Source organism: Martes martes, assembly GCF_963455335.1.
Source record: "Martes martes genome assembly, chromosome: 4".
Lineage (NCBI taxonomy): Eukaryota > Metazoa > Chordata > Mammalia > Carnivora > Mustelidae > Martes > Martes martes.
The window spans coordinates 136,974,803-137,041,114 of record NC_137891.1 but is presented as its reverse complement, the minus strand read 5'-3'; the positions used below and the strand labels follow the sequence as shown (position 1 = coordinate 137,041,114).

At 37.0% G+C, this 66,312-nt stretch overlaps 1 protein-coding gene across 1 annotated transcript; it reads right to left on the bottom strand.

Moving 5' to 3' along the window:
* Positions 1-18,285: 18,285 nt before the first annotated feature.
* On the bottom strand, positions 18,286-62,016 carry LOC308341687 (uncharacterized protein C1orf141 homolog; the record flags this gene model as incomplete). Its single annotated transcript, XM_080801690.1, is given in 10 exon segments — positions 18,286-18,861; positions 26,646-26,835; positions 28,087-28,156; positions 36,681-36,786; positions 42,857-42,924; positions 47,805-47,917; positions 57,532-57,689; positions 58,497-58,535; positions 58,539-58,559; positions 61,978-62,016. Coding segments are annotated over 10 exon segments (1,380 nt in total).
* Between the last annotated feature and the right edge of the window lie 4,296 nt (positions 62,017-66,312).

The following is a 66,312-nucleotide window of genomic DNA, read 5'->3' as shown; positions in this document are numbered from 1 at the left end:
CCAGGAACTAGTATCAATTAGCCAATGTTTGGTAACCCTCAAAAGGTCTAGGTATTTCCTTTTCCCCAGCACACAGTCACCCTAGTAAATGACTACAGGTCCCTTTGAGGAAGACTTAGAGGAAAATGTACAGTATTTCAATAGTGACATTTCCATAATTATACTTGGCTTACAGCCATGAAAGAACTTCTCAAGGATGTACATGCCTTACAAACAATGTGATTTTCAGTGTGTTGGGGATGAGAGTGTCCTCTGGATCCTCTTTTAATGTAATTGACAGATGAACGTGTAGATTAAGCATGATATAGGCACTCTAATACCTCTATCTCCCTACACTTTCCTTCATCTATATTATGATATCTCAGTCTCATTAAGAAGTCACTATAGAGGGGCGCCTGGGTGGCTCAGTGGGTTAAAGCCGCTGCCTTCGGCTCAGGTCATGATCCCAGCGTCCTGGGATCGAGCCCCGCATCGGGCTCTCTGCTCAGCAGGGAGCCTGCTTCCCTTCCTCTCTCTCTGCCTGCCTCTCTGCCTACTTGTGATCTCTGTCTGTCAAATAAATAAATAAAAATCTTAAAAAAAAAAAGTCACTATAGAGCCCGAACCTCTGACAATTGATAAATAAAATTGTTAGAATATTTCCACCTGCATGAGCTAACACAGTAAATTCAGAACCTCTGGTAAGAGCACTCTTATCAATACATTTGGCCCAATCCAGTGTTATATCCCATCTTCCTTAAAATCCATTCCTATACATGTTCCCCAGTTTATATTGATGTAAATTGGGACAATCTTGCAATTTGGGGAGTTTATAAGCTGCTTCCTCTTGGACTTTGTACAAGTTCCCCTGGAGCATGCTGACATCTGACCCTAGTTATGGGGATAGTGGATAGTTTTCAAACAAGGAAAGGCTAATATCCTCAGACACAGAAGGACAAGCTGCTTTCACTGACAGAAGTTCAAAGTGACTTGAGATTTCAAAATTCTCAACTTGGTCTAACCAATTGTAACCCCAATCCAAGTTTTGGGTCCCCTCTCCTTCCCTATCATTTTCCTAACTTCTACACAAGAGACCTGGCAAGGCTATAGAGTCAACTGATGTAAAAATTGTGAACTGGACAATTAAATGTTTGTTCATTTTTAGCAATGGCAGCCCCATAGCTATAAGAAATGAGAGATTCTTCTAGGGCTGCCATGGAATGTCTCTGCCTCTCTGATGAGACCTGAGCAGAGAGTGTAAGGACCCAAAGTTGGTACTTTATTTCTGTAAGTGCTTTGGTGTACTCAGGAGAATCTATTTCCCACCAATCGTCATAGTCATTACTACTGTTGTAACAGTCAAATGCAGCAGGTACATGTTCCAAGGCACTTGTTTCAGTAGGAACTTTATCACAATCAACTACAGGTGGTGACTTAATTAATCATGATTCTTCTGCATACACGGGCTGCCAGCATTCATTTCCTATTAGCAAGGAGTTCAGCACTACAGCCAAGCCCAAGCGCAAAACCAAGCTAATGCCCAGATCCCATCTTTTAGGGTCTGTTTCCTGTGATAATTCCTAGCAACAATTTCTGTACCAGTCCAGGTAGGAGACAGAAATCACACAGGTTATTTCCATAGAATTTAATATAAAGAAATACTAACTTGGTAAATTAAAGGTTTAAAAAAAAATTCCCTAAGGAATCATGGAGATAGCAATTGCAGGAGAGGCAGAAGAAATAGTAAAGGGGAAAGACTGAAATTATTAAACCTAGAAACTTAGAGGGTCCCCCAATAACTAAAACTCGACACCTGAGGAAGAGATACTACTCAACTGATACTGACATCTTTGAGTTCAAAAGAGGCTCCCATAAGTCTGAGATCCAGACTTTGAAGAGGGAGCACCATCTGGTGGGTGCTGTCGGCTCCAAGAAGCATGATTAGACTGACTTTGCAAATGCAGGGAAAACTGCAAACTGCATTCAGCTACTTCTGTGGGAAGGGATTGCTGCTTCTGGGGTGAAGAATCATTCCTGGAGAGATGCTAAACGGAAGCGGACAGTAAGGGGCATAAATCTTTCTTTCTCCTCCAGCTTTGCCGTCTTCCTAGCATCACCAATGATAGAGCCTCACATAGAGCCAGCTGGCAAAGTGGTTTGCAAAATACAAACATCAGCTTCACAAAGCAGAATAGAGACAGATAGTCCAAATTAGTCCAAGGTTTGGAGCTGAGAGACAATAACTTAATAATTGACACTCTAATGTTCGTAAAAGGAACAATCATCCACCGAGTTACTCACCTTAGAAACCTAGTAACTAGTCATTCTTAGGGCTTCTCTCTTCTCATTGGTCGTCCATAAGCCCGTAAATATCTCTGAAGTTTGAACCCACTGCCAACATCATCAATCCCTCACCAAGACTGGATAACTAGCATCCATGCTCCTCCAGTTCATTCTCTACACAGGAGCCACACAGCAAGGCACGGTGGTTTTGCAAAACTGCAGATCTAATTGTTAGGATTAAACCTACCTCCTGCCTTATTACAACATTCTCCTTTTGGTTCTCCCTGCTCTACATTCATACTTAACTTTCTTTAATGTGTTCCTCAAACACATCTTCTCATTTCTGGATCTTTGCACCTGCACATCACTTGGCTTATTATAGATTAATCTTCCATCCGCACAAACCATACCTCCCTCTGCTGGCTACCTTCTTCAAGTCTCAAATAAAATAGATAACCTTCAGTGAGGTCTTCCCTACCCATAGACTCATTAACACCCATTCCTGCATGCTCCTGAAGTAGCATAATAACTTTCAGCCTATTGCCTTCCCCTTACCACTCATGTTCAGACCATAATGCACAGGTGGTTGCTACTGAAATATACTCAGTGCATAGACTGCAAATTCTTAAATTCTGTGCTTAAAATTCAATGGTGCATAAAAATTTTAGAAAAAAGGGGTGCCTGGGTGGCTCAGTGGGTTAAAGCCTCTGCCTTCGGCTCAGGTCATGATTCTAGGGTCCCCGCATCGGGCTCTCTGCCCCGCATCGGGCTCTCTGCTCAGCAAGGAGCCTGCTTCCCCCTCTCTCTTTCTCTGCCTGCATCTCTGCGTACTTGTGATCTCAGTCTGTCAAATAAATAAGTAAAATCTTAAAAAAAAATTTTTTAGAAAAAAAACCCTTTTCCCCTCCTTATTCTTTTTAAGCCAGATAAGCACCCTCCAAAACATCTCCCCTCAGATACTTCCCCAATTGAATTGATAAAAACTCTATTCTTCAAATTGTTTAGACCCAAAACCTTGCAGCCATCTTCATCTCCTCCCTTTTTTCACAGCCCACATCTAACTTTGAGCAAATTCCATCAACTCTGTCTTTAAAACATATCTATATTCTGACACTTATTACTTCTACCGGCATCCTAGTCCAAGTTGCCATATGGTCTTGCTAAAATATTGTAAATCTTTCTGCAGTGGTTTTTCTGCTTCTATCTTGAATTTACCTTTCTCTATTAATCCTTTCTCTGAAACATCTAAAGTGACCTAAAAAACAAAACAAAACAAAAAAAAATCAAATGTCACACCTCTGCCCAAAACTGTTCAACCACTTCTCATCTTACTCTAAATAAAATCCAAAACCTTAAAATGGCCTACAAAGTCTTACATGACTTGGCCTCTTGTTACTTTTGTGATTTCATCCTCTCCGCTCTCTGTTCTACCTCACTCCATTCAGCCACGGTGACCTCCCTGCTGTTCTTAGAACACTCAAAGTATACTGTACCTCAAGACCTTTGCTTTTATTATACTCTGCCTGAAATACTGGTCCTCTAAATAGCCTCATGGTTCATGCTAGAGCTTAATTCATTTCTTAACTCAAATGTCATCTTAATAAAGTAGTTTTCTCAACTGCAGAAAGGAATGAAAGGAGAGTTAAAAAAAAAAAATGAAGAGCTATACTGTGTTCATAGATTGGAAAATTCAATATTGTTAATATGTTAATTCTCTCCAAATTTATCTACAGGCTTAATGTGATTCCTGTAATTAATGTATAATATTCCATTATAGGTATATATATTTTTTAGCCCATTCATCCACCGAAGAACATTTATATTGATTCCATATATTAGCTGTTGTGAATAATGCTACAATGAACATGGAAGTGCAAATATCTCTTTGAAATTCTGTTTTAAATTCTTTGATAATACTCTCCTCATTGCAACTAGAGAACATTATATTAAGCGAAATAAGTCAGTCAGAGAAAAACAAGCACCATATGCTTTCACTTGCATTTGGAATTTAAGAAATGGTTGTAGGGAAAATCAGAGACACACAAACTGAAAACAGACTCTTAACTATAGAGAGCAAACTGATGGTTACCAGAAATGGTGAAATAGGTGATGGGGATTAAAGAGAGCACTTGTGATGAGCACTGGGTGTTGTATGGAAGTGTCAAATCACCATATTGTACACCTGAAACTAATATAATACTGCATGTTAACAACTGGAATTTAAATTGAAACTTTAAAAAAAATCAAATCAATAATCTGATTTTATATCTAAGAAAGTAGATTTTTTTTAATTTTGAAGTGTTTAATAAATATCCAGAAGTAGAATTGCTAGATCATATGATAGTTCTATTTTTAATTTTTTGAGGAAACTCCACACTCTTTTCTACAGTGGCTGAACCATTTTGTATTTGCTTCAACAGTGGATAGGGTTCCAATTTCTCCTCATCCTCACCAATACTTGTTGTTTTCTCTTTGTTTTATTATATATAATGACCATCCCAACAGGTGAGGTGATTCCTTGTTGTAACTTACATTTCCCTGATGTTAAGCATCTTTTCATATGCTTGCCAGCCATTTATATGTCTTCTTTGGAGAAATGTCTATGCAAGTTCTTTATCCATTTTTAAATCAGATTATTTGTTTTGTTCTGTTTTGCTATTATTGAGTAGTAGGAGTTCCTTATATATTTTGGATATTAACATCTTACCAGATACACGCTTTGCAAATATTTTCTCCCATCCCATAGACTTTTCACTCTGTTTCCTTTGCTGTGCAGAAGTTTTTTAATTTGATATAGTCCCATTTGTCTATTTTTCTTTTTGTTGCCTGTGCTTTTGGTGTCATATGCAAGAAATCATTGCCAAGACCAATGTTATAAAGCTTTATTCTTCTGTTTTCTTCTGAGAATCTGGACTTCTAGACTTTAATCCATTTTGAGCTGATTTTTTCATATGGTGAAATATCAAAGTCTAATTTTACTCTTTCACATATGGATATTCATTTCTTTCCTACCACCATTTGTTGAAGAGACTCTTTTCCCCATTGTGTAGTCTTGGCACCCCTGTTGAAGATCATTTGACCATATACATGGTTTTATTTATGGGCTCTTTATTTTGTTCCAGTGATCTATATGTCTATTTTTATGCCAGTATCATACTATTTTGGTTGCTGTAGCTTTGAAATATGTTTTGAAGTCAGGAAGTGTAAAACCTCCAGTTTTGTCCTTTCTCAAGATTACTTTGGCTATTCAGGGTTCTTTGTGGTTCCATATGAATTTTTGGATTGTTTTTCCAATTTCTTAAAAAAAAAAGTCATGGAATTTTGATGAAGATTGCATTGAATCTGTAGATTGCTTTGGGTGTTATGGACATTTTAACTATAAGAACTCTTTCAATCCATGCACATGGGGTGTCTTCCCATTAAATTGTGTCTTCTTTAATTCCTTTCAGTGATATTTTGTATTTTCAGTGTACATGTCTTTCATCTCCATTTCAAAAACCTTATCTTCCTTCATAGTTTTACCATTTCTTGACTATGTTATATGAGTTTTTGTCCTTCTCTTCCCAGTTAAATATTAGCCCCATGAGCAGGCATGGATCCATGTTTTATAAAACCTGAAGCTTTTGTGGGCCATTTTTAAGAAAAAATTGCAAAATTAATAATGTAAAAGGTGGCACAAAAATGAATTTCTACTTAATAAAAAAATCTGTTTAAAGCTGACAAACAGAAAATTCATGTTTTTATTAATTAAGTGCCTATCACATTTCTATACTTTTTTCCTATATTTTTGGCTGCGTATTTATTTGACTGCTTCTGTAGGTAACAATAATTTTGTAATTATTGAGATATTAGAAAAATAGTTCAGTCTTTCTTCTAGCATGGTTTGACAATAATTTTATTTGTCTGATGATTGGAGAAAGGTTTCATAGATAGTTTCTGACCTTATATGTTTCAGATCTTGTTTTTCCTCATCTAGTCACAAACTGTTTGGTACTGGCCACTGTAGCACACATTTTATTTCATGGTATGTCCCCTGGACCTGTAACTTTGTGTTACATGGTAGATAAAATACCACAGTAGGTAACAGAAGTATTCTAGGAAGCCATAACAGCTAAGTAACTCTATACAGAAGTGACTGCATAATGTTTATATACATCCTACTAAAACCCAGGACATATATTCCTAACTCAATTTCTCTGTACAAGGATTTTCAAATACTTTCTGCCATGCTAATGTCATCTGAAATGAAGGGAAATATGATGATGGAAAAATTGAAATGGAAAGAGACAACATTCTTAGCCAGTTATAACTAAAATATCTTCTGCAAATTTTATAAAATTTATAAAATATATAAAGCAGAATAATGTATTTCTAGGGTCCCTTGAGGCCTTAGAAAAAGTTCATACAAGTGAGAAGCGTGAAGCTTAAGTTTCATTAACTCCATAATCCCTGTCTATAAGGGTTTTTTTTGTTTGTTTTTGTTTTTGTTTTTCTTCACAGCTGTATTCTTGATACCTAGAATAGTGCCTTGCAAAAAGGCATATTGTAAGCATTCAGTAAGTATATGCTAAGAGAGGAAGGAAGGAAGGAAAAGGAAGGGAAAGAAGAGTAATTCTTTGTATAATTTCATTACAGAAGCACAATGTGGTTTCCCCATACTTTGCAGAAAATAACTCATTAAAGTTATTTCCAAGGAAGCAAAATGCAATTGGGCCAAATGAGGTAGCCTAGGATCGTAAACTTCACATAATAAGATGACATGCCAATACAAAGAGGTAATCTGGACTCAGAAGTATCTGGACTCAAAAGTAGGCAGAACTATGAGGTGTCCCAGAAGAGAAAGGTTCTGGATAGAAACTTGGGTAAGAGTTAAAAGAGGAAACTGAAGTTACCATGGACATATGTGCACCCAAGTAGACATCTTTTAAAAATGTTGGGGTACTGCAGGCTTCTTCTAATGACTCTGGAAAGGCCAGTATTGTTGATAAGTCACATAGGTGTATGTCCCTCTTGCCTCCTCAATTCTTAGGGGTAATATTCAGTAGCCACTGACCAGTCTGACCACTCTGTACTTAGAATATAGGTATATTTCTATAAATGCTGGTAAACAGTAACTTCCCTGGTTTCTCTGAGACTTGACCATGGTCACCCTAGTCCTCCTCTGGGATCCCCCAGGCCTCCCCACAAACCAGCAATCAAAGGAATAAGTCTAGGAGTGACATCCTGCTTCAGCCATAAGTTTCATTGGTCATTGCCTATACTGTGCTCATTATTAAAATTTTTCAAATAATCCCTGGTTCCATTAAGCAATCAACATAGCTGCATGGGAGAAATCATGATCTGGAAGGGGGCACAATCTCACCCTCTGGGTATCCTGTGGGTTAGTCTAAGAATAGAACACTACACCCTTATTACTTACATTGATTGTTTTCCCTGGAGTTGAGATTTCCCAGGGTAGAGCATTGGACAGGTAGTCAGATTCCCCATCAAACCACATAAATGGCTTAAGTTAAGTCTGTTCTGGTCACTGTAAGATTTCCAGCAATTAATACAATGGTGGCACATAGTAAGTACTCAATAAACATTTTTTGATTAGAAGATGAACAGTAAAAAAGAAAGTAGAATCTGAAAGGTCTAGATCTGGAAAAATGGTCTAAAATCTTGGTGGGGGTGGGGGGGAAGTCATGTAAAGTTTTCTCTCATATTCAGTGGGGGAATCTGAGGCTTGACAGTTTGAAGGTCTTACCCAAATAACCGTGAGTTATTAACAGAACTGGTGTAGAAGCTTTGCCTCTTGTATCTCCATCCAATGCTCTGAGCACTGAGCTCTCCCTCTTAAATCCAAGGAATCAGGTAATCCTACTTTGAATTTCTTGTACCACAGAAAAATTCAGAGATAGTCAGTACTGTTGCCCACATGGGAATTGGAAGATTTAAGTAAATTCCAGGATTACATGAGGAAGAAATCTCATATTACAGTTGCAGCTGGTTTTGCTTTCCTCCTATTCTTGGAACTGGTGGGCAGGGTGAAGTCATGAATTTGAGCAGAGTGGGAGAGTTTGGAACAGCCACCGTGAATGTGTGAAAGGAAGTCAACAGGAGTTAAAAAGATTGCTGAGAGCTGAGAGAATGAGGTTGACATTAAATAGGATGACTGTGTGTGGACCTACTCAGTGCGGTAGATGGATTTTCTCAGCAATGTTGCCAGCAATAAAGAATTATCCATCCCAAAATGTCAATAGTGCTGAGTTTAAGAACCCTGCCCTAGAAACATTTTAAGTGTATAATGGCCACATGTGGCTAACAGTTACTATATCGAACAGCACAAATACAGAACATCTCCATAATTGCAGAATATTGCACTGGGCAGCTCTGGTCCAGAAGATTTTCAAGGTCCTTTTTACCTCTAAGGTCCTAAGCAAATCAGTGAAAGAAAAGAGGAAAAGAGCAAGATAGTAAGAATGGCGGAAGGGGGGGGGGGAAGCAAAAGAATGAATAAAACTCTCTTTAGAGGCATCAGTTACCAGTTATGGTCACTAAACATGTATAACTCACATCTGAAACAGAGAGCCCCTATTTTGATTCTGGTTCACACACACACACACACACACACACACACACACACACACAAAGCATACTGTTTGGATCAAATTAACTGTCAACTAAAATTAGCTAAGTATGTTGACAAACTAAATGCCACTTGGGAATCTACACTGTGGCTACTTGTCTGACTAGTTCTTTGTCTCTTTCTTGTTGTCCTCACACTGCTATAGCTATAAATGCAGTGCCCTACCTCTCTTCTGGGCAGAGAACATATAAAATGAAAGTTTTCTTTAGAGTGAAAGAGGCGGTAAATAGGATTTACATTTAATAATATCCCCTCAGCTTTAATAATGGTTGGTTTTGATTCTCTCTTTGGGGACTGAAATAAAATACCCTCCTGCTTATACTACACCTGTGTCTAATCCTGGGCACCTGACTCCTGGAGGAAAATGAGATCCCTCTGATGTCTTTTTCTTTTTTTAAGATTTTATTTATTTATTTGACAGACAGAGATCACAAGCAGGCAGAGAGGCAGGCAGAGAGAGAGAGGGAGAAGGAGGCTCCCTGCCAAGCAGAGAGCCTGATACAGGGCTCGATTCCAGGACCCTGGGATCATGACCTGAGCCGAAGGCAGAGGCTTTAACCCACTGAGCCACCCAGGTGTCCCTCTGATGTCTTTAAATATGTAACCATTTACAGGTGTCTGCATTATGTCTGTATTTCCAGGCTGAAAGAGAATTTTTTTTTTTAAGTATCCAATATTAGAAAAAAGAAAGGTGATTATTAGATATTCTTTAGTCGGGTGCTGGGAATTGTCAGATGGATTCTTGAAGTATTAATTCTTATAATGGTATGCACCTTTGATTGGCTTTCTAATAGAAAAGTTATCTTGTAGAAAACCACTTGTGATGCAAATAACTCTTGTCTATAGCACAGATAAATTTTATCTGTTGAGGTATAATTGATTTCCCTCTAGTAGAAAAGATGACCATAAAGCTTTAAATTTATTGCTCTGTAAGATATTAACCAGTTTTGCATTTATTATTATATTCACTTTAACATTCATTTGGCTAACTCAACTATATAAATCTGTCTTCATATTTTCTTTTGTATTGGTTTTAACATCTCACTCTTTACTCGTTAATGGATGGTTGAATAAGGTCCTTGACATCTGTTCATTTTATGTTTCTGTGAAAGCCATGCATACTTAAAAGAAATCTTAGTCAAGTAATGTTCCTGGATCAAATGGGTTCAGTGGAAGCCATAGATTCTTATCTTAACATAATGAAGAACTTACCAAGAGTGTGTGCTCAGTATCTTCCAGCTGATTCTCTTGTTTACTCACAACCCAGCTCTGTGCCCTGGGAGGTTGGTTTCTATGGATTATATCAATGGGCTCTCCTCACCTAGGGCTGGGACGAGATGATGCGAGAGAGGCACCTAAGGCAGGGCATTTAAGGAGGCACTCTCCCAGGGCTGATGCTGCAGCTGCATGGCTCTGACAGAAAGTGTCTCCTTATATGCTATGCACTAACTAGGCACCCCACTTGCCCATTTTTCATCTGGTCCCAGCCTTAACTCCAGACTTTTGATTTTAGACAGTGGGCGGTGCTATAGGCACCAGAGGGCAAAAGGAAAGTGAGGTCCCAGGGTACTCATTTTCACCCTGGGTTCTTCCCTGAAATGTTACCATGGGCTTGCATCAGGGGCTCATCTCCCTGTCTGCATTTCTCTAATCCCTCCTTCCCTTCAGCCTGTAGACCCAGGGTGGTTACTAGCTCTGAGGCCCTAACTTATTCCTTGTAGTTTCCTTACACAAAGCTGATACCTTGGTAAGCAGCCCCTTAGTAAGTTCTCAAATTATCTACTTTGGCTGTGGATAATTTTGACCATCTGATTTCTGTTAGGTCCCTGGATGATACACAATTAGCAAGTCCTGAAAATGGCATGGGTTGTTTAGAGAAGAATGGCTTCTCTGCCTGCTGGAGGTGTTCAAGCCAAAGTTGGAGGTTCAGTGGACACCAAAGCCATGAAGGAGTTCTCTTCTCTGGAGGAAGGCATAATTATGCGACTACGATTTTCTCAATACGAGGGTCGCACAACACAACTGTAGTGTGTGTGTGTGTGTGTGTGTGTGTGGTGTTCGTAGGAGTGATGAAAATATGGAAAAAAAAGAGGAAGTAAAACAGGACACTTTATCCCCTTGCTAACAAATACGTCGTCAAAGGAGATTTGTTGGTGGTACTTGGAAGGAACATCTTGGTTAGCAACAGAGAGTAGTGGAGTTTAAAGAGATTTTGCTGGATCATATGTGTCAAAATTAGCAGAATTTTAGGTCTCCTCTTGTGAAATGTGAGGACCTGGATATGGACTCCTGCTAGGAGTATGCATGTCTTATAGCACTCAGGTATAGATTTAATTTGGGTATTCTAAGTCTCTTACTCCATGTCGCAGGAAGAAAAGTTTCCAGATGTGCAGCTTACAGTATGGCCAAGATGGTGAAATGTCATCTCAGATTTAAAGCACGATCCATATTCTCCAAAAAAGCATTCCTTCTGGGCAGCTAACCCATGTTAAATTTCCAGTCACCATTCTGGAACAAACAGGAGCCTCAGCTCAGCCCAGACTGATGTCTTAGGAGCTAGGGTGGAGATGGAAATAGATGAGGCCCAGGGTTAAGGATCTGCCTTCAGCTTAGGTCATGAGCTCAGGGTCCTGGGATCAAGCATCATATTGGGCTCCCTCCTCAGCAGGGAGTCTGTTTCTCCCTCTCCCTCTGCCCCTCCACACCCCTGCCCTGTGCGCTCTCTCCCTCTCTCTCTCAAATGAATAAATTTTTAAAAATCTTAAAATAAAATAAAATAAAGTGGTACCATCTGTGCACCAGAGGGGAGAACAAGATGGAGGGCCAAAGACAGAGTCAGCATCCCTATATTGCATTGGTTTGTTCTTGTAATGGAAATAACTTCATTATTTTAGTGATTGACAACATCAAAATATTGTTTCTTAATCATGTTACCTGAAGGCCATGGGTTGGCTGAGGCTCTTCTGGGCCTTGCTTAGCTGATCTGGGGTCCAAATGTCTTCTCATACTAGCATCCATGCTCAAAGTATGACTACTACCTGAGACATGTCATTCTGAAGGTGGAGGATGGGAGCAAAGCTAAATCATTTGAGTCATGTGTGCTCATATTTTATTGGTTAAAGTAAGTATCATGACCAAGCCCAAGTCAATGAAGGAGGGAAATACATTCCCAACCATGCAGAAGCATGGTAAATGCAGAAAGGGAGTGAGTGATCGTGAACAAATTTAAAATATTGTAACAAAGTGTTTGAAATTTTACCCTTACGATTCGAAGTCTCCAGCCTCAACTTTTTTTTTTTTTAAGTATTTATTAGAGAGAAAGAGAAAGAGAGGGGAGGAGGGTGGGGGAAGGGACAGAGGGAGAGAATCTTTAAGCACACTTGTGGAGCCCAAGACAGGATTTAATTTCACAACCCATGAGATCATGACCTGAGCAGAAACTAAGAGTCAGATCCTCAACTGACTGAGCCACCAACTTACCTCTCCAACCTCCACATCTAACCCATCCTTCTTACCTTCCCTTCTGCCACGTGTCTCTGATTTCTGCATTCTTCTGGTTTTAAGGGGTCATGTGATTACATTGGGTCCACAAGTAATTCAGAATGTTCTCCATATTTTAAGGTCAGATGGTTAGTAACCTTAAATGCTTCGATAGAGTCCTTTCACAGCAGTATCTAAAGTAGTGTTTGACTGGGCAGCTGGGTGGCTCAGTGGGTTAAGCCTCTGCCTTCGGCTCAGGTCATGATCTCAGGGTCCTGGGATCAAGGCCTGCATCAGGCTCTCTGCTCAATAGGGAGCCTGCTTCCCCCTCTCTCTGCCTGCCTCTCTGTCTACTTGTGATCTCTCTCTGTCATATAAATAAATAAAATCTTAAAAAAAAAAAAAAAGTCGGGGCACCTGGGTGGCTCAGTGGGTTAAAGCCTCTGCTCTTGGCTCGGGTCATGATCCCAGGGTCCTGGGATCGAGCCCCGCATCGGGCTCTCTGCTCAGCGGGGAGCCTGCTTCCCTTCCTCTCTCTCTGCCTGCCTCTCTGCCTACTTGTGATCTCTGTCTGTCAAATAAATAAATAAAACCTTAAAAAAAATAAAGTAGTGTTTGACTGAAAAAAAAGGGATGTGAATCTTGAGGAGACATTTTTGGAATTTGGCCTACCACACTGGCTTCAAACATAAAGTAAGAAAAATGACTTTTGAATTCATCTAGTCTTGATTCCTATCTTCTAGGAAATTGACCTATTCCATATATCCATTCCTAGAGGTCAATTTTGACCATGTCCTTTTTGATAGGCGATCACCCACTTTTTTCTAAATTTTTCAAATTTGTTGACATAAGTATATATGTAATATTTCTTCTGATTCTTTCCCTTTCTTCTATATCTATGGTTGTTTCTTTTCTCATTCATAATCTTATATTCCTTTTTTGCTTCTTTCCCTTAAATCAGGCTTGAGGAGGGCTTATGCATTTTAGTGTATTTTAAAAACAAACACACAAAATAACTATTGCTTTTATTTACCCTTTCATACTATATTTTTATTTCTACTTAAGTATTTTTAGTGTTAGTGGTTTTTGGTATTAGTTTCCTATTCATAATTTCTTGTGTTTTATTTTATGCTTTTTCTAATTTCCTGAGATGAGAACCTTGGGATCCTTTTCACTAAATCTTTTTCAGGAAGAAGAAGAAAGAGGAAGAGGAGGAGGAGGAGAGAAAAATGAAAACTTGACATGTTCTTTTGAAGTAGCTTCTGCTTTTGTGCCACAAGGTTTTGGAATGAAATTGTCTCCTTTTCATTTTCTACCTTATAATTTGAGTTTTGATTTCTTCTTCATCCCTTCTTTATTTTCAAATAGTAAAAAAAAATGGATTTTGCTTTATGTTTATTCTTAACGTTATTATTCTTTAAAGTCTCTGCATTTATTTTAAAAAATAATATTGGGTGTTTGTGTTAACCCACAATATAATCAATTTTCTATAAATAAACTTCAAAATTTATTTTCTCTGTTTCAAAGAAACAGAGATCTATATCATTATGTCAACTTTATTAATTGCATTATGTAATTACTATGCCTCCATACTTTTTTGTTTCTTGTTTTACCTGTTTAACTCTGAAAGAGATGAACTGACGTTTCCCAATATAGTTTTTTATTAAATTTTTATTATATTCTCCTGAGATTTCCAATAGTTTTTACTTTATAAATTAGTCACTTTCTTCTTACATAGTGCATAGTGCACTATGTAAGTGCACCAAATATGCTGTTGCATACATAGTGCACCAAAGATTCTGTTTTTGTATATTATGTTTTTATTATTACATAAGGTATAAGGTCCTCAGCTTATTGTTTCTAATCCTAAATTTTAATTTCTCTGATATTAATAATGCCACTCCCTCTTCTTTTTGTTTCATTGGTCTGGTAGCTCTTTCCCCACTCTTTTATTTTCAAGATTTCTTTATTGCTTTAATTAAATTTCTTATGAACAGTATATAGTTAAGTGCTATTTTTTAATTCAGTCTAACAATCTCTGTATTTTAATGGAAAATTCAAATTATATAAATTTACTATAATGATACTTGATTTTAATATTTTTTTAAGATTTTTTATTTATTTGCCAGAGGGAGAGAGAGAGAGAGAGAGAGTACACACAAGCAGGCAGAGAGGCAAGCAGAGGCAGCGAGAGAAGCAGGCTCCTTGCCGAGCAAGGAACCCGATGCGGGACTCGATCCCAGGACCCTGGGATCATGACCTGAGCCAAAGGCAGCGGCTTAACCAACTAAGCCACCCAGGCATCCCTTGATTTCAATATTTTTATGGTTTATTTTATATTTGTTCTTTTTCATTTTCCTTATTTTTTCATATTAACCCATTTCCCCTTTTATTTGGAAGCCTTATGATATATTGTAGTCAGTTAATCATTAACTCTTCTATCATGATTATGCTTGAAGGTAATAACAAATCACACCAGTATCCTAAAGAAAATAGTGTAGTGAGTGTGCAACTGTGTGTGTCTGTACTGTGCTACACTTGAATGTCCGCAAGTGTTTGTATTATTTTTCTTAGCAAGTCGCTCCTTGTCTCCTCTAGCAGCTCTGTGCATTCTGTTTATTTTACAGCTGGTTACTGAAAGAGTTGGATTTAGCAGGGTTAGCAAACAGGGAACACCTTTATGTTTTCTAATAATTTTTCTCACTGCTAATCCTACAGAATGACTCCATTTACTTCTCCCTCCCCATCCCTGAATGAGATCTCTGGCAATTTTCTTTCATTCTTTTTTTTTTTTTTTTAAGATTTTATTCATCCATTTGACATACAGAGATTACAAGTAGGCAAAGAGGCAGGCAAAGAGAGGGGGAAGCAGGCTCCCCACTGAGCAGAGAGCCAGATGTGGGGCTCGATCCCAGGACCCTGAGACCATGACCTGAGCCAAAGTCAGAGGCCTAACCCACTGAGCCACCCAGGCGCCCCTCTGGCAATTTTCATAATTTTGCCTTTTTCTCTGTTACAGTCCTGCCTGGCTGGCACTGGCTGCTGCATGGCCCCTTTATTTATTTATTTTTACAATTATGTTCAGTGGGGCGCCTGGGTGGCTCAGTGGGTTAAAGCCTCTGCCTTCGGCTCAGGTCATGATCCCAGGGTCCTGGAATCAAGCCCCACATCAGGGTCTCTGCTTGGCGGGGAGCCTGCTTCCCCCTCTCTCTCTGCCTACCTCTCTGCTTACTTGTGATCTCTGTCAAAAAAAATAAAAATAAAAATAAAAAAATAAAATAAAATAAAATAAAATTATGTTCAGTAACCACTGTATAGTACACCATTACTTTTTGACATAGTTCAATAATTCATTAGTTGAGTATAACACCCAGTGCTTGCAGGACCCCTTCACATGGGTTGCTATTTTCTTAGTTGTCTCAGAGAAGCACAGGAGTGTTTACGGCAGTATCTAGTGAACACGGTACCATGAAGATAAAGTCTTACCCACTATGGAGTGGTGCTATAGAAACAAGCAGACCACAGTCCCCTGGTGAGGCTTCTGAGGGAAAATTCACAGGTCTCTGACTTCCCAGTTTTCTCACAGGCTTAGTATTTCGTTCCTGGCCTCTTCGGACTAATGGGACCAGAAACACTTACATAGGACCAAAGACAATCTTCCCCTCAGGTAATGCAGAGCTCCCAATAGCCAGCTGGTCTTGGGACCCAGCACACCCTCCATCACTGGCTTGTGACACAGAGTCCGGTCTCCAGGGCCATACTGGGATCTCAGCATCAGAAGTGAAACCATGTCTATCCTTGCACCCCACTGCTTGACCATCTCAGCAGCTGTTTGGCTTAAAAGATGACAGATGGAAGCTGAGAGTAGAGGAGAAAGGTGCTGAGCGTAGGTCACTACCTTCCCAGAATCCACTGCTCCCAGATGTCTAGCTGTTTTAATGGAGAATTCTCAGCCAAATGGAAATTTTAAGTTGATTTAATGCCTTCCTAAAAGATGAAGCTCCCAAGTTCCAGCAGAAACTTCCAAAAACAACGAATACAGAAATTCTTAGTTCTAATTTACATCTACTTGGGGCTAAAGTTTGAATACTGTACTTAGGTCCAGCACTTAATTTAGAAAAGATGGTGTAAGAGACTTTGGGGGGCATCTTTTAAGACGTTAAGAGCAGGGGAAAGGGTGGAAATAGGAAAGGAATTTTTAATGAATGTTTGCTACACTCAAATACTCAGGGACTCCACATTATTTTTTTAACACTGATAAATAATAATACCATAATAAGGTATTGTCCCATCTCAAGGTGGGGCTTGCAGTAACCTGAGGCTCAGACAGTTTACATTCTTTCCCCAGGTTTACTCATGTATGCCATATTCAAGTTTCACATGTCATTATCTTACAATGAGTATCAGGAAAAACTACCATCATTACTTGTGATATTATTAGAAACATATTCTATTTCTTGTTATTTTTATTGTTGATAGTTTTTAAAAAAGAGTTTGCATATTATTTCCTGAGCCAGCAGTGTAGTTAGGGAAACTATTTTGCTTTGCAGTGAGCCATGGAGGAGGGAAAAGCAGGATGGGGTGGGAGTGGGGGGTGGTGAGGAGACTGGATGACACCAAGCCAAGAGAAGGAGAGGATTGGCCCCTACTTGCTGGAAAAGAGAAAGATGACTTCATAACCTTGAGCTGCTGCTGCTTCTCCTCCAGTAACCAGAAGAAAGGTGTAAAGAGCCAGGAAAGCTTGTATGTTCCTCCTCTGCCTCTTCTGTACCTGAGCCCATCATCTTACCTTAAAGCCTTTTACTCTTGCTCTTCCCTCATTAAGAGTTTCCAATTGCAGCCCTCTTCCTCAACTCCTCCCCCATCCACATGTTCTCCTCTGGTGGTTCTGTTTTAGAGCCAAATCCTAACCCTCCTTGGGAAGAGGAGCGCAAGAGGAGCCTTGGTACATGGTAAAGAAAATCAGAAGCGGAAACAGGAACTTGAACAAATTTATGTCCTCACCTTTGCCAAAGTTGCCAAAGTTGCCAAAGGCCCCCAAAGGCTTCCCCTAACAGAAATGCTTCCGATTAAACCTAATTCTCCTCACATATTAAGAGTTCAGATTTTTAAAAAATCTTTTAAACAAATGGATTAAAAATTAACTTTTGAAATCCAACTTGTGTCTAACTTGAGTTCTGCCTTTATACTGTTTGAGTGAATGAGAAACAGTAAAATAGCAATATAATAATATACATGATGTTCAATACTTTATAGGACTTGCTATCAATTTTTTTAGCTTATTAAGATAAGTTATTCTTTTAAATTATTTAACAGTTCTGAAAAAAGTCAAAGTTATACTTGGAAAAGGCATTCTATAGCAATGAAGTTCTAGTGTCTACTAACAAAAAGCTATTTTAAATTTTACAGTTTTTTTAATTGCATGAATTGCTAATGTAATACTATTTTCCAATGATTATCTAAACTGCTGATTTATAATTAATTCCACATACATCAAGTTAATGGTACATTTGTCTTATCTGATACCCAATTATTAAGAAAGGTTATTGGTGTTATTTGTCTTCAAACAGCCAATTTCCAGAAACAGTCTGTGTCATTCTTGATCCCAAATGAGACTTGACCACAGAAATGCTGATGACTGAGGAATCTAATTTAGATCATAAAAATTCATGAACTAGTTTCTCTTGTTGATAATTATTTCCTAATTTTGTCCTTTTATTTACTAAAAATGTTGGCTTTTCTTGAACAGATGACTGTTGCCTGTAGTTCCAATGTCAATGTTTTGCTTTCTTACACCATCCGTTCAAACATTATTTTGGTAAGAATTTCATCTATGATCTTGGAACTTTGTTATTTGCTTTTTGTTACTTAAATATTGCTCTATACAATATTTTTTGAGGTGTCTAATTTTCATTTCACTGGTTTAACAAATCATCCATTGGTGTTACATCATTTAATTTATGGACTTCGAGTATATTTTTTAAAGGCTTTGAGCGATGTTTGACAGGTGAGGCACTGAATTTCCTCCTTGGTTTTATTGTAGAAAACATTCTTTCAAAGTTGCCATGTCTAGCACTCATTTCTTGAATAACACTTCTATCAAAGAAGCCAACACATTTTTTTGTTAGGCTGGAAAAAGTCTGTGAGAAATTATAGAGTTTACTCCAGGATATGTTTTCAAGTGTCTGCTTATTAGTTTTCTTCCTTAGTTTACCCTCTACAACTCTACGGCCCACTTCAAAAGATATTGCTTGTATATCTCTTTTCCATGTTGTAGGCATAATTCTTTTAGGTTTGGAAGGTATAATAAATTGATCACTAATTAAAGATTTGAGGATTTCATAATTTCTTTCTAAAACAAAATCTGCTCTCTTATATGGGTAAATGTTTTCCTTTTCCATACGATGGAGAGGAAACCTATTTTTTGTCAAAAGTAACATTTGTACATATCCAGTCTCATGGAAAATTATGGGATTTGTGTCATTTTGTTCCTGTGGATTAAAGAAAAGAGTACTTAGTCTTGCTAGTGTGACAAGAAGGCTATATATATTTTTAAACATGAGAATAAAATGGTAAAATATTCTAAAAATGATTACAGAGATATTTTTAATATGAACAAGAATGGTATTGAAAAACACAAAAAAGATGTACTTGTATGTGACATACTTCCTTCTCTTAATATTCTCTTGAGATGTTAGGGATAAAATATGAACTTTTGGCCTCCTACAATCTGTTTTTAATAAAGTGAGATATAAACAAATCAATACATTTCTTAGATGTGTGAGATGTTGTCATTGGAAAATAGGATAGTTGGTGGGATGGAACATTATTCTGGTATTTCTTTTCTTTTCTTTCTTTCTTTTTTTTTTTTATTTTTTTGTTCTGGCATTTCTTAGGTTCCCATGTTCAGAAATAAGAAGCATACCAAAAAAATGAATTAAGCCAAAGATCTTAAGGCACATAACTAATTATAAACCAAAATTACAAAGTCTGGATATCCTAGTAATTCCAAGAATATAAAAAGTAGCTTTATAATATTATATTTATTCTTGTACTCCAACCCTTACTTAGCACATGAAAAGCACTCTATGTTTGTAGAATAAAACAGCCAGAGTAATAGGCTGACTTAAAAAAATAGACTTTTGGAGGGAGGAGTCAAGATGGCGGAGAAGTAGCAGGCTGAGAAGATATCGGGTAGCAGGATATCAGCTAGATAGCTTATCTAACCATTGTGAACACCTACAAATCCAATGGGAAATCGAAGAGAAGAAGAGCAACAATTCTAGAAACAGAAAATCAATCACTTTCTGAAAGGTAGGACCTGCGGAGAAGTGAATCCAAAGTGACAGGAAGACAGACCGCGGTGGGAGGGGCCGGCTCCCAGCAAGTGGGGGAGCATTGGAGCACAAAATTGGGACTTTTAAAAGTCTGCTCCACTGGCAGACATCACTCCAGAGGCTAAACCGGGGGGAAACCCAGGCGGGGTCAGCATAACCCCAGGTCCCGCGGGGTCACAGAAGGACTGGGGGTGTCTGAGTGCCGCAGAGCTCGCAGGTATTAGAGCGGGGAAGCCGGATACAGCAACAAAGCTGAGGAGTGAGCTCTCAGCCCGGGGTTACCTTGTGCCGCTTGCAGGCTGGGTGGGCTCGGAGCGCGGCCAGAGGCCACGGAGACGGAAGTGACCAGGCACTTTTCTCCAGGTTCTAGCAATTGACTGCTTTCCTCAAGGCACGACCACAGGCCAGGGAGGCGGGGCGGTTGGGCGCTTTTCTCTGAGGGAGCACTGAGGAGCAGAACCCCAAGCTCTCGGCTCCTCGGGGCCGAGAGATTGGGAGGCCACCATCTTCATTCCCGTCCTCCGGAACTCTACGGAAAGCGCTCAGGGAACAAAAGCTCCTGAAAGCAAACCCGATCGGATTACTTATCCCGGACCCTGGCAAGGGCGGTGCAATTCCACCTCAGGCAAAGACACTTGAGAATCACTACAACAGGCCCCTCCCCCAGAAGATCAACAAGATACCCAGCCAAAACCAACTTCACTCACCAAGAACAGCGGAATTCCACAGCAGGAGAAAGCAAATCTTATCTGGACAAAATGACAAGGCGGAAAAACTCACCTCAAAAAAAAGAACAAGAGGCCGTACCAAAGGCTGGAGACCTAATCAATACAGACACTGGTAACATGACAGATCTAGAGTTCAGAATGACAATTCTCAAGGTTCTAGCTGGGCTCAAAAAAGGCATAGAAGATATTAGAGAAACCCTCTCCAGAGAGATAAAAGCCCTTTCTGGAGAAATAAAAGAACTAAAATCTAACCAAGTTGAAATCAAAAAAGCTATTAATGAGGTGCAATAAAAAATGGAAGCTCTCACTGCTAGGATAAATGAGGCAGAAGAAAGAATTAGTGACATAGAAGACCAAATGACAGAGAATAAAGAAGCTGAGCAAGAGAGAGAAAAACAAATACTGAACCACGAGGAGAGAATTTGAGAGATAAGCGACACCATAAGACGACACAACATTAGAATAATTGGGATTCCAGAAGAAGAAGAAAGAGAGAGGGGAGCAGAAGGTATATTGGAGACAATTATTGGATAGCATTTCCCTAATATGGCAAAGGGAACAAACATCAAAATCCAGGAAATGCTAAGAACGCCCCTCAAAATCAATAAAAATAGGTCCACACCTCGTCACCTGATAGTAAAATTTACAAGTCTTAGCGACAAAGAGAAAATCCTGAAAGCAGCCCAGGAAAAGAAGTCTGTAACATACAAGGGTAAAAACATTAGATTGGCAGCGGACCTATCCACAGAGACCTGGCAGGCCAGAAAGAACTGGCATGATATATTCAGAGCACTAAACGAGAAAAACATGCAGCCAAGAATACTATATCCGGCTAGGCTATCATTGAAAATAGAAGGAGAGATAAAGAGCTTCCAGGACAAACAAAAGCTGAAAGAATTTGCAAACACCAAACCAGCTCTACAGGAAATATTGAAAGGGGTCCTCTAAGCAAAGAGAGATCCTAAAAGTAGTAAATCAGAAAGAAACAGAGACAATATACAGTAACAGTCACCTTACAGGCAATACAGTGGCACTAAATTCATATCTCTCAATAGTTACCCTGAATGTTAATGGGCTAAATGTCCCAATCAAAAGACAAAGGGTATCAGAATGGATAAAAAAACAAAACCCATCAATATACTGCCTACAAGAAACTCATTTTAGACCCGAAGACACCTCCAGATTTAAAGTGAGGGGGTGGAAAACAATGTACCATGCTAATGGACATCAGAAGAAAGCTGGGGTGGCAATCCTTATATCAGATCAATTAGATTTTAAGCCAAAGACTATAATAAGAGATGAGGAAGGACACTATATCATACTCAAAGGGTCTGTCCAACAAGAAGACCTAACAATCTTAAATATCTATGCCACTAACATGGGAGCAGCCAACTATATAAACCAATTAATAACAAAATCAAAGAAATACATCGACAGTAATACAATAATAGCAGGGGACTTTAACACTCCCCTCACTGAAATGGACAGATCATCTAAGCAAAAGATCAACAAGGAAATAAAGGCCTTAAATGACACACTGGACCAGATGGACATCACAGATATATTCAGAACATTCCATCCCAAAGCAACAGAATATACATTCTTCTCTAGTGCACATGGAACATTCTCCAGAATAGACCACATCCTGGGTCATAAATCAGGTCTCAATCAGTACCAAAAGATTGAGATCATTCCCTGCATATTTTCAGACCACAATGCTCTGAAGCTCGAACTCAATCACAAGAGGAAATTTGGAAAGAATGCAAATACATGGAGACTAAACAGCATCCTCCTAAAAAATGAATGGGTCAACCAGGAAATTAAAGAAGAATTGAAAAAAATTCATGGAAACAAATGATAATGAAAACACAATGGTTCAAAATCTGTGGGACACAACAAAGGCAGTCCTGAGAGGAAAATATATAGCGGCGCAAGCCTTTCTCAAGAAACAAGAAAGGTCTCAAACACACAACCTAACCCTACACCTAAAGGAGCTGGAGAGAGAACAGCAAAGAAAGCCTAAACCCAGCAGGAGAAGAGAAATCATAAAGATCAGAGCAGAAATCAATGCAATAGAAACTAAAAAAACAATAGAACAAATCAACGAAACTAGGAGCTGGTTCTTTGAAAGAATTAATAAGATTGACAAACCCCTGGCAAGACTTATCAAAAAGAAAAGAGAAAGGACCCAAATAAATAAAATCATGAATGAAAGAGGAGAGATCACAACCAACACCAAAGAAATACAAACAATTATAAGAACATACTACGAGCAACTCTACGCCAACAAATTTGACAATCTGGAAGAAATGGATACATTTCTAGAGACATATAAACTACCACAACTGAACCAGGAAGAAATAGATAACCTGAACAGACCCATAACCAGTAAGGAGATTGAAACAGTCATCAAAAATCTCCAAACAAACAAAAGTCCAAGACCAGACGGCTTCCCAGGGGAATTCTACCAAACATTTAAAGAAGAATTAATTCCTATTCTCCTGAAACTGTTCCAAAAAATAGAAATGGAAGGAAAACTTCCAAACGCATTCTATGAGGCCAGCATCACCTTGATCCCAAAACCAGACAAGGATCCCACCAAAAAAGAGAATTACAGACCAATATCCTTGATGAACACAGATGCGAAAATTCTCACCAAAATACTGGCCAATAGGATCCAACAGTACTTTAAAAGGATTATTCACCACGACCAAGTGGGATTTATTCCAGGGCTGCAAGGTTGGTTCAACATCCACAAATCCATCAATGTGATAAAATACATTAATAAAAGAAAGAGTAAGAACCATATGATACTCTCAATAGATGCCGAAAAAGCATTTGACTAAGTGCAGCATCCCTTCCTGATTAAAACTCTTCAAAGTGTAGGGATACAAGGCACATACCTCAATATTATCAAAGCCATCTATGAAAAACCCACCGCAAATATCATTCTCAATGGAGAAAAACTGAAAGCTTTTCCGCTAAGGTCAGGAACACGGCAGGGATGTCCGTTATCACCACTGCTGTTCAACATAGTACTAGAAGTCCTAGCCTCAGCAATCAGACAACAAAAAGAAATTAAAGGCATCCAAATTGGCAAAGAAGAAGTCAAACTATCACTCTTTGCAGATGATATGATACTATATGTGGAAAACCCAAAAGGCTCCACTCCAAAACTGCTAGAACTTATACAGGAATTCAGTAAAATGTCAGGATATAAAGTCAATGCACAGAAATCAGTCGCATTTCTTTACACTAACAACAAGACAGAAGAAAGAGAAATTGAGGAGTCAGTCCCATTTACAATCACACCCAAAACCATAAGATACCTAGGAATAAATCTAACCAAAGAGGCAAAGAATCTATACTCAAAAAACTATAAAGTACTCATGAAAGAAATTGAGGAAGACACAAAGAAATGGAAAAATATTCCATGCTCATGGATTGGAAGAACAAATATTGTGAAAATGTCTATTCTACCTAAAGCAATCTACACATTTAATGAAATCCCTATCAAAATCCCATCCATTTTTTTAAAGAAATAGAACAAATAATCCTAAAATTTATATGGAACCAGAAAAGACCTCAAATAGCCAGAGGAATATTGAAAAAGAAAGCCAAAGTCAGTGGCATCACAATTCCAGACCTCAAGCTCTATTACAAAGCTGTCATCATCAAGACAGTATGGTACTGGCACAAAAACAGACATATAGATCAATGGAACAGAATAGAGAGTCCAGAAATAGACCCTCAACTCTATGGTCAACTAATCTTTGACAAAGCAGGAAAGAATATCCAATGGAAAAAAGACAGCCTCTTCAACAAATGGTGCTGGGAAAATTGGACAGCCACATGCAGAAAAATGAAATTGGACCATTTCCTTACACCACACACGAAAATAAACTCAAAATGGATGAAGGACCTCAATGTGAGAAAGGAATCCATCAAAATCCTCGAGGAGAACGCAGGCAGCAACCTCTTTGACCTCAACCGCAGCAACTTCTTCCTAGGAACATTGCCAAAGGCAACAGAAGCAAGGGCAAAAATGAACTATTGGGATTTCATCAAGATCAAAAGCTTTTGCACAGCAAAGGAAACAGTTAACAAAAACAAAAGACAACTGACAGAATGGGAGAAGATATTTGCAAACGACATATCAGTTAAAGGGCTAGTATCCAAAATCTATAAAGAGCTTATCAAACTCAACACCCAAAGAACAAATAATCCAGTCAAGAAACGGGCAGAGGACACGAACAGACATTTCTGCAAAGAAGACATCCAGATGGCCAACAGACACATGAAAAAGTGCTCCACATCACTCGGCATCAGGGAAATACAAATCAAAACCACAATGAGATACCACCTCACACTAGTCAGAATGGCTAAAATTAACAAGCCAGGAAATGACAGATGCTGGCGAGGATGCGGAGAAAGGGGAACCCTCCTACACTGTTGGTGGGAATGCAAGCTGGTGCAACCACTCTGGAAAACAGTGTGGAGGTTCCTCAAAAAACTGAAAATAGAGCTACCCTATGACCCAGCAATTGCACTACTGGGTATATATCCTAAAGATACAAACGTGGTGCTCCGAAGGGGCATGTGCACCCGAATGTTTATAGCAGCAATATCCACAATAGCCAAACTATGCAAAGAACCTTGATGTCCATCAACAGATGAATGGATAAAGAAGAGGTGGTACATATACACAATGGAATACTATGCAGCCATCAAAAGAAATGAAATCTTGCCATTTGCGACGACATGGATGGAACTAGAGGGTATTATGCTTAGTGAAATAAGTCAATCGGTGAAAGACAACTATCATATGATCTCTTTGATATGAGGAAGTGGAGATGCAATGCGGGGGGGTTGGGGGGAGGTAGGAAAAGAAAAAATGAAAAGATGGGATTGGAAGGGAGACAAACCATAAAAGACTCAATCTCAAAAAACAGACTGAGGGTTGCTGGGGGGAGGGGGGACGGGAGAGGGTGGTGGGGAAATGGACATTGGGGAGGGTATGTGCTATGATGAGTGCTGTGAAATGTGTAAACCTGGCGATTCACAGACCTGTACCCCTGGGGATAAAAATACATTATATGTTTATTAAAAAAAAACCAAAAAAATAGACTATTTTTTCACAGTGATAGCAACTCTTTCCCATATATCCATTATAGGGCAAAAAGATTAACTCCAAAGAAGCTGGCCAAATATTCCTATTACCAGTGTTTACTTTGCAAACTTTAAGTCAATGATTATTACCTTTCCTTTAGAAATATAATTAATGAAGTAAGAAACCAGGATCATCTAATTGTACATCAGTATACTTAGTGAGAAAGATATATTGCTGTCTATAATTACTAAAAAGATGATGAAAGATCTAGTTTTGCAATCCACTGGGATGTCAATGTCACCTATTTAACCTCGGTAGTGGAGATTTGTCATTTTTTTGGTCTGCCCAACGCCTCTGGAAATTTTCTACATTACAAATCTACATACTCTTACACAGAGGCAGAAACTAGCTTTATTAGCTTCCCTTGAGTTTAGGGCATAGGCATGTGACTTAGACTCTGCCAATCAGATACACCTGAGATAGTCTTCAGTTCAGAGAAAGCAAGCACTGGGAAAAGTTGGCCATTGTGAAAACCACTCTAGTGAGAATGGTAATAGATACATCTGCTTTGAAGAGCAGGAGTGGCAAATATCTTAGAAATAGTATCTCCTGCCCAGAATCAAACTCATTAATTCCATAACAAAAACATGGGTCCCAGTGGAGCAGTCTGGGGTTGCAGCTGGGTGACTCCTGACTGTATAGCTTTCAAGCCAGATTGTGTCTCCAGCCTTCCTAGAGATTCTGTGAGCTACCAAATATCCTTCAATGCATGTATTTTCTGGTTCAAATAGCTAAAATAGACTGTTAGAAAAGTGAAATATAATGCAGTCACTTTTGAAAATACCATTTTTATTTCTTTTATAATCAAAAAAATTGATAAAGCCTTCTTCATAAAGAAAAACACAAAACTTAGAGTTGATGCAAAGGAATTCCCACTTTTGGGGTGGCACTTCTAAAAAGAGTATTAAGAATCTAAGTATTGTTACTTTGCAATGAGAAACTGAAAAGAGGATTTATCAAAGATTCCAGTCACTAGAATTTAAGATTCCTACAAGTAGTAATTATACACATATTTACTGAACAATAGTAGATATTATTACCACATGAGAAGTTACTGTCTTTGGTGGACTAATGTTGATTATCTTGGCATTTGGCTTTTTCAACTCATCCTCAAAGCACAAGGGAAGCAAGCTTTTCTTTCTTATAGAACAATATTCACTTAATTGATGATTTTTGATGGTTTTGTTTTCTTCTGTGCTAAAATCATCCATCTGTGGGGCAGATTTTCTTCTGAAAATGAACACAATTTCAGCATACATAATGATATGGTTGATTTCAGTTTGTCAGTTGTTGTCTCCCTGATCCCTCAGGGTCACTGCCAGCATTTACCCCAAATCCTCAGCCATACACTTTCAACATGATAAGACAATTCCTTCCAGCCTTGTAGGAGGGAAATAGTAAAAGCAGGGGTGGAAGCAATACAGTAATATATATGCTTCTTTGACTTTTGAGTGTGGAGGACGTATATTGTGTAGAGTGAGTATTATACAAAGGTAGAGAGATATTTGCCACATCCTTTGTTGAGATTCTGGGGGAAAAGTGCTTTGCAAGATAGCTTCCTGACAACATAGGGTGGCCCCAGCTATGTTAACAGAATGCAATGGTATGGTATGGTTATAGGCAGAAAGAGGATAGAGTTTTCACTACAGATTTCCTTTGGTTCACATAGGACATGGACACTGAGTTTAGGCTTACCAAGGTGGTTGCCATTTGAGGGGTGAGGAAGCCTATGTCAAAGGCCCGACATGAGTGAGGTATGGATAGTCTAGGGGAAGACGAAGGTCATGATGGGAGGCTTAGAGGGTTCTACCACACTAATGAGAGTTGAGAGTGGGCCCAATCCAAGTTCAGAGAGAACAGACCATATATTCATGAACCACAGATGTCAGCAGCCACAGAACACCTAGAAATGAGACCAGCAATACAAGGGCATTAACCAAGATACTTACTCAAGTACCTTTTCCTCAATGTCACAAAGTCCAGTGAACATCTCGTTCATATACTCAGATACCGTCTTAGAAAGAAACAGAAGGGCTGAGATAAACTTAGAGAGGATGTACATTATTGCTCCGAAGTGTAAAACATGCAAGGTTAACAAGATTTTACTCTGAGGATCTAATGAGAAAGATCAGTACTTAATACAAGATTGCTACAAAGCTACTTTTCTTACGTCCATATTGTAGTGTATTTAAACTTGTCTCTACTAGAAAAACACAGTTGTATTCTCTCCATTCATTTTTCCATGTTCCTCTTTCCATTTGCCTGTGAACTTGAAATGGATAGAGTGTGAGTTCAAGGTATAAATGTGCTGCTGACTAGTAGAGCACTCTTAGACCAGTCACTGGCTTGTAGTGTAGGCCTAAATCTTAATAATGTGCCTGAATAAATGCATTCTGGTCTACTAAAAAAGAAAAGGCAGAACTCTTCCTATAAGAAACATCATTGAACACAATAAAATATAAAAATGTTAAAATAAATTACCTTTTACTGACATAATCTTCTGAGTGACCAGCCAGATCAAATGATTCCCCAGGGTTTTTTTCAGTTTGAGCTGAAATTATAAAAGATTTTCATAAAAGACACACACATATCATGGTATTTAGAAAATATCTTGTATAAAATACTTTATAATGTAAAATAATATTGGAAAGGACCTGGTATAGGGTTTGATCTGCAGTAGCTACTCAGTAAGAACTTTTTTTTTTTTTAAGTAAGAACTTAAGTGAACCAGACAGAACTGAAAAAGACTGAGGTCAAGGATCTAATGTTTGGCTTAGACATATCAAACATAAAACTGGCCTAGGAGATTTTTGTGAAAGAAAGACATTCCCAAATTTTTAAATCTTTCCAAGATGCAAAGTCATTATTAGCCAGTAGGAAGCCTCAGATGGTTAAACACTATTGGTAAAGAGGGAGGTTAATTAGCAGAGGTCAAGCAGATCTTGCCATCTGGCATGAAGGAAATATCCAGGGTTGAACTCTTCCAAATATGCTTAGCGGATACTCTAGCATTTCTCTAGTTTCTTAGAAATGTTCCCAGACACATATGCTATTAGCAGTAAATTCAACTTTTCTCTTGTCCTCGAGTAGTTTATATTCTAGTTCAGTGTTTCCCAACATTTTCCACATCATGGCAAACATTTTATTTTTTTATTTTTATTTAAATATATTATTTATTTATTTGAGAGGGAGAGAGAGTGTATGTGCAGAGGCGGGAAAAGGAGAGGGATAAAGAGGGAGAAGCAGACTCCCTACTGAGCAGGGAGCCCTACTTGATATGAGACTCAATCCCAGGACCTCAAGATCATGACCTGAGCTGAAGTCAGATGCTTAACTGTCTGAGCCACCCAGGTGCCCCCATGGCAAACATTTTAATTAATATTCTTTATACAGTACACTGGGATAAACATTTGAGTACACTTTGTGGCCAGACTGACATAAGGCCAACACAGCAGTCTTGAAGGCTGAAGGATCAATATTTCAGTATAACAGGTTACCACAGAAGCCCTATTCCAACACAAGGAAACAGTCAACAAACAAGCAAATAAACCAACAAATAAATACATAAAGTAATTTCAACCAATTGCAAGTATTATGAAAACAAATAAACATGGCACCTCATGTCTGGTGGCTATAGAGGCCTCTCTTAGGAGGGGATATTTGAGTTCAAGTCTGAGAAAAGAGGCAACAGGTGAAGCTTTGGGAAAACAGACTACTAGGCAGAGGAAACATCAAGCATTAAGATCGCAGCGTGAAATCAGTTGGGAATGGCGAAGGAACTGAAAGGCCAATATTGCTGGAGTGTAGTGAATGAGGGCAAGAATGGAGAAAGATGAGATGAGACAGGTAGCAGGGGCCAAATCACATAGAGGCACATAAGGCATACAGAAAACTTAGGACATTAATCTGGTTATAACAGAGATCATTTAGAGGGTTTTAAGCAGAATAAGAAAGAAGTTTGATTTATGCTTTAGGAACATCATTCTGCCTGCTCTGAGATGGACAGTTTGGAGGTGTGGAGGAATGTGGATGGCAGTAGTAGCAATGGAGTGACCAGTTAGAAGGTTATTGCTGTGGTCTAGATGAGACATGTTGGTGGATGAGACAAGGATTGCAGCAGAGGCAATCTGGGTAATGGCCAGCTTCACGTTATATTTTGGAGGTTGATCCAACTATACTGACTCATGGATGGATATGGAAAATAGAGAAATCAAGAATGATTCCTAGGTTTTAGCCTCAGCTAAAACCATTTACAGAAATGGGAAAGGCAAGTAGGAGAGACAGGTCCACTGATAGAAATAAGGGGCTGGGTTGAGGTTCCCTGGCTTGTGAAAAATCACTTCTTCCCAGGGCCAACTCGGTAACCAGGAACTAAGTTAAACCACTTCAGCGCATGATAACTGGATCTGCCATATTTCCCTGGCAGGGGAGCTCCATTCACAACTCTAAAATCTGGGTCAGCCTGAGGGCCATGAAGTCTGAGTGGCAGCAACTGCAAAAGTTCTGAAAGGAAGGAGTAAGGTGAAGTGAGTGATTGGAAGCAAAGAGAGAAACTTCTAAAGTTTTAAAACATATGGAAAATAATAAAGCTAAGAAAGTCAACAAAGTTAACAAGTAGAAGATAAATTCAGCAATAAAATTAAATAGAAGAATCTAAAAACAACTTTAAAATTCTAAGGTGTATATTAGTATCATGTCATAGTTCGACAGTGTCAATTGTTGACATCTTAGATTTGACAAAATGTGGTAAGTTAAGGAATTTTAAAAATATGAATGAAAAAATATTCATATAAAAAACCAAGATATTGGGAGATGAAAACAGGTTGAAGAAGAAAAACTCAATATAAAAAAAAACTTGGAAATCTTGAAAATAAATAATATAACTCTAGATTACATAGCAAAAGTGAGAATTAATGAGCTGGAAGAAAACACAAAGGAATTCACTAAGAATGCACAGACAGAAGCACAGAATTTGATAAATTATGTTATATGTTTAATTATCATTGACTTTAAAACTAACCCTATTTTGTATTTTAAATGAAGCATTAATATTTATTGCATTTATACAAGTCTTTTCCCAGGTTGTTTTAGATTATTATTTAATAATCTTCAGATCATTTTAGATATAGTAGATTATTTTTTAAAGATTTTATTTAGAGGGGCACCTGTGTGGCTCAGTGGGTTAAAGCCTCTGCCTTTGGCTCAGGTCATGATCCCAGGGTCCTGGCATCGAGCCCCACATCCGACTCTCTGCTCAGCAGGGAGCCTGCTTCCCTTCCTCTCTCTCTGCCTGCCTCTCTGCCTACTTGTGATCTCTGTCAAATAAATAAATAAAATCTTAAAAAAAAAAAGATTTTATTTAGAGAAAGAGAGCGCACAAGAGTGCAAGCAGGGAGGTGGGGCACTGGCAGAAGGAGAGAGAGAGAACGTCAAGCAGAGTCTGTGCTGAGTGCAGAGTCCTATGCAGGGCTGGATCCTATGACCCTGAGATCATGATCTGAGGCAAAACCAGGAGTTGGACACTTAACCGACTGAGCCACCCAGGCACCCCTGGATTATTTTATTTTTGGTGTTTTAGACTTTTGCAGTATTAGTCTCTTGCTTTCTTTTTTAACCTAACTCATGGAAGTATAATTTACATACAATTAAATGCATGCATTTTACATGTATATTTTGATGAATTCTGACAAATACAGTCATGTAAGCATCAACAAAATCAAGATATTGAGAATTTCCATTATTTCAAGATAGTTTTCCTATGCTCTTTTTCAGCAAACTTATTCCCTTTGTTCTGTTTTCTCTTTCAAACACACTGGTTATTTCAAGTTTGGATACCTGTTTTATTCCCTCAATATACTATCTTTTTTAATCCAGTCATAGTTCTGTCCCTTCACATTGCATTCTATGTGATTTTCCTAAACCTGTCCTTCAGATCTTTGATTTGGTTTACTCCAGTGTTTATTCTACTCTTCACTATTATAACATAATTTAAGTTGTGCATTACCTTAAAAATATTTTTAGCTCTGACAGCACCATTTCATTTTTGGCAATTATCTTTTATATCTTTGAATCTTGTTTCACAGAATCCTCACATTCTCTAATCTCTCGAGCATATAAAACAAGTATTCTCTAAATTTCATCCTGTTTCATGGGGTACAATTTCCATCAGAATGTGACCATTAGCTATCTTTTAAATTATCTCCTTTATTTGCTACAGGATATTTAAAAAATCCCATGTTCTTGTTTTTCCATCTACTCACTTTTGAATCAGGACACTTAAAACCAGGCTTGATACTAGTCCAAAAATAATAGAGGGAAATCTTTGGTCACTCTCCCTGTTTATCTGGACACTGTTAAATTCTCACCTTAGAAATTAATAGGCAAATCCTGGTGTTACCTTATGTTATGAGTTCAGGCATTCAGCTGCCTAAGAAAGCTGGAAAGGGAGCTGGAGCCCTGAACCATTATGGGGAAATTTGTTTCTGTGAACTGTATGTTCTGTGAAACCCCTTCATGACTCTGATTTGGTGGTGATGGTGGTGGGTACTCTGTCCATCTATGTGTGAAGTGCCACATGGGTTAGAGTTCTTCACCTCTGTCTTGGAGTAAGCAGTTCAGTTTGAGGAGGCATTTAGTCAAAGAAAGGCCTCATAGCTCTTGGGCTGTTTTATGGGGTCATATGTTTTTTCTTTACACATTTATCCTTGCGGCTATTACTCATACTTGCAAATATGATTCCTAGGAAATTGTATCTTATCTCTTCTGTTGTCAACCCTCCTTTCAAGACCTTGCTCATCTAAGTTAGGAGGTTTTCTCTCTCACTGAGTACATTCAAAGAAATACTAGGAATCCAAAGAAAGAAAGGGCTAGGTATGATCATTACATTTCTCTCAAAACACTGCTAATTTAGACTACTTGCAAAAAGGAAAGGGAGACCTAAGAGGAAGTTTTTCCATCTTTCTGTGACCCATCATTAATAACAAGCCCCTTTCCTTTGAGCATGTGTGCTGGTGGGGTTAATAGAAGTATTTCCAGAATATCTTCTACTGGCTTTTTAAATACTCTTCCTTTCTTTTAGGAAATGGAACTGTGAATCAATTTCTGGAATCGTCTTTCAAACTACTTCATTTTGTCATATGTAGCAGATTTTCTTTGAGTTTAGGGTAAAATGTCTTAGTTTCAATTTAATGAATTTTTCTTCTTTTTGTTATTCACTTTGGTCAGGATAAATTTGAATTTATGTTGCCAAATTTCCCAGATGTCTTAATTTGGGACTTTGGTAAAAGAACTATAATGCTTCTTCAGTAGAGAGACTCAACAAATTTTATAAAGGGAAATTTGCTTTGCTGAATGAGTAGAACAGCCCGCTATTAGGAAACAGTGCAGAGGGGAATAATGTGGTAAAAAGAGGGTTGCCTACTCAACAGTCCCCTTTCCCCTTTTTATGCTAATAGAACTCTGATTCTATTCACCTTACTCCAAACAACCAAGTCTTTCACTGGAGGCTGGGCTCCTTCCTAACTCAAGGAAGTGAAACTTTAAATGATTTCCGCCTGTGCTTTTCAAAATGTGAGCTATAATCTATCAGTTTAGATACGAAATTAATTTAGCACCTTTTGGCCAATATTTTAAAAAATTAAATAGAATAGAATACAATGTATTATGTGTGTCCTTAGTCATAGCTCCGCAAAACACTAAAGTACTACAATTAAGTCCAGCTAACAGAGAAAAAGACAATTAGGATACCATGAAGCTGAATCATATTATTTGTATTATATATAATATATGAAAATTATATATTATTTATTATATAAAATAATATTTATATATTATATTATTATTATTAATATACGGCTCTATATATTATTATATATCTTATATGGACCACATTAAAGGTTGGAAAACCTTATCTAAGCTGATAATGATTTGTTGGTTTAGATATGGGTGCATTAAGCTATTCTAGCCAAGGAGACACCTGGGGAGGTCTGCTAGAGTGCTTTGGGGAGCATTTTCCTCATTTTACAAAGGGACCAAAAAGCTTTTCTCTTTTTCAGTGGATGTTGTTACCTATACACGTTATCTTGAATAGTAAGCACCATACCGTACAGTAGGGCTAGGAGGACAGGCTACGTTTTAAGAAACTTGAGGAAAGATGGAAGGACTGGATATATCTCATCAAGCCCCTGACTTAACCAGGCCTGGAGCTGCCTTACCGATAGACTGCTTATTACTTGAGATTATAAATATCTTCGGGGCGCCTGGGTGGCTCAGGTGTTTGCCTTTGGCTCAAGTCATGATCACAGGGTCCTAGGATCCAGTCCCACATCAGACTCCCTGCTCAGCGGGGGTCTCCTTCTCCCTCTCCCATGCCCTCTGCTTGTTCTCTCTCTCCCTCTTTCTCTGTCAAATAAATAAATAAAATCTTTAAAACAATAAATAAATAAATATCTTTGTTGTTTGAGCCATATATAGTCAGAATTTCTTTTAATTACAGCTGTAAGTGTCCCAAATATTAAGATGAATAAGAATCTATCAGGTGGATGCAAATATCATTCTCAATGGAGAAAAACAGAGCTTTTCCGCTAAGGTCAGGAACACAGCACGGATGTCCATTATCACTACTGCTGTTCAACAAAGTCCTAGCCTCAGCAATCAGACAACAAAAGAAATTAAAGGCATCCAAATCGGCAAAGAAGAAGTCAAACTATCACTCTTTGCAGATGATATGATACTATATGTGGAAACCCAAAAGACTCCACTCCAAATCTGCTAGAACTTGTGCAGGAATTCAGTAAAGTGTCAGGATATAAAATCAATGCACAGAAATCAGTTGCATTTCTTTACACCAACAACAGGACAGAAGAAAGAGAAATTAAGGAGTCAATCCCATTTACAATTGCACCCAAAACCATAAGATACCTAGGAATAAACCTAGCCAAAGAGGCAAAGAATCTATACTCAGAAAACTATAAAGTACTCATGAAAGAAATTGAGGAAGACACAAAGAAATGGAAAAACGTTCCATGCTCATGGATTGGAAGAACAAATATTGTGAAAAGGTCTATGCTACCTAAAGCAATCTACACATTTAATGAAATCCCTATCAAAATATCATCCATTTTTTTCAAAGAAATTGAACAAATAATCCTAAAATTTATATGGAACCAGAAAAGACCTCAAATAGCCAGAGGAATATTGAAAAAGAAAGCCAAAGTTGGTGGCATCACAATTCCAGACTTCAAGCTCTATTACAAAGCTGTCATCATCAAGACAGTATGGGACTGGCACAAAAACAGACACATAGATCAATGGAACAGAATAGAGAGCCCAGAAATAGATCCTCAACTCTATGGTCAACTAATCTTTGACAAAGCAGGAAAGAATGTCCAATGGAAAAAAGACAGTCTCTTCAACAAATGGTGTGGGAAAATTGGACAGCCACACGCAGAAGAATGAAACTGGACAATTTCCTTACACCACACACAAAAATAGACTCCAAATGGATGAAGGACCTCAATGTGAGAAAGGAATCCATCAAAATCCTTGAGGAGAACACAGGCAGTAACCTCTTTGACCTAAGCTGCAGCAACTTCTTCCTAGGAACATCACCAAAGGCAAGGGAAGCAAGGGCAAAAATGAACTATTGGGACTTCATCAAGATCACAAGCTTTTGCACAGCAAAGGAAACAGTTAACAAAAACAAAAGACAACTGACAGAATGGGAAAAGATATTTGCAAACAACATATAGATAAAGGGCTAGTATCCAAAATCTATAAAGAACTTATCAAACTCAACACCCAAAGAACAAATAATCCAATCATGAAATGGGCAGAGGACACAAACAGACATTTCTGCAAAGAAGACATCCAGATGGCCAACAGACACATGAAAAAGTGCTCCACATCACTCAGCATCAGGGAAATACAAATCAAAACCACAATGAGATACCACCTCACACCAGTCAGAATGGCTAAAATTAACAAGTCAGGAAATGACAGATTCTGGCAAGGATGAGGAGAAAGGGGAACCCTCCTACACTGTTGGTGGGAATGCAAGCCGGAGCAACAACTCTGGAAAACAGCATGAAGGTTCCTCAAAAAGTTGAAAATAGAGCTACCCTACAACCCAGCAATTGCACTACTGGGTATTTACCCTAAAGATACAAATGTAGTGATCCGAAGGGGCATGTGCACCCGAATGTTTATAGCAGCAATGTCCACGATAGCCAAACTATGGAAAGAACCTAGATGTCCATCAACAGATGAATGGATAAAGAAGAGGTGGTATATATATACAATGGAATACTATGCGTCCATCAAAAGAAATGAAATCTTGCCATTTGCAACAACATGGATGGAACTAGAGGGTATTAAGCTTAGTGAAATAAGTCAATCAGAGAAAGACAATTATGATATGATCTCCCTGATATGAGGAAGTCGAGAGGCAACGTGGGGGGTTTGGGAGGTAGGAAAAGTATAAATGAAATAAGATGGGATCGGGAGGGAGACAAACCATAAGAGACTCTTAATCTTACAAAACAAACTGAGGGTTGGTGGGGGAGGGGAGTAGGGAGAGGGTGGTGGGGTTATGTACATTGGGGAAGGTATGTGCTATGGCGAGTGCTGTGGAGTGTGTAAACCTGGCGATTCACAGACCTGTACCCCCAGGGCTAATAATACATTATATGTTAATAAAAAATCGTAAAATTAAATAAATTAAATTAAAATTTTTTAAAAAAGAATCTATCAGGTGGAGAAATATGAGCATAGAGAATAGAGAGCATAGAGAATAGAATGGATCAAATTACACAGGATTCGGAACAGATCATGACTAGAATCAGTAAGGATAAAGAGACAGAATAGAAGTCTGGAAAAATCTTATATACCATGCTAAGGAATCTCGATTTTACCATTTTTGTAGTAGAGATCATTCAGATGTTATTAAGTAGAGAAATAAAGTGGTGATATGATCAGATACTGATATTCTTTGGTTAAAAATTTTCTTAATACTTATATCTTAAAGTTAGATGCAGTTAATTTTCAGCTATTTCCATATAAAAATGCAAAATATATACCTGCAAATAAAGTAGAGTCTTTTTCCTTCTTATAAACGTTGGATTGAATCCTGGGTACAGGAGAAATGATTGTAGGACCCAGTGTTCTTCTACATGGTTGTGTATTCTGTGAATATAAGTCACACAAAGGGTTAGCATTCTTCACCTAAACATCAGGGAAAATAGAAAACTACCTTAGAAATTATTCCTTTCCAGGTATATTGATAAATAATTTAAATTTGATTATTTACATTTGGCATATCTAATTATGAAAACTAACAGTTGTCTGGTTCTTTAAATACTTCCAAATATAACGTTCACTTAATCCTCAAAAATACCCCTATGATATGAATGTTAAAAACTCTTGATAGAGGAGGAAACAAATCGACAGAAATTAAAAAATTGGACTATGTTCACTCTTTTTGTCAACTTTTATTTTCTTTGTCTCCATTATATCCACATACAAAATTTATTTCTCCAAATAAAAGGAAAGTGTGAAGTTCAAATACTGAGCCAAAAAGCCTTCTTAGTTTAAACAGACACTTTACTCATACATAGAGTAGATGCAGCAGAACACTTCTGAGTAAAAAGGGAAAACAGGAAAAAGTGATCTAGCCTTTCCTAGGTTAGTGTCTCAGATGGCTCTAATATAGATGGAGACTTTGGTGATCTATTCTATCCCTACAAAGATTATTGATGTTTTTATCTTAAAATTAACTTGGTCAGGTTCAAATTGCCCTCTGTCTTTGGAGGAGCAGCTCAAATTTCAGTTCAGTTGTTATATCCTTAGCTGGGTTGCTTGCAATCTCCCTAAACATGCATGGTTCAGGGGTCAGTGAGAGACTTGGATAGGGGCTGCCTACCATCTTTGGCTCTCTTCTATTAGTCCCCCTTCACTTTTTTTTTTTTTTAACCCTTGCTTTCTTATTTTTTTATTTTTGTTTTTTATATTGTGTAAGTCACCATAAAATACATATTAGTTTTTGATGCAGTAGTCCAAGTTTCATTGTTATGTATAATACCCAGTGCTCCATGCAATATGTGCCCTCCTTAATACCCATCGCCAGACTCACCCATCCCCCCATGACCCTCTGCTCTAAAACCCTCAGTTTGCTTCTCAGAGTCCACAGTTTCTCACAGTTCGTCTCCCCCTCCAATTTCCCCCAATTCACTTTTCCTTTGCTTCTCCTAAAGTCCTCCATGTCATTTCTTATGTTCCACAAGTACATGAAACCATATGGTAATTGACTTTCTCTGCTTGACTTATTTCACTGAGCATAATCTCCTCCAGTCCCATCCATCTTGATGCAAAAGTTGGGTATTCATCCTTTCTGATGGCTGAGTAAAAGTTTCAGTTGCCCTGAACATTGCTCTCTAGTTCTTCTGGCCAGAAAATTACATAAGTTTTCTATTGGAGTTTTAGATGTCCCATGCAGTGCTAATTTCATCCACCCTTTAAGCTAAAAGCCATAAAAATAGCAACTTTGCTCCAGGCAAGTCAGTTATTACAAGTTGCTATGCTTTTTCTTTGTCACCTTCTTTTGTTTCCTCTTTAGGGTCTTCAGGTGACTTGTGCGTGCACACGCGTGTGCGTGTACCCGTGTGTGTGTCTTGTGAGTATCTTGTCTAGAGTTTATAGTCATTGTCTGAGATAGGATGGTGCAATAGGGACTTACTCAGCCATACTGCCTCAGAATTCTCCAGAGCTTTTACTACTTCCATTATCTTTTCCAGTTGCATTGCTCAGTACTTGCATTGAAACAATACAATATTATTTGTAAATAATAATGGTGACAAGTGTCACTCTTGCCATGCCATAGGCTAATGTATTATCATTAATTATGAAATTGGTTATTGGTTTTATATAGGTATGATTTTTTTAAGGTTATTTATTTATTTATTTATTCGACAGACAGAGATCACAAGTAGGCAGAGAGGCAGGCAGAGAGAGAGGAAGGGAAGCAGGGTCCCCGCTGAGCAGAGAGCCTGATGTAGGGCTTGATCACAGGACTCTGGGATCATGACCTGAGATGAAGGCAGAGGCTTTAACCCACTGAGCCACCCAGGCGCCTTATAAGTATGATTTTTTAAATTATGTTTATATTCTTTATCATATTAAGCAAGTATTTTCTGTAGTCTTATCAATGATGGTTATTGAATTTATCAATTGTATTTAAATCTTGTAGCTATTAAAATTGTTTTCCGATGAAACTCCAGGCTTAGAATTGGCAGATAAGTAGGGTGAGAATGAAAATAAAAGTCGTAAAGAGGCAGGTTAACTGAAATTCTAAGGAATTTCTGAACCAGTTGTCACTTCCCCCATTTCCCACTCACCCTAGCCCACATACAAAGTTATAGGAAATTGTATTTAATTAATCCCAGGATAAAATAAGTGCTCTTCTGCTACTAAACTAACTGCTAATATGAGTTTGGTTCCCAGGGTGAAATTCTCTTCATTTTAGCATCTGAAATACAGACTACCAGTCAAACTACCTGCTCTCTGCCCTTTTATGTTAAAATAAAGCTGGTTGAGAATTCTGGTGTATACACAGAAGAGTTGGCTCTCAATTCTAAAGAAATACTTATTTATAAAATTAATAGCAGTTTCATAAAAAGATTAACCCATATCTTCAGTCTTAAATATGAATAAATGAAGATTTATTATATATAATAAAAATCAGTAATTTCATAAGTACCTATCATGATAAACAAAAGGAACACTAACACCAGAAAAGAGATGATAATTCAAGAAACAGAAAATAACTTAAGAAAATGAACTCTAATATCCTCAGAAAACGTTGAGAACAAATACAATGGGAGACTATGAAAAGAAAAAAACAACAACTAAGAACAAGAAAGAAATTTAAAACGTCATTACTGAGCCAAAATGAAGTAAAAAGATCAGAATAGAGGGCAAATTTTCAGAGACAAGAAAAAAAATAGAGAATAACAATATAGAGGATCAGTCAAAGAAATCTATTATCCGACTGTTAGAGAACAGAGAAAATAGTGGAAAGGAAACTGGAAAAGAAATGACAGAAAGACATTTTTGAGACCTAGAGAAAGACATTGGAATTTACGGTGGAGTTTATTAAACACTGAACAGAATGAATTGAAGTAAAATTACCACACTCAGACATATCCTCAAAACATTTCAAAACAACATTAATAAAGAGAAGATTCTAGAAGATTACAGAAAAAACGTAAGATGACTTACAAAAGACTGAAAACTTTTCATTAGCACCATTGAATGACATAGGACAGTGGAGCAATGTCATCAAAGTTTAGGGGAAAAAATGATTTTAAACATATAATTCTACTCAGCTAAACTATCATTCATATACACGGGAAAAATAAGTAAATGACATTTCTAGGGAAGTTTCTTGAAGACATATTCTAGGAAAATAAAGATGAAATCCAAGAAGGAATAAGACATGGAGTACTAGACTCTGGCAACTAAACCAGGAATGGAATGACCCAGTGACAACTCCAGAGCAGGCTTAAGAATAATGGATCAAATTTAGAACGAAAAGTCACTGAGCTCCAACAAACAATTCCTCCAAAAGATTGGAATGGATTCTACTCAATAGAGAGAACAAATAAGGAAGCTTGACTGTATCCACATATAATGAGAAAGTTACATATTTCTTTTTCAGAGGCTGCATATCTTAGAGGTAAAGAGCATGTATCAGACTGTTAGGTTCTTCCTAGCTCTGTTCTTTATAATTTGATCTCAGCCAAATGACTTATCTTCTTTGTGCCTCTTTCTTTCTCATCTATAAAACAGGAATAAAAATAGTACTTACTTCATTGAGTTGCTGGAGATGTAAATTATACACACACACACACATATACACACATACATATATATACACATATATATGCATTTATATACTATAGAAGTACTATAAGTACTATATGGATGTTTGCTATCATTATTCTCCACAAGAAAAAAAGAAAGCCAACTAGGATGTTCAGGAAAAAATACAAAAGTGTACAGGACAGTCAAATTCTCAATGTGAGGCAAACTAACATACAGCATTGCTTTTTGAGTAACTGATGGAGAATAAGCAAAGGGAGCCTTTGTTTTTACATTTTACCCATTGAGAAGAACAGTAATCCTAGCACACTACTTTGTTCTACAATGAATGATTATTTACAATGTCACAGTAACATAGATATTTTTTATAGTTTTGAGTTTTAGAATTAACCTATAGACAAAACATGAGGGCTTCATCAAAGTTGTAAGTTGATATAATCATTGACTTCAATAATGTAAAAGTAAAGATATTCTTGACTTGGGGAAGAAGGTGTGGAGGAGAGTGGGAGAAAAGAATAGGACTGCTAAAGTCTTCATCTTATGTAAAGGGGAGTCAGGAGTTAATGACTAAAGTTGAAACAAAAGAAAAAATATTTAGATATTTTATAGGTGCAAAAGTTAACAATAGAGAAAGCAAAAAAGTAACTATCAAAAATTCAGAAGAAATAATGGGGAGAAGTGAAGTGTAGAGCAGTGTAAATAAGCTAATTCAAATATGTTTTACTGATTATTCAGTAGATAACATTTAAAGTAGATAAATAAAAAAATAGTAGTAGAAGCTCATTCTTTAAAATTATGGAGTTAATCATAAGAGAAATTAAAAACCCCCTAAAAGTTAAACGTCGTTACCTTTAAAAAGGGAAAATTAGAACAAAAAGTACAGGATGGAAGTGCTTTGTGTTCTTATTAGCTTTTCTGTATTATTTAATTTTTAATATTCATATGAATATTTCAATTTAATTTTTAAAAATTAAAATGTTTCATTTTTCTAAAAGATGGTAATAAATTTATTATTATGAGTAAACTTATGTTACAATATATATTTCTTGAAAGATTTTTTTTTAAAGATTTTATTTATTTATTCGACAGAGATCACAAGTAGGCAGAGAGGCAGGCAGAGAGAGAGGAAGGGAAGCAGGTTCCCAGCTGAGCAGAGAGCCCGATGCAGGGCTCGATCCCAGGACCCTGGGATCATGACCTGAACCGAAGGCAGAGGCTTTAACCCACTGAGCCACCCAGGCGCCCCGGAAGATTTTTTTTTTAAATGTGAACCTAAATAAAACATGTAGTTGAGGATAAAATAGTCCAGACAATGGATGCTGTAAATCTTCTTAAAAATTATAAAAGGTGGCAATATGCAACAAAAATTATAATGTCATTAATTATGGTCCAAAGTATATATGTCTTCATGTTTCATCCTCCATGTTAGCAATAATCAGGGTTAATAATAAATTAATTAATACCTAAGGAACTCTTTTAAATCACTTTCCTTGCTGATTCTCTAGTTAACTTCTCTTTCTAGTATCCTAGATAAAACTTAATGAATAATATCCAAGGCATGCTCAGTGCTCAAGGCTAGTCAACTACTTTTCAAGATGCCCTTGAACCTCTGCTCAAATGGTTATCAAGAGTCAATACTGTTGTCAAATCACATTGTGTATTACTGTTCAATACTTCAATTATACTTCATTAAAAAAAGAGTCAACATTGTTGGTCCCAAGCCTGTTTATGGTTAATTGTTACTGTCATTATATAATTTAAATAACCATAGCATGCTCAAAAAAAAAAAATCTTAGCTATACATGAAAAGATTACAAATGGATTTGTATTTTCATATTTTAAATTAAAATTAAATATTTAATTATGCTTGTAGAGTTTTTTATGATGTCCTGTTTTAACTGACTTTATGATAACTGTTATTTCTTATCATATTTGATAAATAATTTCTGCTATATGGACTGTCAAGCAAATAATATATTATTTTCTGTATTATCTCTGTACATAAAGTTATAGTAATATCAAAGATGAAATCGCTTTAAACTTTATATTTTTAATCCTAAAATACATTTGAATTTGGGACTTACAGAAGTATACATAAAATTGTCAGCGCTAATCTGAATTTTTTTTTTAATTTCTTTTCAGCGTAACAGTATTCATTGTTTTTGCACCACACCCAGTGGTCCATGCAATACATGCCCTCCTTAATACCCACCACCTGGCTCCCCCAACCTCCCAACCCCCCACCCCTTCAAAACCCTCAAGTTGTTTTTCAGAGTCCATAGTCTCTCATGGTTCACCTCCCCTTCCAATTTCCCTCAACTCCCTTGCTAATCTGAATTTCTACCAAGTAATTGTTAAGTGGACGAATTAAACCTACCTCAGCTGTATCCTTAAGATAAAGGAAAGGTCTAAATGATCTTGATTTCAGATCTTCTTTCACAGGCCCTAAAGAAACAAATACAAATACAAATACAAATGATATTTCCATACTATTTGACTACTTCTAACTATCAATAAACTATTTTCTCTATTTCTAGTAAACTTTTTAGTAATGTAATTTGATAAACTTAGGTGCTTGTGTTGCTTTACATTTATATTTTCAGAGCTAAATATATTCTATTTTCCCTTAAAAGTGAGCTTCTATTAACAGAATACATCTTTTGATTATTTACTTCTGGCTATTTATTAGAAACTATGGGAGGTCAGAACTATGACCTCAGAACACATGACAAAATGCTATCTTCAGGGGAAAAAATGGACTTCTAAATAAAATGGAATCACAATAATTAAAGGAATCTTTTCACTCATTATTCCTTTGAAGAGAGAAATATTCCCCTCAAACTGAATCCTCCCCTTAAGCTCTAATTATGTATTAACCTGGATTATCCTCTAATGGATTTAGTCAAGCATACAGACGGGTTACATACAGACAGGTACAGACATTGGATTTAGATAGCCTGGGACCACACCCTACATTTTTGTCTGTAAGTCCTGTAGCCTTGGATTGAGTTATTTAACTTTGGTGAGCCTTATTTTCTCATTTGTTAAGGGGAAATAATGGCACTTACCTTAAAGGAGTGCTGTCAGGATTAAAGGAGATAATAGATGTAACAAACTTAATAGTATCTGGCATTCATTCAATCAACAATTATTTATTGATCACTTATTATGTGCCAAGCACTGGTGTCGGACTTGCTTAGGACCCATCACCCCTTCTTTCTGTCCTATTTCTCCCTTTCGGAATGAGAATGCCTATCCTGTGCTCGTCTGAGCTTTGCATTTTGCAAGTACACATATTGTTTGTTCCAGAGGTTTACGGGTAGAGAGGAATTTTGCATCAAGAGGAATCATACCTTGAGTCTCACCCATGTCTGATTTACATAATATTTAGATAAAACTCTGTATTTTAACAATAACATAAAAAGTCAGATGTCAGTAAAATAACTGAAGTGTTCTAAGATCCTTTTTTTTTTTTTTGTCCAGAATGAGGGTAACACTAGATTTTAAAAGACTAGATTGGGTAACTATTTACTATATGTTGGCTAACTGGACATAATAAAAAGATAATAGAATTAAAAAAAATAAAAAAGAACAGAAACAGAGTATAGAACTTCCAAATAAATAAATGGAAAAGTGAAACTTAAAAAATTCAATCCTAGAGGAAAAACATGAGAAGACAGGGGAAAAGTATAGAAATAAAAGAGCAAATAAAGAACAAAATAAGATGGCAAAATTAAATCCAAAGATATCAGCAATGACATTAAGTGTAAGTGGACTAAGAGCTCCATTTCAAAGACAAAGATGACCACAGTAGATTATTAAATTTAATAGTATGATATTTATAAGAGATAAATCTAGATTACAATGTTATAAGAGGGTATTAAAATGATGGGAAAAGATATACCATGTAATCATAGCCAAAAGAAAGCTGGGGTAGCTACAGTTACATTGGATAATAAGACAATTACTTTATAATTAAGAAGGGTTCAATTCACTAGATAATAATTTTAAATTTCATGTAATCGGTAACATCGCCTAAGTGATATTAAAAATCTATAAAGCAAAATTTGACACTACATGGAAAAGTGCAAGTATGAAATTTCTCACAAACTGTCAGAAGAGCAAACAGAAAAATCAATAAGGATATAAAAGAGTTGAAAAATACAGGCTACAAATTTGACTTAAAAGACATATTCAGAACACTGTACTCAACTACTGTAGGATATACAGTATTTTCAAGCACATACAGAGCATTTACAACAATTAACCATATAGTGAGTGATAAACACACACTAATTAATTACATAGGACAGAAATCATACGGACTGTATCCTCAAACAACTATGTAATTGTGCTAAAAAGCTATAGTCAAAAGGATAATTAGAAAAGCCTCAAATAGGGGCACCTGGGTGGCTCAGTCATTGGGTGTCTGCCTTAGGCTCAGGTCAAGATCCCAGGGTCCTGGGATCAAGCCCTGCATCAGGCTCCCTACTCAGTGGGAAACCTGCTTCTCCCTCTCCCCCTGCTTGTGTTCCCCTCTCTTGCTGTGCCTCTCTCTGTCAAATAATAAAATCTTAAAAAAAGAAAGAAAGAAAGAAAGAAAGAAAGAAAGAAAGAAAGAAAGAGAAAAGCCTCAAATAGGGACGCCTAGATGGCTCAGTCGGTTAAGCACCTGGGATCCAGTCTCCCATCGGGCCCCCTGCTCAGCAGGAAGCCTCTTTCTCCCTTTGCCTGCTGTTCCTCCTGCTTGTGCTCACTCTCTCTGACAAATAAAAAAACAATCTTAATAAAAAAAAGATAAATCTCAACTATTTTGAGTGGAGACACGTACTTCTAAATAACTAATGGGTAAGAGAAAAAAATCATAATGGAAAATAGAAAATATCCATGATATTCTTGGAGAACAAAATTGGAAGACTTGCTCTACAAGATTCAAGGGTTATTTTAAGCTACATAAATTAATGTGGTATGGCATTAATGGTAAATAGACAAATAATGAAACAGAATAAGAGTCCCAGAGCAAAGAGCCCAGAGCACTAGGGAAAGAATAGCCTTTCAAATTACATGCTGAGATATCTATATCCACATAAAAAAATTAAATTTGACCCTTACCTCACTCAAAATTTAATTCTGGATAGAGTTTAGGCCTAAACATAAAAAGAAGAACTAAAGTCTTTTCTAAGATAACTAGGAGAAGGTCTTTATGACCACAGAGTAGAGAAACATTTCTTAAATATGGAACAAAAAATACTTATCAAATGGGGGAAAGATCTGGTATATTTGACTTTATTAAAGTCAAAGAATTTCATCAAAAAGACACCGTAGAATGAAAAAAAGAGAGAGAGAGAGAAAAGGGAAGATATTCATGATACATAAAACCAACAAAAAACTAGTGACTAGAATATATAAAGAAATCAATGAGAAAAGGACAAAAACCTACTTTTAAAATGAGATAAGGGGCACATGGGTGGCTCAGTTGGTTAAGTGTCTGACTCTAGCTCTGGTCATGAGCTCAGGATCCTGAGATCAAGCCCCACATCAAGCCAGGCTTCAGGCTCCGTGCTCAGCAGGGAGTCTACTTCTTTCTCTCCCTCTGCCCCTCCCCCTGCTTATGCGCACACACTCTCTCTTTCTCTCAAATAAATAAAATTTTGGAAATAAAATGAGGTAAGGCTCACTTAATTGATCCTAGTGTTATGAAGAAGTCCTCAAACTTAGTGGTAATCATGGAAATGTAAATTAAAACATAATCAATCATATACTATTATGTGTACCAAAATAAAAATCAGACAATTCTGAATGTTAGCAAGAAAGCAGAACAAAAAGAACTCTCACAAATCTGATGGGAGTACAGATTGGTACAACTACTTTGGAAAGTTTGCCAGTATTTATTATAGTTGAGGATAAGTATACTTGGCAATATAAATCCTGGATATACACTCTCAAGAAGTTTTAACACGTATACAGCAGGATGCATAAACAAGAATGTTCATTCAGCATTGTAATGGCTGACAAACCAAAAACCCAAAATTTCAACAGTAGAATAGATAAACTGTGATATACAGTTGATCCTTGAGTGACATAGGTTTGAACTACAGGAGTCCATTTATCCATGGATTTTTTGGATACAGTACAGTACTATAAACGCATTTTCTCTTCCTTATGATTTTCTTAATATTTTTTCTTTAGTGTATTTTATTATAAGAATATAGCATATAATAATACATACACAAAATATGTGTTTATGTTATTAGAAAGGTTTTTGGTCAACAGTAGGCTATTAGTTAAGTTTTGGGGGAATCAAAAGTTACATGCAGATTTTTTACTGCAATGGAGTCAGTGCCTCTAAGCCCCATGTTGTTGAAGGGTCAATTGTACACTATTTTAATGATGGAGAAGATAAATTAAAAGGAGAGACTGAAGACTGATAGAGCAGAAAAACAAGATATATGGGTTCTAAAATCCCAAAGAGGAGAGTTTTAAGGAAGAGGGAGTGATCAACCAACTATATTTGTGTTGAAAAGTGGAAGAAAATGAAAGCATAGAAATATTATTTGCACTTAGCAATGGAGATCTTTGGTACTCTTGATTAGAGTAGCTTCAGTAGAATGGTGGAGGCAAAAACCAGACTGAAGTTTTCTGAAGTTTGAAGAAAAGCTGAGGAAGTAGAGAGAGTGTATGCAAACAAATCCTTTGAGAATTTAGATGATTAAGTGTTTCAGAGAAATGAGGCAGTATAAGGCAATGTGGAGTCAAGGAGCCTCAGTCCAAGAGGTCAATGAGAATGATTTTTTGAATCCTTGAATTGAATGATTCTTGATAATCCCAGAGAAAGAAAAACAAAGGCAACACAAAACTCAAATTCTCTGAAGATCTGCAGCATTAGTTCCTAGCTTACAGACTCCTTAAATTTCAAAGAAAGATCCTTTACTTTACAGTTTCTATAAAATAAGTTTTTAAGCAAAATGTCCACACTTGATTTCTTTTTTTAACAGTAACAAGAAAACTCTAAGGGTTGACCTGAAAGGAAACTTAGATATTTTCTTTCTAGAAAAATAAACATAAAAATATATTCTTAATTTGTGACTTGTATAAATTGCCCATTTTGGTATCAAACATCACTTCCTCTTAGGAAATTCTCCTTTTTGGCTCTGTGAAATCTCTCATGCTGTGGTTATGAGCCCTATACTTTCAAGCAATTTCTTTCAACAGAGACATCAAATTATCAAGAACTTTTAAGCACACATTAATAAATAACAAAGTATATAATAAAAGCACTCATTAATAAACTAAAGGAGAAGTAAATATGTTACACAGAGCATTACCTATTGACTTGCTTTCTTGATTTTTTATATTTGTTTGTATAAAGTGTGATCTTAAATTTAACTTTTCAAAATCACTCTTTTTAGGTTCAGGTTCATTTTTGAAGAAGACATACCTAGAAAAAATAAAATTAATCTAAATTAAAATAATCAGAAAAATCTATGAAACTAATCTAAAAAATAAATTTGGAGAAATGTGGTTAAGTCCCAGTAATATAGATTAGATGTCGTCGTATTAATAATACTACAATACAAAATGTAAAAGGATGGGACTAACCTGGAGATGAAAATATTGGTGATAATCACTTGAAATACCGACAGATAGGAAACTGCTGTTGTCATAGGATTGGGGGAACTCTAGAAAACTATAGTTCATAAGCTGATTAACCTTTTAAAAATATGCTAGAAATTCATTAAATTACATATTGGAGACATTGTCAGACCTGAGTTAAAGTCATGGGACACAGAGTTACGGTCAGTTCAGATACCAGAATAGTAGACCAGATAGGATGACAGCACTTATTTATTGTAAAGGACATTTTCTCCACTAAATCCTTTAACTGGCTATTGATGGTATGTAATAAAGTTAATAAAGTAATATATAATAATAAAATATTACATAATTCATATTTTGGACCACTAAACGCTGTGACTCAGTCATTCAACCTCAGAAACTCACCTTTAGTTGATATCTAATCTCACATCTTTACATATTACCTATAGACTGATGTCTCCCAGGTTTATAATTATAATTTATAATTTATAATCCCTCAAACTCTCCCCTGAGCTTCAGATTTATATATCCAACTGCTACATGACTTCTCCTGTTAGGTATATTATAGGCATCTCAAACTCAACACATTGAAAACCAAATCCTTGCTTTTGCTTCCTTCCCAATCTGTTCCTCTTTGAGGCTTCCCCAGCTCCATTCAACCAGAAGCTTAGGCCAAAACTTGACAATAGGGGGCGCCTGGGTGGCTCAGTGGGTTAAAGCCTCTGCCTTCGGCCTGGGTCATGATCCCAGGGTCCTGGGATCGAGCCCCATATCGGGCTCTCTGCTCAGCGGGGAGCCTGCTTCTCCCTCTCTCTGTCTGCTACTCTGCCTACTTGTGATTTCTCTCTGTCAAATAAATAAATAAAAATCTTTAAAAAAAAAAAAAAAAAAAAAAAAAAAAAAAACTTGACAATATATTTGATTTCTCTTTCTCTCACTCCCCATTCCCAACTGTTGAGAAATCTCACTGGATCTTTCTTTGAAACACATCCCAAATTTAACTACTACTTTCCTCATTACTTCTACCCTAGTCCAAGACACCTTCATCTCCCATCCAAGCTACTTCCATGTGTCTCTTGCCTTCTGTTGGCTCTCTCTGCTATCACTCATCCCCTACAGTCTAATCCCAGTGCAACTATGGTGGCATCCATAAAATATGAATGTAAGTGATAGTTCTCTCCCATTGTTTCCTACTAGACTCAAATAAATTTCAAAATTCCCACTCCAAGACAGAAACTGTCTCCCCATTGCTCATGTTTCTAAGTAGAGGAACTTCCATTTAATGCCCCTTTAGGGCTCTCTCTGTGCATACACAACCCCCCACCTTCACATTGAAGCAGCATGAATTTTCCAGCTTTTTGATCTAATGAGAAAGGAACTTAAGCTCTCACTTAAGGACCTTGGTATTTGCTTGTCCCTCTGCCTGCAATATTCTTCCCCTGGCTACTGCCAAAGGTTACTTCCTTAAGTTGTAAGAGAGAATTTTGTTAAGACTCTACTCAAATTTCCATGTCTTCAGAAAGGTCTTTTCTGTCCCCTTCTCTATCTAAAATAGTAATCCCTATCAATCTTAATTCCTTCAATTTACTATATTTTTCTTCATAGTATTTATCACTAGTGGATTTATATTATACATTCATTTGCTCATTTAGTTTAATATCTGTCTCCTCACCTTATCCTAAAATGTAAATTGAGAGTGAGTCTGTTTTGCTCACTGTTGTATACCCAGCACCTAGAACAGTAACTGACACATAGTAAGTACATGTGTAATAACATGTTGAGTACACAAACTGTTCTGGTAAATTTTTATTAAACTTTCTTATAATCTTATAATTTCCAATGAGATTTTATTTTATTCTCTTTGGATTTTTCTGTAAATAATCATTTAATCTTCATAAAATGATTTATCTGTTCTTTTAAAAATACTTACATTTTTGTCTTATGTTCTTATTTAACATCACTGGCAAGCACTTCTAGAATAGTGCAGAATAGTGAGACTGGGCATCATCCTTCTGCTTCCAATTTAAATGGGAATGTGTCAAGTGTTACCCCCTAAGGATGATGTTGGCTATACAGTCTTATTAAGGAGATCATTTTTTTAGCCTTATCTTACTAAGTCATTTTTCAAATACATTTCCAGAATATATAGAGGTGTTTTTACATATGAATTTCCGTATGGTGAACTAAAAGAGTGTGGACTTTGGAGTTGGGGCTTACTTTGCATCTCAACTCTATGTGAACTTCTGCAGAATACTGATTTCCTCTGAATCTCTGTCCTTCACAGGCCAAATGCGGGTAATAGCTACTTTATAGAGTTAGTATAAGAATTATGTAAAATAAAGTTTAGAAATCCTTAGCCAGTATTTGTGACATAGTAAGAGGCCAATGAGTAGTACTTTTTAAACTTTTTATTATTCCTGAAATTTACTCCACTGAGTCACAGTAGAGTAATATTTATTTAGTACAGTGTTAGATTTTACTTTGTTAATACAGTAAGTTATTGAAAGGCACTATCCTGTTGTTTTAGAGAGGGTGACCAGATGATTTTTTACCCACAGCTGAGTAAAAAGGAACAATAAATAGTCTGCATTCTACAAAGACCCGCCAGTATTTGGGGCTAGACATTCCCCTCTTCTCCCAAGTAGCAGAAAATTGTAGTGGGGAGGGGGGCACACCAGAATTATGTCATTAACCTCATAGAGTCTGCTGTGGCTTTTCCTTCTCTTTTCAGTGTTGAAGGGAGCAGGGAGGCTTGGGGTTTCCTAAGGAATACTTATAAAGACTGACTTTTTCAAAAGGTAGAGTTTGCCGTCTCACTCTTCAGCTGCACACCTGTTAGCACACTTGCTGCTTTGCCCTATGTCTAGCTATATAAAAACAAATTTGGAAGGTGGAATGGGAGGAGAAATCAGAGCACACTGCATCCCACTGCTTGGCATGGCAAGGATGCTTGAGTTTCTGAAGGGGGAAAATGGACACTGAGGTTCTAACTAGGCTTGGGTCATTTTGCTGGTACCGCACGCAGATTGCTGACTGCCAAGCTAGTGATCCTTAGCAAAAGAGGCTGTGACATATACTGGAGGTGGAAGAGTTGTGGATGAATCTGAAGAGGTGTGGCTGAAGGAGGCTCTCCTTGGTTAGGGAACTGGTCTCTCTGAGGAACTATCACCCGTGTCTCCTTAAGAGTTAGATTTTTTTTTTTTTTTTGTCTTTTTCTTCTTCTTCCAACTGTAAGGATTGCAATTTTTTGAGGGCAAGCTCTATGTCAAATATAGAAATTCTGAGGTTTCTCTTCCTTTGGGACAAACACCATCTCCCACACCACCACCAAATGCCTAACACAGTGTTACTATATAAGTACACAGGAAAAGCTTTTTTTTTTTTTCAATTGAAATATATTTGACCTATAACATTGTATCTGTTTTATGTGTAAAACATAATTATTTGATATAGGTATATATTGTGAAATGATCACCACAATAAGTCTAGTTAATATCCATCACCATATCACATAGTTACAAACTTTTCTTTCTTATGATGAGAACTTTTAAGATCTATTCCCTTAGCAACTTTCAATGTGCAATGCAGTATTTTTTATTATAGCCACCATGTTGTACATTACATCCTCAGGACGTATATTTATCTTATAAACTGGAGGTTTCTGTCTTTTGACCATCTCCACCCATTTCACCAGGAAGGCTAGAAGTTGTGACTAGAGTTGGCTAGAAGATGACAAATAAGAAAGAAGAGGGTAGCAGTAGCTAGGTAAGTAAGAAGCACTGTTCTTTCCTTCTCTCTGCCTCTGCTTGCAAGATGTACAGAAATAGGAGATTCATGGAGAATTTTTTCCAATAGCAGAGAAGGAATAGGAGATAAGATCCTAGGAATAAAAATTGAGTTCCTACCACTAGGTTCTCATATAATATGAAGAATGAAACCTGGATTATAAATTTGGTGGGTTAATTCACTCGCATAAAATCATAAATCTGTTTTCTGTAAATTGTATTTGCTTTGAGCTACTTATATGTTTTTTTAATTCATCGCTCTCTACTTTCCCCTTTTTTGGTTTTATATTTAGGAAAATTCCCTGGAAAATTATGTCCTGTTGTAGTTGAGTTAAAGGGAGTATAGGTAAGGGCCTTGATTTTGTACTGGATGGGTTAGAGTTAAAGGAAGGTTGCTGCACACCCATGGGATGGACGTGAAATGGCACATAAAGGGAAGAAATGCAAAAGAAGGACACTGCTCAGCTGGAAGCATGGGGGTTGATCTAAAAGCTGCCTCTTCCCAACTGGAAATCTCTTATGGATCACTTCCCTGATAATGCTTTGGAATGTTTTATTGTTTTTATATGGCAGCCACTGTGAGATGGAAGTCCAGAGCTTTCATTCTGGTGCCATGGGATAATTCCAAATACATTTTTGTATAAAGACTTCCAGTTTGAATCATTATTTTAATTATTTTAATTTTAATTTGCATAAAATAGTTCCCCAAGTAAATTCCTCAGAAAGAATATGTAGGCAGATTACCTTCTAAAGTTTTTCATACCCCCAAATTTGTCTTTTGTTCTCGTAAATGAATGATTCAAAAAAATAAAAAATAAATGATGATTCATCCAAATAGAGGATTCTTCAATTGCCATTCTTTTCAAAAGTTGAAAATAGCTTATTATTTTCTAGACTCAGAGTTTTAGACGAGATGTATGAAACTCATTTGCCTTCCTTTCCTTTGTTATTGACCAATTCTTTTCTGCCTTTGGAATTAAATAAATAATCAAATAATTTTACTCTAAGTCTAGCACTTGGTAACCTTTTTGATCTGAAAATTCGGGCATTTTTTCCTAGTATTTCTTTATTTCCTTACCATGTTTCTTACTTTCCTGATATTTATAGGTCAAATACCCTAAAACCCTATTATATATCTCTTTTCGATCTGATTTCCATTTCTTTTTTTTTTGTATTTTCTCCAGATTGTGCCTCTATTTGACCTTCTAGATTATCAATCCAGTTTTCATTTGTATTTTATTTTCATTTTCCTACTCAATTTTTGACTTTAGAAACATATATATACACACATATATATATATATATTTAAGATTAATTTATTTGAGAGAGAGAGAGGAGGGGGAGGGGCGGAAGGAGACAAAGGGAGAATCCTAAGCAGACTGTGCTGAGTATGGAGCCTGATGTGGGGCTCAATCTCACAACCCTGAGATCATAACCTGAGCTGAAACCAAGTGGTGGATGCTTAACTGACTGTGCGACCCAGGAATCCCCGGAAATATTACCTTAAATCTCTTTTTATTTTAGAAATATTTTTAAATCTCTTCATTTATTTTTAAATCCCTGATTAATTGTGCCCTTAAGGTAAATATTTTCTTAAGTTCTCTTCTGTTTCTTCCATAGTCTGCTTTATTAGGAGTCACGTGTTCTGATTGTTTGTTTTTGTCTCCCTCCTTCATATGAATGACCTGTGATTTCTCTTTGACCTCTCATTTCAGTGAAGGTGGGTTCTTCAGCACCTATAAAGGTCAGGCTATTTGAGACTCAGGTAATATCAGTCAGAGAGAGATGAGATTCTTTTGCCGTGTATCAGCCACAAATAAGCTGTTCTAAGAGGGTGACTGAGGGAGTGACAAAAGAAGAGGCCTCTAGAAATGTTTCTCAAACTGCTAACTGTGTATTAGAATCATCTAGGGTGTTTTGATACCCCGAGTTTTCCCCAATAGTTAAATCATAATCTCTAGGCAGGACTCAGCATATTTTCCAAAACCTTTCAAGTAGGCAGTCACTGTTGAGAACTTCTGCTATAGAATGTCAGGTTTCTCCAGGTAATAAGTAGGAGTCCTCCTCCAGCTACAGAGAAGAGGGATATTCAGCCCAGTAGTGACACTCTCCCCACAGAGAGCTAGAGTTGAGGCTGTTACCTTCTCAGAATCCTCCTGGGACCTTGAAGGAGCCTGTGCCCACATAACTGAGAAATAGTGTGGGCAGTAGCAAGCGAGGCATGAATCTCTGTTTCCACTCACATAAAATTCTCCCTCTTCTCTATCCTTCCGGCTCCCACTGCACCCCCCCCCCAACTTACCTGTAAGTTCTACTTTACCTAAGATTCTAGAAATGATTACCATATGTAAACATGACTTGTATATCTCATTACTATCTTACTTTTAATGACTGGAATATATGACTGTGTATTTCAAAAATACAGCTTATATTTGTATTAGCTGGGTTTTTTGTTTTTTTTTTTCTGAGTGCCTACTGAATGTTGGAGAATTTTAAACTCTTCACATCCATTTAACTTTAATCCATTTGACTCACACAACAACCCTATGGACTATATACTATTATTATCCTCAGGATAATGATGAAAAGACAAGGAAACTGAGGCATAAGGAGAGACTGAGGCACAAAGAGGTTATATAACTTGTCCAAAGTTACAACTAGTAGGAAGTAAAGCTAAGTACAAACCTGGCAACTGGCCTATAAACCTTATTCTCTTCATCTCTGTGCCAGACTAATGTCACACAGAGTATTAAACTAAAGGAACAAGGAATTTGGCCAATTAAATTTCACTATAGGCTGCAAGTGAATGTTCTATTCATGTTTAATTAACTTTTTCATATGCAAGTTTATCCTGTCATAACTATTTCTAAAAGGAATATTCTTTTGACAGGTCTCAGTGTAGATTTATTTTTAGGAAAATAATTTTTTTTGAAGATTTTATTCATTTATCTGATAAAGACACAGTGAGAGAGGGAACACAAGAAGGGGGAGTGGGAGAGGGAGAAGCAGGCTTCCCGCTGAGCAGAGAGCTCCATTCCAGGACCCTGGGATCATGACCTGAGCTGAAGGCAGATGCTTAACGACTGAGCCACCCAGGCGACCTATTTTTAGGAGGAAAATAATTCTTCTAATGAGAAGTCCCTATTAATCTATGAATCTAAAGAAAAAATATTCTTTTTCTATTGTATCCTCAGTACTCTTGTAATTTTCACTGACAATTAAATACTCTTAATCTGTCTCTTTGCCCCTAACTTGTTTTCTATTTCTTACCACTTTATAAGTGGTAAAATTTCCATTTTCAGCTGATAATCCAGTACTAAATACTTAGGTAATGGAGAAATCACTTTGTCTCTCTCTTAAAAATTCCTTATTCCAGGTAATTTTTAATTTTTAAATTTATTTAATTTTTTATTTTTTAAATTTAAATTCAATAAATTAACATATAACATATTATTTGTTTCAGGGTAGAGGTCAGGTATTTTTTTAAAGGGATTTTGGTAAAATGAGTATGACTATTTTGTAAAACATCCAATTATGAAAAGTTGCAGAGAAGAGTAGGTTTGGGTTTACTGAGAAATCTTAGAGACTATATACAGACTAATCAAGAGATATTTTTAATATTTTATCAATTCCCACTTATCCAAGAGAAATGCAGAAATCCTGAACTAACAGTAACATGGAAAACATGTCTCTGGGGGCAAGTGGGGAAGAAGCCCTAAGAATTTGAATGGTTCTCAATCTCAGGTTTATGTAAGAATCATCTGGGGAATCTTAAGAATATTAATGCCTGAGCTTCTCTCCAAACTAATGAAAGCAGAATCCAATTATTTTAAAGCTCCCAGGTAATACTAATGGACAGATGGGTTAAAAACTACTACTCTGAAAGCAAAGCTCAGCTACAAACAAACCTGGGCAGATTTCACAAATTAGGTGACCACAGCACCAGATTGAGAGTTGCTATGATTTTCAACAAACCGTGGGAAAAAACAGAATAAACAGATGTTGGTGCTGGGCAAGAAGATTAGAGTAGCACATAAGCTAGAGCAGAGCTCAAAGGATCGTTCCAGGCCCAGCAGCACCAGCATTACCTGGAGACTCAAAAGACATGCAAATGATCAGACCCCAGCCAGACCTACTGAATCAAAAGCTCTGCAGGTGCAGCCTGGCAATCTGCATTTTAAGGAGCCCTCCATGTTTGAGACTCACTGGGCTAGAGCAGTGCCTCTCTACCGTTAGTGTTCACAGGAATCACAGAGGGGATCTTGTTAATCGCGGCTTCTGTCTGGGAGGGGGTCAGACATTCTGCATTTCCAAGTTCTGGGGTGATAGGATGCTGCTGGATGGAAGACCACACTTTGAATCGCAAAGAGGCTAGAGGTCAGAAATGAAAGAAGCCTGCAGTGACCAGAAAGTCATTGGTCCAGGTGGGGGCAGTTATGACATAAAGTTTAGGCTAAGCTGAAAGCTGTATGAATTAGATCTGACACCTTAGCTCGGTGTAGGATCGAGGTTTGCAAGCACTGGTGGAGACTAGTATCCTAAATTATAATTACCATAACTTATAAGTCCAGCAACTGCATCTCAAGAGATGGAGGAGCTGGATCTATCCAATATAATCAATGAAACCAGGAGAGCATTGCTGATATGAGGACAGAAACTTTCTGCTTTGTGCTCTGTTATTTAAACAATCATTTTGTCATAGCTAAAGAGGACTTGCTGCAAGAACGGGTTGCTTCCTGGAAGAAGAATGCTCCCCGCCTCCTGATTAACCTTCAGACATCTGAAACTTAACATATCCAAAATAAAACGTAGCTCTTCTCACCCTAATCCTCTTATCCACCCTAATGTGCTTTGCATAATATGTTCTCCTCCTAAGTACAGAGTGTCATAATACACATAGTTACCAAGCCCAGAAGCCCCAAGTCATTCTACATTCGGAACAGGGTGGTGATGATGGAGAGCACAGGCTCTGAAATAAGACTGCTAGAGTTTAAATTCAGCTTGGGCCACTTATCTGTGTAACCTTGGACAAGTTATTTCACCTCACTCCGATGGATTCCTCATCTGTAAAACTTCACTAAACACACTGAATGGTTATACAGAATAAATGAGGTAAGAATAGTGTCTCCCCCACCACCACCACCAATGTACGACTGAAGTTCTGTTAATTCTACATCTTATTATTTCTTTTGCTTGGGCTCTCCTCTACATTTCTGATACCTAGAAAAATTAAATGCATAGTGCACATACAGAATGCCAGTGGAAAACCAAGTATGACATACTCAGGCTACCCCTTGTAAGGACACAGAGAAACTGACTTCTTGACTTTCTACGTGGACTTCTTTTGTCAGTCTGTTGGTCTAAAACTTGAAATAAAACCTGACATTAATTTGGGGTAATGTAATAGAATTCAAGACAAGTCTTTCTTTAAAAATTCAGAATTGTAATTAGTACCTAATTACCATCTGTAATAGTAAAATATTATAATAAATATGTTGTAAATGATGACTATTCAGAATGCTGATCAAGTATGTTGTAATTCATAAACACTATAAAACATAAACTGTGTTAGACAAAGATTACATTTAAAACAAATTACATAATCTAAGACAAATCTACAGTAGTGCTTTAAAACTCCAAACTGAAAGTCTCAGGTAGTTAGGATGGTTACCTTTTTGCTTTTTTAATACTGTATAAATTGCCTCCTGTGATCTTGGGTACTTTCTTAGATATGAATGGAACAATATCCTCTTCAAATTCTAACTGAAAGTCAAACGTCAGGGGTGTAACTGAAGTATTTTTCTCTCCTTGACTCTGAAGCATGTTTTTCTGCAGGAAAGCCAAAGTACAGCATTGTGAAAAAATGAGCTCTTTTCATAGAGGGAAAATCCTGTGTGGAAAGGAACGAAATTAGTCTCACTTTATGCACACACAACAGAATTTATGTGCCAGTCAATAATGGAGAAATATTACAGACTGTAAACTAGGGGCCTTGTGTACCAACATTTTTTAATGCTGTTGTTGTGTGACCTAAGATGCTCTTTGCCCATCCATGAAATGAGAAGACTTTGGATAAGATGATCATGAAGGCTCCCTCCTAATTCTAAAATTTAGAATTTCAGAATGACCTATAAATTAAGCAAAGACAATACTCATACATTGAGTTATTGGAAGGAGAGCAACATGGTCTCCAACCTGCTGCTCTTGCTGTCCCCATGAACGAGGTGAATCACTGCAACATTTGTCTAGTTGCATGAGCCAGAAATAGAGTTGAGAAAGCAATCAAAAGACTTTGTTCAAATATTTATAGAAATGGACCGAAGAGAGAAAAGGATATAGCTAACGAGTTAGTTAAGGAGCCAAAATCTTTTCTAAAAAAATCTCCAGCACTGCATAGAGGAATAAAGTGATGAAAAATTTGAAAACAAGTCAAAGGATAGGAACTTTTGCTTCTGCCAAAGAAGAATTAAGCGCTACAGGAATTGCCCTCCTGCTGTAAATAACTAAAAAACCAGACAAAACATATGAAAACAACTGTAATCAGGCATTAGAAAGCAGGCGCGGGGGGGGGGGGGCATAATCCCCAAGAAAAGGGAAACAAATGAGGTAAATTCCACAATAGTTCAGCTTACTTATTAAAGGCAGTTTCCACACTGAGACACAGGGAAGGGGAACTCACATCAAACCTTGGCCCTTAACCTTGTTGAATATAAGAGACAGAAATTGTCCCAAGAATTACATTCTTGGGTGTCCACCCTAGAGAAATGAAAACTTACGTTCACACAAAAACCTGTACACAAATATTCAGAGCAGCTCTCTTTAAGCTTGTTTTTTAAAGTAGCTTTATTTTTAAAAGCAAAATACTGAAAACAACCCAAATGTCCTTCAGTGGGTGAGTGATTGAAACTCTGTACATCCATATAATGGCATGCTACTCAGCAATAAAATCTATATATTATTTATAATAATAAAGCTATTGATTCATGCAAAAACTCAGATGGGCCTCAAGGGCATTATGCTTAGTGAAGAGTCAATCTCAAAATTTCACATACTGAATGATTCTATTTACATAACATCCTCAAAATTACTGTGATAGAGATGGAGAACAGATTAGTCATTGCCAGGGGTAGACAGGGAGTAGAGTAGGGGTATAGATACAAATACAGAGAAGTAACATGAGGGAATTCTTTTATGGTGGTGAAAATGTGCTGACCTTGATTGTGGTAGTGATCATACAAATCTATTACAGGATAAAAATCAATAAAATTATACACACAAATGAATACAGGTGAAAACTAAAGTCTGTAGTCTGGTTAAGAGCAATGTACGAGTGTTATTAACATGGGTTGGGACTCATACTGGTTTTGATACTGTACACAACCTGTATAAGATGTCACCACTGGGGGGAACTGGGTGAAAGGGACATGGGACTCTCTATAGTCCTTCTGACTCTTCCTATGAGTTGATAATTATTTCAAAACAAAAAGTTTTAAAAAAATAAAGAAGCGCCAAAGTGATTTATATATTGTTATCTCATCTTTTGGTCATTGAAAAAGAAAATAGAGGCAATTCACCTTCATAAATGTATGTATGTGTATGTGCAACTGTATATTTATTTATTTTTTCTTAAAGATTTTATTTATTTATTTGACAGACAGAGATCACAATTAGGCAGAGAGGCAGGCAGAGAGAGGAAGGGAAGCAGGCCTCCCACCAAGCAGAGAGCCTGACGTGGGAAGAGCCTGATGTGGGGCTCGATCCCAGGACCCTGGGATCATGACCCAAGCTGAAGGCAGAGGCTTTAACCCATTGAGCCACCCAGGCACCCCCAACTGTATATTTATGAGTATATGTAAAGATATATAGATTTATACATACATATATAATATTTGTATATCTTTGTGAGAGCACAAAAGAAAATGTGGATGGATAAACCAAAACTGCTAAGTGTTGTTTGCCTCAAGAGGAAACAGTTGAAGAGGCCAGAGACAATTTTTCTTTACGTAATTTTCCTTTAGTATAATTTTTTAAAGATTTTATGTATTTATTTGACAGAGGAAGAGAGAGAGAGAGAGGGAGGGAGAGGATGTGCACAAGCAGGGGTAGCGGGAGAGGAAAAAGCAAGCTCCCCCTTGAGCAGGGAGCCCTATGTGGGACTGGATTCTAGGACTCTGGGATGATGACATGAGCCGAAGGCAGACCCTTAACCAACTGAGCCATTCAGGCACCCCTCTTTAAGTATAAACTTTATATATATTTGTATGTTGCTTATTTCCAAAAGTATGTTTTAATTTTATACTTTAAAAAAATAAGAAAAGTTTTAAATTTTGATTATATATACTTTCAAAAGAATATCCAGAGAATCCTCTCTCAGTAACATAAATTGGGCATAGTAACACAAAATTAGAAAATGCATTGAAATGCTTTGCACAAAGGGAGCTTTTAGTAAAAGGTAAGAAGTATAAGGACTAATCATATATAAAATGGAATTTCAGGACAAATTAAATAGATTTATCTCTGTTATTTTCTAAAGTACATTTCATTTTAAACAAAAAATGAAAGAGGAAAGAACTTTGGAGTGCTTAAGTCCAATATGGTTGCTTTAGTAAGTTACTCCTAGTTTGCAATTTCAAAATTTGGGTAATGATAACAGAATGAATTTATTGTTTTTTCTACATTTCTCTATTTTCTGAATAAAAGAAAATCAAATTACTATTCAAGCATCAAAATTTTCATTTTCAGGTTCACAAATATGTTCAGTCACTTTAGAATTCCTCTCTGTGCTGTTTTCCTTGATTTCTTGGACTTGATGCTCTTTATGTTTCATTTACTTATATTGCTATATTATTTTGCAAATTTTTGTGTAACCAAATTAAATTGCTCATGTATGCTAAGAACCTGGTTTTTAAAACTATATTCTTTTTTTTTTTTTAAGATTTATTTACTTGTTTGTGAGAGAGAGCACATAAGGGCAGAGAGGCAGGGGCAAAGGAAGAGGGAGAGGGGAAGGAGACTCCTGCTGAGCAGGGAGCCAGATGCAGGGCTCCATCCACTACCAAGGAGTCATGGCCTGAGCTGAAACCAAGTTTGATGCTCAATCAACTGAGCCACCTAGGCATCCCCAAAACTATATTCGTTATTAATATTTTTATTGAATTTTATAAAAGTCCCACCTTTTTTACTTTAATTTTGTGAGTTTTATTTTTAATTTGGTAACTATACCAAATATTTTCTTCTTTTTAATAAACCAATTAAATAACTTTTTATATGTTAGAAAATATGAGTGAGAACTATAGCAGTTACATTTACTATTTGACTGCCTATTTGATTTTTTTATCTTCATCACCTTAGATACATTATAACCTAATATAACATGACAGCTATCCAATAGTCAAAATATGAAAAGAGCCCAAATGTCCATCAACTGAAGAATAGATATATATATAGAGAGAGAAACATACTCATATATGCACAATGGAATATTACTCAGCCAACAAAAAGAATGAAATCTTGCCATTTGCAATAATGTGAATGGAGTCAGAGTGAATATTATGCTAAGCCAAATAAGTCAGTCAGAGAAAGACAAATACCATATGATTTCACTCATGTGGAACTTAAGAAGCAAAACACATGAACATAGGAGAAGGGAAGGAAAAATAAAATAAGAGGAAAACAGAGAGGGAGACAAACCATTTAGACTCTTAACTTTAGGGAACAAACTGACAGTTGCTGGAAGGGAGGTAGCTGGGGGGATGGGAAACTGGATAATGGGCACTCAGGAGGGTATTTGTTGAAATGAGCACTGGGTGTTATATGCACCTGATGAATCACTGAACTCTATCCTGAAACTAATAATACACTATATGTCAACTCACCTGAATTTAAATGAAATCTTGAAAGAAAAAAAAAAATATGGCAGTTATCCAGAAGTTACCCTGTATATCTAATTAATTCTTAATAGACATGGTCTACTTTTTGAACTAATATAATTATTTGCTTTTTACAAATTAGTTTATATCTCCAAATTAATGCATCATTAACTAAAAATTAAAAATCATTCACATTTGAAATAATAATATTTTAATGATTAAATTTAATTTTAGCTTTCATTTACAAACCTTTGCTCTTCTGGCCAAGAGTATCTTTGCCTGCTCATCCAGAATATCTAACTTCTCTAAGATTTTTTCTGCCATTTTCTGTCAGTAAATTCCTATTTAAAAAGGAGAAAAGAGAAGAAATCTCCAAAACAATTGAAATTTAAACATATAATTTGATTAGTTAGGCATAAGAGACCCACATTGATATTACTATTTGGGGTACAAAAGAGAACTGTATAGATCATGTTATAAAAATGGGATTATAGAGGTATCCAAGTTTTCTTTTAGACGGAAGGTCACATGATCAGAACTCCCAGATGTGTGTGGACTTTAGGAAAGTTAAAACGTATGATGTAACTCATACTTGAAGCAAGGACATGTGGCTTGATTTATACCTATTTTCTTTTTGTTGTGATATAATTTTAATGAAAGTAAATATGAAGAGTTCACATTTGTATAATTAATTGCATTCAAATTAAATTAGTCAATGATCCAAGACTGTTAATACAGCACTTAGAAAGTGATCAGTCACACAGAGAGAGCGGCTGCCAAGCTGGATGAATCCTATTGTCCTAATAACTCAAAATCTCTCGTCAATTAATATTGCTGAAAATTACATCTGGTGTCAGGAAGCTCATATTAGGCTTGGGGACCTAAATGTTAGACATCAGGACACAAAGTACCTTTGCAATGCACTACAAATAGCTAGGAGTAGAGTAGAGGCAAACATTAACCCAAAGCTCCCTCTAGATTTTTGGTCAGTGGATTGAATATGCTCCAGTGGCATTTAAATGTAAACATTGTATGGTTCACAGAAAGTACTGAATTCCTCAATATTTCCAAGGAACATCAATATCAACACTAGGGTTCTTCCAAGCTCAAAAATATCTACGCTATTTCTCCGATATTATATATTATTCAATCAATGTTTCCCAAAACAATATGCATGAAAAGACAGGGATTAAGGATTCTATGCCAAAAGCTCACATTATTTAGTACTTGGTTTCTTTTTTCTACTCTTGGACTCTTCTGGGCCATGGGGCTGCAGGTGGATTGTTTGCCTTGTTACAAACCATATAACCTGAAATTGCAGATTGGAGAGGGAATACGTAGGCAAGTGTGTTAGCACAATTATGAGTACCTCGAACTTTCTAGATCTCCTATTGAAGAGTACAGAACAGATTTTAGAAGGGAATCTAGATTATCTGGATACTATGTGTTGTCTTCTCCAACCCAGGAACCCATCCTCTCATAGATCCTAAAAACAACTGAAGGAATTTTAGTTTCTGTTTGTTCCTTAAAGCATAATATGAGTTCAAGGGCAGAGAGAAGGCTCCCATATTCCTCACCAAAATTTCTTTTATTGGGGACAAAGATTTTAATTTTTCAATAAGATATAGAAAGGCAAATAACTGCAAGAACTAGAATATTGAAGTGAATGGGTTTCCCAGTTTGGGGGAAGAGATAAATTACACAAGGGACAACTGAGGCACACAGCTCACTTGTGAGAGTGAACAGAAAGCAGGTCTTTTTAGAGAATAAGATGTCCTGTACCTCTCACTTGTCATACATCTTCAACATTACACCAGACATTTTAGGATGCACCATATCTTCACCTTTTACACACACACTCACACAAACACACACAGCTGTAATGTAAAGGAATTGTTTTTTATTTAAAATTACTTTACTATGGTAAATTACTTAGGTATGGTATGATTTCTAGCAAATCACTGTGCATGTCACGAGGTTTTCTTGAAGTGAGAAAACTTAAGCAACAAATTATTTTTAAGTGTCAGTGACAGTTTCATGAATACTAAATTTGACCATTAGTGAAATTGACAGAATTTTATTAATTTTAGTTTTGGAGTTTTATTTTGTAGTTCATATTTTGAAGCCTATACTTTTTTTCAGTTTCCAAATGTTTTCGTAGGTCTTTGGCAGTGTGCCAGTGGCTTCTAATGGATAAATGGCCCTGGGACAAAGTAGAGGTGAGGAAATACTACAGACTAACTTGCTTGCTTTCATCATTAAACCAAGGGTACCAAGGGCTTAGCTCTATCTCTTCAAATAAACACTGAGAGCAAAGGAGCATCAGGCAGGTCTAATACAATGGCATATTCAAACTGTTCTGCATAAACTAAAAACTAATCCTTTAATGCAAAATACTGTATTATGTGTTCCTCAATATAATTCTCTGTGTTTTAGTCCTTTCTTGATTCTTTTTTTTTTTATTTTAATGTCTACTTTAAACCTGAATGTTGGTTTCATACTTCTACTTCATACTTCTATTTCTATGAGCACATATTCTACTTAATTCTATTTCTGACCATATACTATCATCAGATGGTAAACATTTAATTGTTATTTCCTCATTTGGCTACTTAACTGTATTACCTGAGAAATACTGTGCTAGGCATTCCACCAAATCTACTGAGGAAGTTGGCCCCTGGCAGACATTATCTTCCTGAGCAAGGCAGATGGGCTCTCCTCTATCACTAAGAAGACAGAGACCATTGGGCTCCTGGGTGGCTCAGTTGGTTAAACAACTGACTCTTGGTTTTGGCTCAGGTCATGATCTCAGGGTTGTAAGATCAAGCACCCGTGGGCTCCATGGTCAGTACAGTTTCCACTTGAGATTCTTTACCTCTGCTCCTCCCCTGGCCCCTGCTTGTGAGTGCCCCCCGCTAAAATAAAATAAATAAATAATAAGATTTTTTTTAAAAGAAAAAGAAAGAAAGAAAACAGAGACCATCAAGTAAGAACTTCTTCAATTCCTCTTTCTCGTGCCAAAGTCTTATCTGCATCCATTCGCATGTTACTTGTATTTTAATTTTAATGGAAGTGTTGCCTCTCCCATCCATAGTTAATCCCTCCCAGGGTGTTCTAGACTCTATTAACTCTGTGCTCCTAAAAGAATTACCTCCACTGTTTGCACCCTCTCTCTGGAATCTGTCAATCTCTGTTCTTCACAATTTCTTCTCCTTAGCATTCTCGCACCTCTTCTAGTTTTGTTTTGTTTTGTTTTGTTTTTTTAAAGATTTTATTCCTTCACTCAACAGAGGGAGAGATCACAAGTAGGCAGAGAGACAAGCAGAGAGAGAGAGGGAAGCAGGCTCCCTCTTGAGCAGAGAGCCCAATGTGTGGCTCGATCCCAGGACCCCAGGATCATGACCCAAGCCGAAGGCAGAGGCCCAAACCAATGAGCCACCCAGGCGCCCCCTCTTCTAGTTTTAAAAAAGAAAAAAATTATTCCCCTAACCTGACTAGCTGTTATTGTCTCTCATCTTCCCTAATTGACACATTTCTTAAAATGCTCATCTTTACTTAGGGTTTCTAATTTCTTACATTTCTTTTCCTTCTTAATTTACCATCCTTTGGCTTCCTTCTCTACTCTGTTACTAGAGCCACTCTCATAGGCCACCAGGGTCACCATCTTATCAATTAGTGACCCCTTTTCTGCTCCTTTTACCTTATTTGAATGTCTATAACTCTTATTCATGTTGACCACTCCTTTCTACGGAAACCCTGCCCTCTCTCGGTTTCTATAACAATAGTCCCATTTTCCTACTCTCTGAAGATTCCTTCTTCCTCCAATCACTCCCTAAATACTTGAGAGAGGGAAGTGTTCCTCATCCTTAGTGTTTCTAAGGGCTCAGACCATCTTTTTCATTATTTCATACATCCTTTGGGATGACCTCCCAAACTCATAGCTTCATCTACCACCATCTATTTTCAAACAAGATCTCTCTTTTGAGTTCCAAACCAATATTCCCAGCTCAACCCAGATTTCCCACAGGTAGCCCAAATTAGATCTAAAAGTAAACTTGTCCACATCCTTCTTCTCCCTCAGTCAAAAGTCTCTTTCAACCTCTATCATATTATCTCATACTTATGGGCATCCAGTCCATAAACTTAGGCATTGCAATAATAATCCTTGTTACTGCAGAATGAACTCAGAAATGTCCAAGGAGTACAGATGTCCCATTGCTACCCCAGGCCTGCTAAGTCAGGATTTATGGAGGGGAAGATAAAGACTCTATTTTTTAAAGCCATTCTGATGCAGCTATTCCCCAAACCAGGATTTGGTCACCACTCTGTATAAAAACTCCCTCTCATCCCCTCCCTAAATGCACACAATCTTTATCTTGTGTTTGCTACATCTTACATATCCTCTCAGTTTTTCTCCTCATATCTATTCACATTGCTATTGCTTCTGTTTAGGGTTCCATAAATTGTTGCCTGGATTTTTGCAATAGTTCCAAAATATGTGTATACATTTGATCCATTCTATCTTCCATTTTGTCCTTCACATCTGACTTATTTTCTCAAGAAAACACACACACACACACACA